General features: G+C 33.9%; 3 non-coding genes across 3 annotated transcripts; 2 read left to right on the top strand and 1 right to left on the bottom strand.

The window, feature by feature from the left end:
- Window positions 1-29,832: 29,832 nt before the first annotated feature.
- Trnar-ucg (transfer RNA arginine (anticodon UCG)) lies at window positions 29,833-29,905 on the bottom strand. Its single transcript has one exon. It is a non-coding gene; the product is annotated as a tRNA-Arg (tRNA).
- Window positions 29,906-41,635: 11,730 nt separating this feature from the next.
- Window positions 41,636-41,708, top strand: Trnar-ucg (transfer RNA arginine (anticodon UCG)). The gene has a single exon. It is a non-coding gene; the product is annotated as a tRNA-Arg (tRNA).
- Window positions 41,709-49,998: 8,290 nt separating this feature from the next.
- Window positions 49,999-50,071, top strand: Trnar-ucg (transfer RNA arginine (anticodon UCG)). Its single transcript has one exon. It is a non-coding gene; the product is annotated as a tRNA-Arg (tRNA).
- Window positions 50,072-72,089: the final 22,018 nt, after the last annotated feature.

The following is a 72,089-nucleotide window of genomic DNA, read 5'->3' as shown; positions in this document are numbered from 1 at the left end:
TGATCCTTTACTTGGAGAAAGTGCACCATTTCGTAAAAAGCCAATTATGGGTTAACCATATCGAGGAGATCTTATTTGGTCCGCGATTACTGTGTAATTTTGAATATTTAATCAGGGTTTATTTGTAGGGAAAAATATCCTCGTGCCAGGTTTAACTGGCAACCCCTTGGTAGGGTCTTATTAATCTGCTTCTAATTTTACCATTGGCCAGAGAGGCCTTAGGATGGCGTTTAGTAGACATTCAAGTTCTCTCCATTCGGCATTCAAGTTCTCTCCACTTTTTAAAAATTATTTTCTTTCTTTGAAGATTGTAATGTGGGGTATGGAGCAGCAAAACGAGCTACCAACATTACCCTGACATTCCATAGTCTGTCAAGACTGAAGGAAGCCTTTTTTAATGTATGTACGTATGTATGTATGTATGTATGTATGTATGTATGTATGTATGTTTATGTCAGGTCATGTCATATGCTACTGGTACCATGTAACCCAGTAGTACCTGCCTCATGGTCGGGTCACCGGCGACTAAACTGGTTCACTTGTTTGGTGAGGAGGGTGGCTAGTCTCCATGAAGGATTAAATACAAGAACTTCCAAAGGGCGAATCAACCCTTTTTCGGAGTCAACGGCCAACTAGCACCGTGTGTGTTTGTGTGTATGTGTGTGTTGGGGTGGAGAGAGCTCCCGTAAGCCGTGGTGAAAGCAACCTTTCTAGGAGAAGCAAATCTCTGATTTAAAAAAACCGTAAAGCGGGAGATTAGTACCCGCATTAAGCTGGTCTGCAGTTTAATTTGTTGCTGGCTATCTTAATCTTGCTTGTTGCTGGATCTCGACATTTTGAACAGAGAGAGAGAGAGAGAGAGAGAGAGAGAGAGAGAGAGAGAGAGAGAGAGAGAGAGAGACTTAGCTGTCGTACAAAGTACATATATAGTGATGAGGGAGAGAAGACATTTTTACAGTTCTGGAGTGTTTCATCTTAAAACATATAGCGAGGAGAGAGTGGTCAGTTCTTTTAACACAGAAGGTGAGGATAATCATTACTCATGATGGAGAGACACATTGCTTAGGACGAGGTTTATACAAAGTTCATTAATAACGATGAGGGCACACAAAGTTCATATCAAGGATCTTTCACATCACCTTTTTCTGTAGAATGACGACACGACAGTTTTACAAAAACATGATGATGACTTCTTTAATATCAGATCGACCAGTCGAAGGATGATGACGTCAAGGAGTACAAAGTCGTTTTTACATATTTAATGTTCTACCCCTTCGCCTCTAATGGGAGACCCTCCTCATGTCAGCTCTGTCCGGCTAACTGTGCTGACTTCGATCCGGACCCGACTGCTTCCTGTCTCCAACTCCCGATCTGACTAAAACTAGCTCCTATATTAAATTCCCTTTCTGCTATGACGTCATATGTATGGCTCTACACGTGATCGTCTCGCGTTGTTTAAACATGCGTGGCTCGGCACATGTTCCCAACACACTTCTGCATACAAAGTATTCTCACTAACCTTTTTTTTTTTTTTTTTTTTTTTTACAAAGGCATCACCACATTATCAAGGCCCAGAGGCCACTCAAGGATAAGGGTTAAAGAGTGTACAGTAGAAGTTGGTCAATTTAGTAATCATTAGTAATGAAAATTTGGTAAATTTAATAACTTATATGGAACGGCTCATCAAGAACTTATTTACTTTAGACTTGAACAAAACCATATTGTAGTCAGCCGGAAAGCAGGAAAACGGAAGACAATTCCACAGGCGTGCAGTTCTAAGAAAGAAGCTTTGTTCATGGAATCTACGTTTAGGTTTAGGCACAGATAAAGAGTGGGGGAAATTATTGATAGTGTTTACAGCTAGACGAGTGTTTCTTGTGAAAGTTTGGCGAGGGGGGACCATAGATTGAAGCTCAGTTGAACACTTTCCATGAAAATAACGATACATCAGAGACAAACTCGCAACATCTCTTCTGTGAGATAGAGGTTGCAAGGAGGAGAAAAGGACATCTCCTACGAGGCTACGAAGTCTATTTTGAACTCTATCAAGGCAGGACAAGTTCTTTCTAGCAGCTCCTGCCCAGATGTGGCAACAGTATTCCATCCTTGGACGTACCTGGCTCTTATATAGATAGAGAATAGCATCAGCAGTGAGATATCTACTGGATCGATAGAAAGATCCCACCATTTTTCCAGCGGCCTTGGCAACAGATTTGATATACGTGTTCCATTTAAGATCACGAGTAATGGTCAAGCCCAGAAGCTTGTCAAAACTTGAGGCCTCCAGAAGACGAGAGCCATTCATTTCAATTGATGACAAATGTGGATTAGAATGTTGATGATGTAAAGAGAGAAGCTTGGTTTTAGATGCATTAAAAGTAACCAGCCACTCCTTTCCCCATTGTACTACGTGCTCAAGATCAGAGGAGAGAGAATTGGAGAGAACTTGCTCGTTTACTGTCTTAGATGTGGTACCATAAATGGTAGTGTCGTCAGCATAAATGTCTACAAATGATGTAAGGATATGATTTGGAAGATCATTAATGTAGATCAGGAAAAGAGTTTTTTCCTTAACCTATTTTTCAACATATTTAAATTGCATTGTTCATTATTTTCTAGCTGGCCTTATTTTAATTCAGTTTTCATAAAAAGAAGTGAACAATTAAATTCTTTTTTTAAACAAACATATCTAAACTATTTTATATGAAATTGAACAATGCGAAATTCTATTTCTGAACCTTGCTTACAAATCTCGGTCTATCCTAATCTCATTTTCCACTTATTTAAAGGTCTTCTTACTTACATGAAAAAAGAACCCTTTTCTTGTAATATTTTTTTAACGTTCTTTTCTTCCTTTTCAATACGGGTTCGAGCCTGCTTCCCTACTACAACTTTTTTTTTTTTTTTTGCTCAATACACCTCCAAAAACACGGGCACGCCGGGCACGCCGGGCACGCCGGGCTAGTAATAGATAAAAAAAAAATTATAAAATTTACAGTAGGTTCTCTACGGTGCAATGTAGACTACAAAGTATTGTAGACTAAGGTTCTTTCCGGTGCAGGGTAGAGCAGGTAATCAATGGGTTTGAAAAATGGGTAATTGAAACAATTTCAATGACAATAAAAATATAGGAGTGTGAAACATTCGTTGATCATCATTCAATCCCGGGCAAAGTCTGGTCTCCCTGCTAGTATAATATATATCCTATATATATATCCTTCCTTTTCTTCCCTCACTAAAACATTAAGACCCCTTCCCCCCCCCCCTCTCTCTCTCTCTCTCTCTCTCTCTCTCTCTCTCTCTCTCTTCCATTAAGTTCGTCTGTTCAATTAAAAGAGACACCTGAAAGACAGAGCGAGTAATCCGACAGATGTATTAAAAATATAGTTGTAAATATTGAAGGAACGGGTAGAGATATGTGAGTGGTTGGCGTATTTAGAGAGAGACGGGGGAAGAGAACGCGAGGGGTGAGGAGAGAGCGAGCGTCAGTGAGAGAGGTTGAGAATAAGGGCGTCTGCGCGCTCACCACACGAAAGAGAAAACGACCGAGGAAGAGAATTGTTAATAATTGTCCTCCCCCCCCCCCACCCAATCCGCGGTTACCAGAAAACACATCCTCACCCAGCCACCTTTGGAAACTGCTCGTAACTTGTTGCTAGACGCAATGGAATTTAGGTTAGTATGTCAAGCCGATCACCGCGACAAGACGGTCGACCGTGAGCACAGGAAGCTGTGTGGCGTCGACGGAAGCTACTATTTATAGCCGATGATGTCACCCCCATTAATAAAAACGATTAAAGGACTTCTCGTGAAAACCAAAACAAACATTAATTTAACAAAGAGAGTTTTATTGTACGACGTCCGTTTCTTTAATGGTGCAATACCGATATCCTCACATACTATACTAGCTGATGCACTTAGCTACGTTGGGCAACAAAAGAGCTAAGTGTAGTATCTACAACACTTCATCTTGCCAATCTTCGCGATCGCAAGTAGAATAGAAAACATTGCCGCCTGGTGTTGGAAATTTAAAATTGCGAAATCCGAATATGGAAAACGAAACCCGACAAGCAGTACAATCCCACCCCTGCACAGTAGAGATCCCTAGATGTAAGAAAGCCTTCTTTCTTTCCCAATTGTGCTGACACGCAGAAGTTCGAGTGTAATGTGAACAGACATCTTGCTGTTCAACTCCCTACGTAGTATCCCTCCAACTTATGTCCCCGATAGTAGCCCCTTACATACACCGTGGCACTGTGTCTTGTTTGAGGTGAAAATGGAATTAAAAAAAAAAAAAACGTGAAACGAAATACGTTTTAACAGTTTTTGACGAAAAAAACAAACATTAATAAATAAAATCCACTCTTTTGCGTCTTCTCTTTTTTCAGGCAATTTTTGGGTCGAAATCTTTTGCATTTAACGAGAATTTGAATAAAACAAAGAAAATATTGCAAACGAAAAAGAAGTTTTGACTACTGGTGGTGCTTGTTTAGATAGAATCAACATGTTATTGAATATGCTATTTTAATCAAAAAACAATATAACGTACTTAAGTGTCATATCGAAAATATTAATATATCTAAAAATTAGGAAAATTCATCAAGTAAATTGCTATTGTGTTTTTTTAGTAAAATAAAGTCTATTACTATAAACAGCAAATATTGATGACATGAAGTGTCAATTTTAGCCATTTGATCGGAAAGAGACCCCTAGAATGGAATCTACGCTTTGATTTAGGCACAGATAAAGAATGGGGGAAAATTTTTTGTATGCGTTATATATATATATATATATATATATATATATATATATATATATATATATATATATATATATATATATATCTGAATGTCTGTGTGTGTGTGTGTGTGTGTGTGTTGTCACGAATAGGTTCCCATATGGTTGACTATTTTAAAAAACTGATTATATATAATGATAGAAGATGTATCGAGACACAGGAATGGGTATGTTTGATCTGGCATAATGCTGATTCATTAAAAGTGTGGGGTCTGCGTTCGCGCCTGGTCCACAAAGTATGGAAATAAAAAATTAAAAAATTAAAAATAAACGTTTACAAGTGTTTTTGATATAGATGTACATAATAATACTTTGATAAGTATGTTTTAACTTAAATAGCGATCGTATAATAAAATTGTTGGGTCTGCGTTCGCGCCTGGCCTCCATAGAATGGAAATAGGCGCAAACTTTAATAAAGACTTTTCATATCTATCTGCGTAAGTATACTTTGATAATTATGTTTCAGTTTGAAGAAATATGGTATAATAAAATTATGGGGTGTTGTTCGCGCCTGACCTCCATAGAATGGAAATATGTCACACAGTTTAACAAGGTTTTTAAATATAGATCCACAGAATATTGTGATAAGTGTTTCAGTGTGAACAGGTATGGTATAATAAATTATGGGGTTTATCTATTATATTTTTACTTTCATCATATTTTGCTTTGGTTTTGATACCCCCAAATTCGGAGCTATCTCTTTACAACTCTTCGTTTTCATAACCTATCATACTTTCCTAAATCAGAGTCCATTTTCTGTAGGCTGTTTTTGAACCCAATCAACGGCGGGTACTTTTGCTAGTATATATATATATATATATATATATATATATATATATATATATATATATGTGTGTGTGTGTGTGTGTGTGTGTGTGTGTGTGTGTTCGTTTTAAAAAACCAAACTCCTCCTATTCCAGTTTTTGGCCTACAGAATAAAACTTTATATATATGGTATTCAAACACATGCGAAACTTTGTATTTTGGGGTTGTAGCCGGAGTAAATCGGTACAAAAGTGTGAAAATTTTTAAACACGGAATTTGCCCGGTAAATGTCGAACGATTGCATTACAAGTATGCATACCGGGTTCGGACTAGATTGAGACAATCTGAAGGTAACTTACAAACAGCCTTGTGAGTCGAGCGTACATGTGGACAGCAGCGTTTAGTGGGTCGATGGTGTCACGCACACCCAGTTTGCAACGAATATCCATAGAAAGTGTCGAAGTCTGTGCGTTGCTTTACTTATTTTCATATTTGTGAACCTGTGCGCGCCCTCTCGGCAGTTTTCAATGCGTAAGAGACAGCGATATGGCAGTATAAGAAGAGAATACGAAGGAGAACAAATCCACGGCACACAATGTTCGGGTCGGCGAGTAGTTGAGATGGTACGAGACATGTGGTCTCATATTTTTGTGTTTTATTTATCCTTACTTTTTCTCTGCAATCATTTATCGTTTTTTTTTTAATTATTTCTTTCTCCTTCATCTTTCATTAATTCTGTCTTTCCTTTCTTCCTTCACACCGTCCCACCTAAATGTTCTTTTTATTTTTCTTTGAGATATATCTTATTTCTTTATTCACTTTTATTTCCACTTCTTGGTCTTCAAATCTTCCGCTTCCGTTCAGTCGTGAAAGACAAAGGATACCCCTTAGGAGTAGTAGCGCGTGTAATTGTGGGGCTAGGGTTGCGCAATCCCAACCACACCTCTCCTGAATCGGCACTGTTTGAGTCCAGTGGCAAGGAGAAGACCAGGACGACTGGAAACAATGCCGAGATAAGCGGAGAGCACATACAGCACCTGAAAGTCCCAAATAGTCACCCATTTAGTACTGACCAGGTTCAACGTTGCTTAACTTCGGTGATCAACGTGATTTTGCCGTATATTCTTGTTATATTTCTTCTTTATTTCAACACATTTATTTTCCTTAATTACTTTTCACGTCTTTCAATTCGTTTCATTTTTACTTTCTCCTCGAATTTCATTCATTCTCTTTTATCTGTCCGTCTCCTCTTCTTTTCCCTTCAACCAGTCCGTCTTTTCTCCCCCTCTCACTTTTTATTTAGTTAACCTACTTCATAAAAAGTATTATCGCTCTTGAATGAACTCGCGCAAGATGTTAAAGCAATGAAATTTCGCCATTTTAGCCGACCAGTTCTAAATAATGGCGCTCAGCTGAAATTCTCTGCGGAAGGCAAAGGTGTTGTTTACTTGATAAAAAAAAAAAAAAAAAAAATACATAACGAAACAAAAAAGAAAAAAAGGTTAGAGTGAATTAAAATGGCGGCAGGGGAAAAATATTAAAAACGAATATCAGAGTCTAGTTTTCTCGTATAACGAGTATTTAAAACGTCAAACTCGAGGAAAGAAGTGGCTGCCGTCCTCGAAGTCAACCACTTCACTCCCTTCAAGTGTCTTGTTTATTGTCTTCGAAGGGTTTGCTTTGCAAGAACAAAATACTATTAATGCTATTTTGTGAAGAACTGTGTTAGAGATGTCCTTAAGCGTTACTACACGGAAAATATATTAACGATTACATATTGCATTTTATTACGCGTTTATGTTCTTGAAGGTGACAGGTAGGACCTTGGGAAAACAGAATCGCAGAAGGTGGACTAAATTACATAAAATTTCTTTATTTCCGTTGTATTCCATTAATACCAAACGATAAATCATCTACTTTCCTATTAATTCGCTGGTGTATTTTGTTTTAATAAAAAGCGAAAAATAAATCGATATTAAAGTAATATTCTAAATTTAAAAAACAGATATTACGATCATAAAAGCAGATTCAATAGCAAAAAAAAAAAAAAAAAAAAAAAAAAAAAAACGCCAACTAAAAACAGCAGTGGCGATCCACGGCTGAGAACTTAATCGAGTGAAAAGTAAGTCAATTGTTATAAGCCTGTTTAAAGGGTTACAAGGAAAACAGAACACGTGAATAGAGTAACAAAATATATTAACAAGAATATACAAACGTGCGAGTTGTTCATCTAGCCGACAAACAACCTTAGTTGATCCACCGGATATCAGCTGACATCTATTTGATTCCCCCATGTAAAAGAAAATGTAACACAAGGTAGTTTTGAATATGGGATAAAACCAGCTCTCCCAAAAGGGGACACTTTTTCTAAAATTTCTAAAAATAAAATTGCCTTAGTATAGATGGGTTCCCCTCTCCATTGACTAAGGACAATTAATCTGAATGCAGCATCTGTGCAGACACCACACTTCCGTCACCAATCCAGTATACGAGCGTAACCGGATATCGACTTATACCTATTTGCTCTCTCCACATAAAACAAAATGTGACACAAGGTCGAACCGGATCTCGACCCCCACTTACGGCTTTGTCTACCGGTATTTATTATGTATGGATCAGTTCATTCGTAGGTAACACAGGTAATTCCGCCACAACACTCCCTCCTAAGCTGATTACCCCGAAAGGTTTATCAGTATTCCTTTAAATTTGTAACTTTCCCCAATAGTGTAAAGTGAAGAATTCTCCTTCCAAGTTACTTTGTGTACCTTTAACTGCCTTTGCTGTATTGTGTGATCTTAACATTGTGGGTCTATTCAATTTTTTTTTCCGTGCACAGTAGGGCCAAGGCATAAAATTGGCCCTAGGATGCGATTTTTTCAATTAGAAATACAATATTTTCCGGCCCATTGTTACGGTATTTGTCGCATCTTACGGTGTATTTATAATGTTATTTGATTATATACATGTGTATTATATACTGTACTGTATTTTGTTATGAATTTTTTACCGCATCCCGGGGGTCTACCGTATTTACATTTAATATTGAAAGGTCTAATTGCATTTTAATTTTTTTTTGTCCAGAAAGTTTACTGTCACCTATTCGAGATTATATATATATATATATATATATATATATATATATATATAAAATACTTCGTCCATATATATATATATATACACACACACACACACACACATATATATATATATATATATATATATATATATATACTAGCAAAAGTACCCGTCGTTGACTGGGTTCAAAAACAGCCTACAGAAAATGGACTTTCATTTATGAAACTACTAGCGGGGGGTACCCGGCGATGCCCGGGTGTTTGGAGGTGTGTGTGGTGTTAAATAAAAAATAACCCGGGGGGGGATCTAACCAGAAGCTCTGAGGCGAATTTTGAAAATAAAATCGGCCAGCCAGAATGAGTTAGTGAAAGATGTTTGAATTTATTTAAGAACCAAATTGACAGGTGCGCGGCCGGAAGTCGTCGAGCGTTACGACGACGACGTAGGTTTGTTTGTTATAAGCGAAATAAAAAAGAAAACTACGTTAACACTAAGCGGGGAAAAAACACAAAAAAACTAGCATAAGGCAAACGAACGATGAAAACAGAAACGAACACGTGAAAAATGGCTTAAATAAGCCTGTTTCGATATTAAAATTTAAAAAATCGAAAAAAAATAAAACATCTCACACCACGATTCGAACCCAAAACGTTCAGATAATGAACCAAGGCCTTAATCAACTGAACTAACGCGACGTACGTTTTTCAACTATTTAAAGTAAATCAGGTTACGACGTCATCTGACGCATGCGTAGAATCGGTCATTGTCACGAGAGGACCGTTTTTGCTGACCCCCCCCCTATCGAAAATTGTCGATTTCGGGGTGAAAAAGTTAATGTATTTGGCCAATTTTTCGATATTTTTCAAGCAAAGGGAGATTCGACGTTGTCTGGGATTGAATGATGATCAACGTACGTTTTACTCCAATATTTTATAGTAATCGAAATCGGCGAAATCTCTTATTTTTTAATCAAATCGATTGATCGCCTGTTCTAGTTAAAGATGCATCACGGTGCATCGGGATGAAGCTTCACGTGCCTTCCTCCAGTGATTAGTCCACAATATATTGTAGTCTACATTGCGCTGTAGAGAAACTACTGTTTAGCTGTGCCTAAATCAAAACGTAGATTCCATGATTAAAGCTTCTTCCTAGAACTGCACGCTTGTGGAACTCCCTTCCGTTTGCTTGTTTCCTAGCTGACTACAACATTCCAACAGAAAAAATTCTTGATGAACCGCCCCCTTAAGTAATCCAATTTACAATATTATCCCATTGATTAGTATACACTCAATAGCCCTTATCCTCGAGTGACCTCCGGGCCTTGATAAGTGGTGACTCTTATGTAAAAAAAAATAATGAAACTATTTTTTATATATAATCGTTTACATTAAAGTTTAAAATGCAAATATAAAATGCCATCCCTCAATTGTGCTCTAAACAGAAAAATCATTTCGAGCAGGCCTCATGTCAAATAAAACTACTGTTGATTCTATATAGCTGGTCTTACTGCCTGTGCGGTGACAATGGCTTCAATTCAATGTTTAATTTAAAAAGTCAAGTATCATGGTGCAATTGTTCTTTAAATAAAAAACATTCATTTCTTATGCGTAAGTCTTCTTTTTTTTTTTTCGATTTCCATTAAACGCACCTGGGCTTTATTTTTAATTTTACTCCTGCAATGGGAACTTTTCTATCCTATTTTTTTAACCTCTTTTGACAGATATGGGCAGTGGTTAACATCAAATGCAAATTTCAACATCGATTACAAGGAGACAAACTTTTCCTTTCTGAAAATTCTTTTTTAGATGTGTGCGGATGTGTAGCCATTTTTCCCAGCCTGTGTTTTATTTGGTACGTGCATTTTATATTATTTGATTACTGTTTTTTTTTTTTTGTGTGCGATGCCAGATTCGATATTTTTCGAGTCATTTTTAATAATTTATACCTTCTGACAGTGTTCTGTTAATTTTCCTAGAGTTAAACCTGGTCATTTTTCTAATTTTGTTAGAACATGCTTTCTGATTTCAGTATGTTGACCTGATATCAGTCCTTGCGCAAATACTAGGCATTTAAAAGTGTTCGCACTAAGATCTGATAGTTCAAATTCATTGCAGTGTTTATTAGCCATTTCATCCTTATTCACCAGATTCAAACATTTCCATTGTTTATGTAATAAAAAGATTTTCGAGCTAAAAAGTTCTCTAAGGAGACCTACCGTATCGGCGAAAGATAGCTTCGAAGTTTTATGTGGTAAAATAAAATTCACTAATTTATGATGTTCAGCAGTTTCTGATTTGCGTAATTTTTTATGGTCGGACCAATGCTGACAGTCCATACTAAAGAAATCTTCTTGTGGAAAACTGAAAATGGCACGTAGCAGAAGTTTTCAATCACATTTTATATTGAGTCTTGTGAAAATGCGGTATTATTCTCGGTGGACGCATTATTCTTTACGATTGGGCGAATAACTTCTCCACATGTTGTTGCTGGTCAAATAATTTTTTTTGTAGTTGTTCTATGGTATGCCTCGATCCTAAAGAAAAGACTGGGGAGAGAAATTACATAGCCGAAGATAATCGACCACGACAAAACTCGAACTCGCAATCTCCTGATTCAAAGCCAGACGCCTTATCCATTAGGTCACGCGGTCACGCGGTCACGCTGTCGACTGCTGTTGAACTGAAGGTTTAAGTTTTATATTTCATCTATACATTCCTAAGCAGAATGGAGGTTTTCTTTATAAACATAATACAAGTGGTTTCTCTCCCCTCTTCTTCCATTTCTATTATTTTTAATCCATTGCAATATTTTTTAAAAATTTTGGTGTAGCATTTTAATCAATTTATTAAACCTATGAAATCAAAATTAATTTTATTTAACACTAGCATCTCAGCCCGGCGTTGCCCGGGTGTTTGAAGGTGTATGTTGAGTAAAAAAAAAAAAAAATTAAAAAAATCGGTCAATTTTTTTTAATTTGGCCCCTATTATGACCCTTTAAAATTCATTGTTTTGGGCTCAAATCAAGTTATTAAGTTAGACCCATGTCCAACGAATCTATATCTAAAATTTCAAGTGTTTAGACCCAATATTGTCGGAGGAGTTTGGTAGAGGTCTCAAAAGTCAAATCGTTGAACTTTGCCCCCTTAACAGCGAAATTTCTGGCCGAAAACAGATCACATAGATTTTCCCAAATCTCAGTACACTGTATGTCAAATTTCGAGTCTGTAGACTTAAGATTGACAGAGTTATTTCGTAGGGAAATGTACACACACACACAGACACACTCACAGACACGTTCGCTTTTATATATATACTAGCATTTCAGCCCGGCGTTGCCCGGGTGTTTGGAGGTGTATGCTGAGCAAAAAGAAAAAAACGGTCAATTTTTTAAATTCGACCCCTATTATGACCCCTTAACATTTATTCTTTTAGGAGCAAATCAAGTAATTCAGTTAGATTCGTGTCCAAGGAACCTATATCTAAAATTTCAAGTGTTTAGACCCAAAATTGTCGGAGGAGTTTGGTAGAGTTCTCAAAGGTCAAATCGTTGAAGTTTGACCCCTTAGCAGCCAAATTTCTGGCCGAAAACCGATCACGTATTTTCCCAAATCTCAGTATCCTGTATATCAAATTTCGAGTCTGTAGACTTAAAACTGACAGAGTTATCGTAGGGAAATGTACACAGACAGACACACACACACACAGAGACAAACACATAGACACACAGACACGTTCACTTTTATAGATATACTAGCATTTCATCCCGGCGTTGCCCGGGTGTTTGGATGTGTATGTTGAGCAAAAAAAAAAAAGTGGTAGTAGGAAGGCAGGCTCGAACCCGTATCGCAAAGAAGTAAAAGAACGAGGTAAAAACCTAACGTCTATGCTGTTATGACCACTGCTAAGTGACATTACATGTTTACATTAAGGTTACACAATCTAAAGGAGAGGATATCTTTCAAAATATCGGCGAAAAAACGCCACCCCCTTTTGAAAAGTGCCTAGTTGAAGATAAAGATGTTAATGTTTTCAGCCAAATTTTCGATAAATCTCGTATAAAAGGTCGAACTTCGAAATTATACTGATCTTGGTAAAATCCGTCGCCTCTGTCGAAAGTTTTTGGCAGATATGCAAACATACATACATACATACATACATACATACATACATTTATATATTAGTAACTAAATATATTCGACCCAAACCGATGAAAACGCTTTCCCTATCTCTGAATACTCTTTATGTAAAATCCGTCGCCATCCATTGAAAGTTTTAAGCAGACATACAAACATACATACATACATACATACATACATACATTTATATATTGGTAACTAAAAATTTTCGATTCAAAGCGATGAAAAAGCTTGCCCTATCTCTGAATACCCTTTATGTAAAATTTCAAATATTTAGACCAGAAATTGTCTGAGTAATTTGGAAGAGAACGCAGAGGTCAATTTTTTAAAACTTTGACCCCTTTTTTGACCTCTTAACATTTATTGTTTTGGGTTCAAATCAAGTTATTATGTTAGATCCGTGTCCAAGGAACCTATATCTAAAATTTCAAGTGTGTGGACCCAAATCGTTAAACTTTGACGCCTTAACAGCCCAATTTCTTGCCAAAAACGACCAGATCGATTTTCCCAAATCTCAGTACCTTGTATATCAAATTTCGAGTCAATAGACTAAAAATTGACAGAGTTATTGTGTAGGGAAATGTACACAGACACACACACACATACACTTTCACTTTTATAGATGGATAGATAGATAGATAGATAGATACATTTTTTACTATTAATGTTTCACAATTCAAACATCGGTAGAGCAGAAGTAGCTTGACCACAAGACTAGATCTGAAAATTTTATTTCCAAGTCAGACGTCTTACACATTAAGCCACGCTTTTCATTTTCCATTTAGTTGTTATTTAACTTTAAAATATTGTTTTTATCATTTGGTACTAATGTAACAGAGCGCGGATGCGCGTATGCAAATACATAGGAAATGCAAAATAACGTCACTGTAAGGAGAATGACTATAAAAACAAGAGAGAGCACGTCAGAGAAGACGATCATGTGAGAGACATAGATGACGTCGAGAGAAAAGGCGTCAGAGAAGAGCAGTATGTTCAGAATCATGGCTTATTCGAGAAAGTACCTGTAAATAAATATCGTTGTTAAAAAAAAAGTCAGTTGAGTTATTACTTGTCTTCTGTTCCTTGTGACGTAGTCTGCATACAACATGTTGGTCCCACGTGTAAACGTGTACAATGTTACGCTAATAAATGCTTGAGATGTAAGATTAATGACTGAGACAAAACGAAATAATACGACCCCGACACGACTCGAACTCGCAATGTTTTGATTCAAACGTCTAAATCATTATGCCACGGTATCAACGTTTATCACGATGTAGATAATAATTTGATCTACATACGAAGAAATAGAAATAAACATATAATTCAGATTCGTATGCCAGTTAAAAGGTTCACGCTGCATCTATTTTGTATGTTCGGCGGGGGGGGGGTCACTAATTCCTAAAACTTTCTATATACTTCCTAGATTATAATATCTCAGTTTTACGAAACGATGTGGTCTATGTCTTTTATTTCAGCGACCTTAATGTTACAAAATTCGCGCTGTGATTTCATTTTCTCTACTGCTCTGGTGTGATGTTTGACCTTGAAAACCGCACATTGACGTTCGTTTAACCACCTGCTTTTTTAAACGTTTAATTTCAACCATTACCACTTTTCCCCTCGTAGCGTCGTCGTAAGTTATCAGGCTATTCGCTGCAAGAGTTAGAGTCTACCTTCTTTCCAAAAGATTTTTTTCTTTTACACCTACAAACACCCGGGTGACGCCGGGCACCCTCGCTAGTCTTTTATATTTGTCAAGAATTCACATAAGAGACTCTGTCTTTTACTCGCGCATTCGAATGAGAATCTTTGGCTCATTTAAATCAAAACAACAGTCCAAGCGAATACAATCCACTATCTAACAGGCTAAGGTTCCACCTATCCTTCGCATTAAAAGCGTAAATGACCGTGAGACACCCAGTTGGCAAATAATCTCTCCTTGGCCCGTCTGCGGAGATAAATATACACATTACTTGGAGCACAAAAGAAAGCTAATTCAGATATCCACTTCAAAATTATGGCCACCATTATCTTTGGGCATAAAAATAATAGTCCACTATGTTTAGAAAACTTCAAGTGATGTAACGATTTCAGTAGTTCATCAAGTTCGATACCATTACCGAGTCCGGTTGTTTTTCAAGATTTTTTTTTTTTTTTTTGCCGTAAATTCTATATAATATGTTCATATCAAATTGACAAGAAAGTTCTTGCGGTTTTAAACTTTGAAATTCAGATGAACATATCTCGACACAAACAAAAATTTATTGGTCGAAATAAGCACCATCAGAATGAAGACATTTTTACCAACGCAAAGCAAGTGTATTTTTGCCAGTACATTCTAGTGGCGATAAAGTTGCTGAAGGCCTTTATGACATCGCTTACGTGAAAAGTTTTACAGATGTTTGAAAAATTGGTAGTCGATAGGTGAGAAATCTGGAGAGTATGTGGGCTGAGGCAAGATTCGTAGCCCAATTTGTAAACTTCTGCGAAGTCGGTTTAGTAACGTGCGGTCGGGAGAACTTTTCTATTGACTGACGCTGGATGTTTTCGTCGAAGTTTCTTATGCATTCCATCCGTTGGTTGACAGTACTTGTCCACCGAGGCCCTGTCGGTGGGGCATTAGAATACGCCGACTGCCCTCCTGCAGAGGGTGAAAGTCCCTCAATGGGTGTCCTGGATATGACCTAAAACTATATCCGATGGTGAGGCCCCAGCTTGCGGGCTTTGGGGAGTGTGGAGCCACCCTTTAATTGCCATTGCTCCCAGGTCCACTCTGACCCGGAGTGGTAGTACCTATTAGGGTCCCAACTATTTGGTTAAATAGAAACTGACTTGTAAAAAAGAAATATATTCTATTAAAAAAAAAAATTCTTCAAAATCACTGGATTCGCCATTAAATGACCTGAAAAGGGTTGATATGCCGTAAAACAAAAACAACCAAAACCAAAACTTGTCAGTTGTAATAGTTTCGCCTCATTAAAAAAGTGTAATGGAGGAACCAAATCGTGGATCATCAAACAAAACAATGTGACCACGACATGACTCGGAACCTTCCGTTTTGAACTCAAACACCTTATCCATTAGGCCACGCTTCTACACGGAAGAAAGTAGGATGATAATAAAAAATTGGTTCTACTGAATCGAAGTCAGACGCGTTATCCATTAGGCCACGCGGCCACACCGCTTGAGAAATGAAAAGATGAGAATAATAATTTTTTCTACTTAAAAGGAATCCAAATAGAGATATAATTCAGCATCGTAAACGTCACATCTTAATGATTAGCGGGTTTTAGTTGTGTGAGTCTTAACATAAAAGAATTAAGTAAACAAAACAATTCGACCACGACGAGACTCGAACTCGCAATCTTCTGACGTTTTATCCATTAGATCACGCGGGTACACATGTATGGAATCAAACAGGATCAGAATAATAATTATTTCTAGTTAAAAGGAATCGAAATAGAGATATAATTCAGCATCGTAAACTAATTTAAAGGTTAACGCCAAAGGGTCGAGCTTCAAAACGATACTGATCTCGTGAACATCCGCCGACTCTGTCGAAAGGTTTGCAGGACATACATATATACATACATACGCGCATTTTAGCAGACAGATGAGATTTATATTATAGATTAGCGGGGGTGTCCGACGTTGCCCGGATTTCTGAACGTGTGAGTTGAGCACAAAAAGAAAAGAAAAAAGTGTTAGTAGGCTCGAACCCGTGACGAGAAGGCGAAAAAGAAAGTTAAAGTAAACGTGACATCTTACCGCTACGCTACGAAGCCATAGGAAGGGAAAAAGCGTTCAAATTTATTGATGTTAATCAAAACGTAGAATTGCAACGTGAATTAGTTCACGCAGATGCAGAAATAAAGATTGGCTGGAAGCCAGTTCAGCTTACCGCTGTGTCATTTATTTGTTTCACCACGATGTTGGGGAAATCAAGCTCCACCGAAAAAGGGGAAACTCTCAAATGAATAGCAATTGTCTGACATGAAGGGGTTTTCCCCACATTGATCAAAACTAATTGCTTTCAAGACGTCCCGGTACGAAAGGCCGCTGACGGCTGTATTTATTTGCTTCCCCACGAGAGCAAATTAGGCACAATGCCGTTTTTTAATGTAGAGAGATGGGAGAGGAAAAGGGGGATAAGCTCCTAGAAGAGGGGATCGGGAACTGTTAGTACCTCTTGATATGCAGCGTTGTCCCTACATTGACCAGAAACTGATTGCCTTAATTGCAATGGTCTTTTAGTGCAGCATCTGTCGGAACAGATACTACACTTTTAAATATTAAATCTTTTATTCATGCTAAGTTCAGCATAATTATTATTTTATGTTCAGCATAAACAAAAAACTTAGGCACAAGGCCAACTAAAAAGGGAGGAAAAATTGGAGTCGTTGGTCATCCTTGTCACTCCAGAACTAAACAAAAGTTTCTCTTAGCTAGTATATTCTTCAACCATAATACCGCATTCACCCTTTCATACTGGAGGACGTCCTACTTAGCACCCAATTGTTTAAAACATTTTTTTATTAACGTGTAAAAACAAATTAGATAACAATAATGATATTCCACCACGACGAGACTCGAACTCGTCATCTTTTGGTTAGAAGTCAGACGCCATATCTATTAGGCCACGCGGACACAGCTTCAAATGGACTAAAACAGGATTAGTATAATAATTGGTAAACGGAATGGAAATAGAGATATACTTAAGCATCGTAAACCATTTTCATTCTACCGCCCCATCTTCATGATGAAAAACGAGAAATAACACACAAGCATAAAAAATCATACTGTACTGTAGTTTAACGTGAACTTTTAATTTTTTTTCGGAAAGGCGATATGCAATAGCTGAAAAAAAGAACAATACATAATATTATATATATATATATATATATATATATATATATATATATATATATATATATATATAGAGAGAGAGAGAGAGAGAGAGAGAGAGAGAGAGAGTGACCAAAAAAAAACGGGTCCAAACTCTAATTAGACCCCGTTTCTTAGTGTTTTGTCCGAATGAAAGGTATTTGGTCTACAGATATGAAACTTAATATATAGGGTAATCGAACTCATGGGAAACTTTATATTTTGATCTAAGCCGGGGAAAATCGCTACAAAAGTGTGAAAATTAAAAAAAAAAATGAAATTTGCCAGGTGAAGGTCGAACGACAGCATTACGAATATGCATGCGTAAAGTAGTAGCTATTGATTCCTGTTTTAATTTTTAGCCTTGCAGCAAACATGTTTCATAGGTTAGTCATTAACGTCAAAGGGAAAAATAAATTGTAAGCTAAACGTTTTGATTTCAATTCTAGGTGGTGGCGCACGAGCCATTTTTTTTTTTTTACATCATTACTACGTATTGGTTATAATATAATCTATTCTATCTTCCTCCTCCTCTTCTTCTTTTTCTTTGTCTTCTTCTATATAAATAAAACAGTATGTGTGCGGGGGGGGGTAAATATTTAACAACTAAACTCTTAAACTATTGGTCACATAACACGGACATTTACAGGAAATAGTAATTATACGCTAAAGATGGTTTATAACAAGTAAATTTTTTGTTTGGATTGATGAATAGCGCGTACAGACATATATCGGCGGATGAAATGCGAAATATTCATTTCCACTGGCCAACAAATTTTTACTTCTTTCTGCGCATGCTCACATAAAATTCATTTCTTCAAGTCTTTTAATATTGAGACGTTGTTATGTTTCTATTGATAACGACGTTGGTAGAGTAGACTGGGACACTCAATGTTTTAGTTTCGATTCTAGCTGATGGCACCAAGTCCTTTTTCTTTCTTTTATATTTGCCATTATGTCATTGTATTAATAACTGCGAAAATCTACATGAATTTCGATATATTTAAACTATTTAAATTTATTTATAGGCTGGGAAAATAAAACTTTGTTTTCTAATTTCTTACAGATTTTTTACAGTCGATAAATATTTTTTGACTATTATGTTTTTGTTGGAAATCCCTCGCGAACGAAGACAAAATTCAGTGAAAAAAATCCATACTTTTCTCCAGTAAATCTTCCACGACAAAGGACAAAATTCTAAGTATAGTTTTGATAGAAAAGCTTTCCTGGACTAATGTCAGGTTCCTGCATTTTGTTCTTGTTTCTCCCCCCCCCCCCTCCCAAGTAATGCGTAAATATTGTTCGAGATTCTGAAATTGGAATAATGTTATTTTCCTTTAATTTAAATTATTATTCCTGTTCCCTTTATAATTTTATAATTTTCTTTTCCCTTGTTGCGGACCAGGATATAATAATCGTAACTCGCTACAAAAGAAAATAATGAAATTAATGGAAGTAAGAAAAAAAAAACTCAATTGTTGAATGAAATAAACATGTCGTTTATTTTCTGTTGAAAATAAATGGTTTAGGTGGAACACGTGTTCAGTTCAGTCGTTGACGACTACGCGCGTGGAAAAAGAGGAATAAAGTAGGGGAAAGAGAAATGACAGTCCAGCATGTAGAAAAAGAAAGAGAGAGAGGGTTGACCTCAGTAAAGCCGCGCGTGCATGGTAGCAGTCGGCCACGTGGAAGTGTCTTCGGGACACAAGCTGTGGGCGCGAACTTGTCTGATAGACGAACCACGGCAAAAGGGAAGAAAGAGGAAGTTGAACGTTGTTGTTGACTTTTATACCGGGGTCAGTGTTCTGACTGCGCATGTCTGGATTTCACTTAAAAGGAAGTGACGTCACCAATGTGTGCATGTTTGCGCGCGCACGAGCGTGCGTGTGCGTGTGCGTGGATATACGCGCGTGTGTGTGTGCGTATGTGCGTGCGTACATGTGGGTGTGTGTATGCGAGGAAAAAAACATGTTCGAACACCCTAAATAGATTTTCATTTACTTTAAATAACTTCTGTCTTTTCCAATCAATATTTTTTTTTCTTTTTTGTCAATCAATAAGACAAACATATTCCTATGTTTTATTCATTCATTGATAAACAAATATTAATTTCGAACCAAAATTCTAAAGTTTTCGAATGCACGTATTGTTTTTTCTTAGATTTATTTTCATACAAAATAGAAACTTTTGTAACTAATAAAATATAAATAATCATTTAACTTTGAGAAAACAAATATTAATTTCAAGTACACTTTTTAAAGAATTGGTGTCTCTGACTAACATACACATTTTTCTGTATTTTATTTTTATATTAACTACAACTCACCGTTCATACTCAAAATGTCGACTTCCATAGGTTTCCGGGTATGCTGACAACGAATATCATAGTAAAATTTGGATGCTGATAATTAATTTACCAGATAGGGAAACATTTCTTATCAAACGTAAAAGCTAATGGAATTCATGGCAGACATTTTTTCACAACCAAGCAATTAGTAATATGTATACATAACGGCTTTCAGAATAAACAGCTCCCCCCATGTTAAGAACGGTTTTCGGAATAAACACCACATTTTTTTCTAATTTTTTTTTTGGTGGAGGTGAAAATATTTGCTTTGTCGTCTGCTTCAGTTGCACGCATTACTAACTGCTCGATTGTGAAAACAAAATGGCTGCCAGGGATTACATTAGCTTTTTATGTTGGATATCCTATGTTGTCATATCTCGTAAACTAGCGATTAGCCCCAAATTTAACTCAGATATTCGTTGTCAGCATACCCGAAAACATATAAAAGTCGGCATTTCCAATGTGAGAGATGAGTTGTACTTAATGTAAAAATTTATCAATTTTTCGTACAACCAATTAGAAAAATTTTTAACTTCAAAAAAAGTAAGGAGTGATATCGAACATACGGCGATTCAATCGAGAAGTGATTCCTACGAACTCTAAAAAGCAATTGCTCAAATTGCTTAAGCTCTTTCTTCATTCGTTTCGTTTTGATCTGATTGCTTCAAGTCAGTTTTCAGAGGAACGTGTGAACTCAAAATATTTTCAATATTAAAACTTGTTTCAAACTCAAAAAGTAACAATCATGTGAGAGATTTACAACACTTTCATTCAACATTGGTTTCGTTTCATGTACAGAAATGAAGAGTTCTTCCATGTGACACCTGCAATACACCGCAACTCTACAACGCCTATCCCAGAAATATGACTGATGTGTCCCATGCCGAAGTTCTTTAAGTCTACACACCAGTGAACACAGAGGCCCAGAAAGTAAACTCTCTCTTACATACATACACACACAACACAACACACACACACACCCAACACACACAACACACCCTACACACAACACACACAACACACAACACACACACAACACGCATAACACATAACACATAACACTCAGCACATACACACAGCACATACACAACACACACACAACACGCACAAAACATACAACACACAACACACAACACAGGTACATAAACGCACATGCCCCCACACATACAAGGGAACTTTGAAGCACACACACAACACACACAACATACATACACACATGCACGTACACACGCACACACGCACGCACGCAACGGAACTTTGAAACACACTTTTCTGACACTGTTGTCTACTTCTTATCCAAAAAGGTTAAAACTTCTCAACGAACTTTGGTCTTTTTAAAACTATATGTAACATTTTTGTAAAATCATTCATATACATATATTTTTGTTTTGTTAATTCACGGTTTCTTGATTTCACGAAAAAAAAAATGATTTTGTTGAGTTAGCACTTGCCAACTGGTGACCCATCGTTAGCATTCTTTTTATTGTCCAATCTAACTACATGTATTATATTAGTTGTTAACACTGTTCGTAGCACTTTTCAATGACGTTGCAAATTTATTATCAGCAAACTACGCTACCTGTAGGTGTTACATTAGCGATAGAAAACTCAGACTTTTGCAATTAAAATAAAAAAGAAGAAATAGTAAATAAAAAAAATGAATAAAACTTAAAAATTCATTCCTTCGTTTTCTTTACATTCCTAAGCGTATCACGTGATGAGATTAATTAGATTAAGGGAACAATCTGACTCAGAAATATTTGCTGCATTTTTATTTCTTTTCTTCGCCCTCCCTTTTTAATCTCTATTAAAAATCTACCCAACAGAGAAGATCAAACCGCCTATACTCTCACCCCCCCCCCCCGCAAAAAAAAAAAAAGCAAACACCTCATAAAGAACGAAAGATAAAGAAAAGTGCATTACTCCTCGGAGCAGCTGTTAATTTATTCATTTTGTGTTTTATCATCTTTGACAAATAGAGAGACGTCTTGGCGATCGTGCAGAAGAATATCGCCTGAAACGAGGCGCTGGCTGAATCTTTTTAGATCGTTCCCAAGCGTAAGAGTTGACGATAAAGATAGAGCTAGCTAGATAGATAGACTGTGAAGAAAGAGATACTGAGAGAGAAAGATACAGAGAGAGAGAGAGAGAGAGAGAGAGAGGGGGGAGGGAGAGAGGGGTAAGGAGTGTACCTGCTCTGATAAAAACATTTACTCGGTAATAAAGAGTAATGTGTATTTATTTGTATTTTTCATTTATATGTATATACTTATAATCTATAATATAACATGAAAAATATGGTTATAAGCTTTAACTGTCATTTTGGCGGTCGGGTTTCGACCCTGGTTTGAGGTAGTTGCCTGTCTAGCACTGATGAGCTGTGATACAGCGAAATAGTATTGTATGCGGATGACTACACGTATATATATATGTATACAGACGCACGCGCATGTATATATACATGCATATATATGTATATATATATATGTGTGTATATATGTATACACACACGCACGCGCACGCGCATACATACATATGCACATGCACATGCATATATATATATATATATATATATATATATATATATGCATGTGTATATGCATGTATGTATTATGCGCGTGCGTGTGCGTATATATATATAGAGGGAAAGAGAATATATAGTAATAAGTCGTAAGATTGTACACGTAGGAACAAGAATAAGCTTAAGGTTCGGCGCCAGATTATGGTCGGATGTTACTTCGACTGAAACGTTCTGCTGTGACCTGACCGTCTCCGGGAGCGGCAAGGCTCCCCATTGAGGGGAGGTTGAGGCTCCCGAAACACTAGGGGAATGCCGGACAGAGATGATTGTTTTATTGTTAAGTATTATCGTATGCCCGGGCAACGGCAACCAACCCTGCTGAAAGGAAGATTTATGTTATGTATAATTTATAATTTTTATGAAACCGACATATAAATCTGATTGTTTGGTGAAAGTGACAATTTGATGTCACTTTGAGAGACATAACGAAATATAATTTCGCTTCCGGTGCCAGCGAGCCCTGACTTGGGGACGTCTGGCCTCTGGGTGCAGTATCAGACCGGAGGTCACGGGGTTAACCTTCTTTGATCGTGAGAAAACAGGCCTGAGAGAGCTTGCAGACTTACAGGTACACACACACACACACACACACACACACACACACACACACACACACACACACACACACACACACGGGGATTCCCCTGAGGTTCCGTACTTACTGACGATTGGTCCAGGGAGCGAGTAGACCTACTCCGTCTCATCCGTATATAAGTGAATAAGCGAGTCCCTACGCTAAAATTTGCAGTTGGGGCTGAGATTTGAGAGAAATCAAATACAATTTAAGAGTCGTCGCCATCTCTCTTCCCGACCGTCACCACCGCAAAACTGAGAGTAATTAGATCTAATTGGGACTCGGTTGAGTTTTATCAAATCAACACCTGAACAATTGTATGTAAGTTATATTTTGTACATCTATCTTGAATTAATCAGTAGAATAGATATATCCGAGTTTGTCTTTCTTTTATGTGCATGAAATTGATTCATTTCCGGTGTGACAGATTGACGAGGCAGCGGCCAATCAACCCGAAGGTGAAATGATTCCGACCAGATCAACTGAGTCCCCTGAGAAGGACGAGCACAGGATTGACTCGTATGTGACGAAGGAGATCCCTTTGGGGGGATTGCTAAGGGTTCACAGTGCAAATAACACTCAAGATGAGAAAAGTAGCGCAAATAATGTAAATAAATTTTAGTGATATAATTTTAACAAATTTTTCCTATAAAAATATTTTAATATTTTATATAAACCAAATCAAATGTAAGGCAACAATTTATTACAAAATGCACACACACACAAAATCAGATTTTATTTCTAGCATACAATTGTTTCGGACTACTACCAAGATATATGTAATGTTTAAAATGTGTAAGGCATTTTATTTCTCAATAGGCTACCTACAATGCAACCAAGGCCTGGAAGAAAAACCTTTTATATCCCGCGTTCATTTTATAATTTCCATTATATAAGACTAGTAGGGGGTACCCGGCGTTGCCCGGGTGTTTGGAGGTGTTGAGCGCAAAATAAATAAAGAAAGAGTGTTAGTAAGCAGACAGGCTTGAACCCGTGACGCGAAGGCGGAAAAGAAAGTGAAAAAAAAAACCCTGGCATCTTACCGCTACGCTATGACGCGACAAAAAGTGGAAGGCGTTCAAATTAACCGATGTCAATCAAAAAATTGACTTGCTAAGCGAATGAGTTCACGGAGGCGCGGAAATGAACGTTGGCTGAAGGCCAGTTCAGCTTTCCGCCGTTTAATATATTTGTTTGCCACCAGTCCTAAAGCGGAAAAAGATCAAGAAGAGTTCTGACGTTCTAAAAACTTATGTTCAGTTTCATCTTACTTCCTGTACATTTCTTATTTCTGTTGTTCCTGCTGTAGTGAATCGCCGTTAACCGCAGTAAGCTAACCAGCTTGGTTCCGATAAGCAATTTTTAGTGCAGCTTTTGTAGAATCCACGCTTACAATGGGTGAGCAGTGCTGTCCCTAAATATGGTTGCTCAGTCACAAAAAATCTCCCCCGGAAAGTGTCTCAATCAGAATAAATCAGAAGATCGTAACAACGTTAAGAAAAGAGTTTTGCCGCCTAGGTATGAAATTATGACTGTGTGCTCCCAACCGATTTAGTCTGCACGTGTCGCCATGCCTTTCGCCATAGGACTTTAAAAAGTGGTTAGATAAGAATGATCTAGAACCATTGGGATTTCTGTACTTCGATGGATTTAAGCGGCAGAGGCTTGTACGACACCAATACCACTCACTAAATTCCCGCAAAAATGACCGAATGACAAACTAAAATGCAAGATGATTGGTAAATACGTGGATCGCAGGTTTTAGTTCAGAGGTTCCGTCTCCTAGATGTATGTATGTCAGAAGAGTGATTTAGGGCCCATCATTCCTAGTGGTATTAATGCGCCCCCTAACACCAACCAGGGAATTTCTACGTACCAGCGCATGTATATGATCCGTCATACACTCATCCAGTTGTACAAGTACAATATATACATATACATACATACACTCGTATATACGCACGAGACAACGGTGGTTTGAAATTAGAGTAACCTTCTCCTATATGATCTGTCTTGCCAGACTAACGAGCACCATCTATCCGGAGCTATTGGCTTTATGACACCAGTGACTCGCCTGAGATGCCCCATTCTATCAGTAGAACAGGTCTGTCGGGCTTAGTGACAAGCCACACGAGAAGGCCAGGAGTAGGACTAAATTGTCAGAGGCTATAGATTTGAGCATGCCCTGGGAGTATTTAATAGGAGAGAAGGGGCTCGTTCCCACTTCTGCCCCAACAATGTGACAAACATATGAACCCTACATACATACATACATACATACATACATACATACATACATACATACATTTAAACAGACAGGTCAGATTTATATTATAGATAACATTTTTTTCAGAATATAAGATATCGTTTTTATTTTTGTCATGATATAAAGTTATATATATATATATATATATATATATATATATATATATATATATATATGATATATATGTGTGTGTGTGTGTGTGTGCGCGCGCGCGTTTATATATTTGAATATACACGATTCACACCTACACTAATTAACCGATGGAAAGGGGAGTAAAAAGAGGAGGGAGATATTCGTGAAAATTCAGATACAGTTTTTGCGAAAAATGTACAATATGTATTCGTGTAGTACGGCTGCTAAAATATCAGTAGAATTATGGTATTTAGTTCTCTTCCACTGCAAGAACTGTTATACTAGGATGGGAAAGTGTGACTGATAAGTCAGCGCCCCGGAGGAGAGGCACTCTGACCTGCAAAAGTGCCTGCGCAGTCCTGTCAGAATTCTCCGATAAGATTGCCTCAGGCGATTAGCAATAACTCCTCAAAAGGAGAAAGCAAAGCCTGGGAGAGTGGGCCTCTTAGAACTGCAAAGAACTAGCATCACTAGGGACCAGATCATTACATGGATGGTCTAATCTTTGTTAATTTAGTGACCCGAGGATAAACATCCAAGATCCTGTTTTCGAAGCTTTTGTCGAAGATCACCGCCCTGATAAGAAACAATGAATTTTGCAGAAAAAAAATGACATTCACTTTATCTACTTTTGTAAGATGTTTTTAAACATGCCTCGGTTTAGGATAATGGTTATTTTAGTCATGCTTGGATAGAATAACCGGTACAGTAGAACACGTCGCCAAATATCGAATAACTAATAGTATGAATTCATGCGCAGTTGCTACATAGAGGTCATCGGCAATGTGTAGAAATGTGTAGAAATCATTAAACACACCATTCGCTAGCCCAGGTGGTCTCAATTTTACAGGAAGACAGATAATTATTTCAATGAAAGATTTATTAGTTCAGGTAAAGTAGACGATTACGGAAAACCGGGGGGGGGCTGAAAAATATGGACTACTACATCAGAGAAAAAAGAGATTGACAGAGGAAGAAAGAGAGAGAGAGAGAGAGAGAGAGAGAGAGAGAGAGAGAGAGAGAGAGGGGGTGGAGAGTACGACTCGCATATTTTATTAGGATTATGCGCCCACCCCCATTATCACAATGTTTATGTGGTGTACGACTTGTTAGGTGTCCGGCTAGAATGAGAAATAATTAATCTCCTCTAGAAATCACGTGGTTTCTTAACTTCTGATCTCTCAGAAATTGATAACGCATTTGCCTGGCCAATTCTGATGCCTGGTTGGTATTTTATGGAAAAATCGTAACCTAAAATCATAGTTGTCCATCTTTGTAAGCGGTTTGGAATTCATTTCTTAGAACCAAATATACTTGTTAGAGGCTTATGGCGATGCTAGTGAATTTGAGAGCGTGACGTCATTATCAAAGCGAGATGTAGGTAAAGTGTCCCTCTTGGTAGCTCTGACTGTCTACAGAGTTTTTAGTTTACTGTCCAACATGGTTTATTCTTGTATTGTTCCAAATTGTCGGGGAAATTATCCAAAAGGCCCCAAAGTACATATATTTTCTTTTCGTAAAGAGAAGGAGCAAGTCTCTATTTGGATACGTGCCATTAGAAGGGAAAATTTTATTCCAACCAAATATAGTAAAGTAAGTAACGTTATTTTTATTAATTAGACGCGTATTCAAGTACTTTCATAACGTTTGATAACGTTGTTAATATAAATTAAAGAAACAATTTTATCAGTATTAGATTGTAGATTGCTTTAAAATTTCGTAATTTTACATAGATAATATTTATATTTTATATTGAAAAAAGTTCATTTTCAATTTTAATCGAACTGTGTTCCTTTCCTTTCCTTTTTTTAAAATGTTTTAATGTTATTTTTCAAAAGGCCCTCATATAGTATCGACAGTCTGACAAATCTTACCTACATTGACTGCATGCATTTTTCAGTTTACAGTCTTTCTTCATCTCGGTGTCCTCGCTTGTGATTTGTAATCAGAGTAAAATGACGGCCACGTCTTAAAATGAAGTAATGTTGCAAGATCTGTGGAGGGGTTGCCCATATCATCCTTTCCTGGTTTGATTGAGGACAAACAGGCTTCGAAATCTGATAGAGGATCTCTTTAACTCTTTGCTTCCATGCGAGCTAGTTAGAACTCGACTCGAAAAATGAATAGCCTAGTCAAAAGAATACCGAACAGGAGCGAGGATTTATCCTTTTCTTTCTACTATAGAAGACAGAACTATAAAGCTAAAAAAAAAGAAAAGAAAAAGTAAAATTATCATACGCATGTGATACAAAATCCGGGTAAGAAAGCGAAGCCCCTCCATGTTCATTCCTTATCGCAGAAGAGACATAGCAAGTCTATCCTGGTTCTATCCTTATTTTCATAGCAACTGCTCGACTAAGCTGTTGTTTATGCCTCCTACCCTGCAAAACATGCACCACTACCAGAAATTCATCTTACTCTCTATCTGTACCTAAACGAAAATTACACTAGCAAAGCTTCTTTCCTAGATCTGGCCGTCTGTGGAACACAATAAAAAGAGGTTGCTTCCCAGCTAAGTATAACATGGTCGTTTTCAAGACCGTTGTGTTTGTAAGAATGATGTCATCTATTGCCGTTATGAGAATTAGATAGAACACATTGTATGAGCATGAAACTATTTATTTATAAAAAAAAAAAAACATGACAACAATGAGTTCGCTATCTTTTAGAGTTATTTCCCTTTTATTTCCGATATAACACCTCCCCCCCTTGAAATATGATGCTTGTAAAATGTTTGATATAGATCTATTTGCAGGGTTGAATTTGGTCCGCACTTTCCATGCTTTCTTACGGGACTTGGTTTGTCTTTACTGCGTGTAGCGTGAACACTTTATGGTAACTCAAATGTCTTCAGTAAAACATTTAAGAAAATGATTGGGTCATTTAATTGTCTCTTTGAAAGGAATAAGTGACGAAGCTGACTTGTATATCTAACGCACTAGCAAGACCTCCGCTAAATCAGTGCAAAGAAAATTGGGACCTTTCGAGATTAAAATTTACTGCCATGTCTTCAAATGATCTGAAATAAAAGCAAAGGGAAACTTGATTCCAAATATTTTTCAAGTGTTAAATCTCCCCCTCTTTGGTTTTCGTACATAAAGTAAATTTCACAGTGTATAAGGATTATTTGTTGTTGAAGATATTCATAATCATACCCTATTTCCAAAAGAGGGGAGATATAACATATGAGAAATATAAAGTCTCCCCTTGATGCTATATTAGATCCTTGCTATGGTTTCATCCATAGCAAGTTTTAGTCTCCCCTCCCCATCAAGGCCAGAGGTTATAATTTTCTACAGGGTATCATCATCAGTTAATTAAATCTATAAAACTAAATTTTAATTTCATCAATTAAAAATATGTCTTACAAATATTAAAATGCAAGAAATAAAAATACAAAAATACCTAAGCAAACTTCATCCCAAAGAAACAAAACTAAAGCTATGTAGGGGAGATAACCGAAACAGCAAAACCGACAAATGTATAATGTAGGGGAGACAATCACAGAACCAAAATTAAAGCCAGCCTGCCACACACTATATATACAAAAGTGTTGAATATGAATTACAAAATATCTGATATTTCCCCAAAATTTCTGGCCTTGATGGAGGGGAGACTAAAACTTGCTAAGATTTAAAATGATCGGAAATAATAGTAAGAATGGACTTGATTCCAAATATTTCTCATGTTATATCTTTATATATATATATATATATATATATATATATATATATATATATATATATATATATATATATATGTTATATCTTTATATATATATATATATATATATATATATATATATATATATATATATATATATTCTATAGATATTTCTCATGTTATATCTTTCCTCTTTGGTTTTCATACAGAAAGTAAATTTCACAGTGTATAAGGATTATTTGATACTGCAGATATTCATAATCGTACCCTATTTCCGCCCCCCCCCCCAAAAAAAACGGAAATATAACATATGAGAAATATTTGGAATCAAGTCTCCTCTCGCTGTTATTTTAAATCATTTGAAACCATAGCAGCAAGTTTTAGTCTCCCCTCCATTAAGGCCAGAGGTTATAATTTTCTACAGGGTATCATCATCAGTTAATTAAATCTATAAAACTAAATGAAGTCAAACACATTATCCTTAATACCAGGCACACCAGTTATCATGACACGTTGCATATTTAAACTCAAATTAATATTAACAATCGTCTCAAACCGGTTTTAGTTACTTGATACTTAATATTGAAGAATAAAACAAACAAAACTATACGACCCCGACGAGACTCGAACTCGCAATCTTCTGATTCGAAGTCAGACGCCTTATCCATTAGGCCACGCGGCCACACATTTAAACGCCTACCGTACAATCTTAATAACAATTGGATCCACGTGAAAGAAAGAGAAATAGCCATATAAATCAGCCTTGTAAACTATTGAAAAGGTGAATACCATATCTTTAGATGCGGTAAAGAATCTCCTTAAAAGGCTCTCTCTTTTGCTCGGCAGGCGGATAAACGGAAATGGCTATTTAATTGGGAGTGTTTGTCCAAAAGTCCCCCATATTGAAGAAGCAAAAATAAAGAAAAACTATTTAATGTATGTACCCGCGAAGGGAAAAATATTGTACTCGAAAAATCATGTAAATTGATTAAGTAGTTTAATTTTTAAATAAAATATTATTAAGTGATTAATGGAAAATCAAAGGCATTACAACATAAATCTCACAAGTTTGAATTATTTTGAACTATTTCTCTTCTTTTTTTATTAGAATGTTTTCAAAATATGGTATCGCGAAACAATCGCTCCTGGGTTAGCCAAAACTTTGATTTTCTTATTTTAATATAAAACTACTTGATCAAAGTACGTAATTTTTGGAATACGATATTTTCGTTCTTTCATGAGTGCGCACATCAAAGAGATTTTTCTTTAGTTTTGATTTTTTGTATATGGTGGACAAACGTTTTTTTTTTATTTTGGACAAACGCTTCAATGTGAAACGTGACATACCAACCGATGCACATAATTTGTTCTTATTGCAGATCCTGTGAAACCATAGTAGCAAGTTTTAGTCTCCTCTCCATCAAGGCTAGAATTTGGGGTATTTGGTGTATGTATATATATATATATATATATATATATATATATATATATATATATATATATATATATATATATATTTATATATATATATACGTTTTATTTTTTATCTATTTTTATTTGGGATGCCAAAATAGTGAACATTTCTGTAAAAGCCTGAGGATGCTACAGAGTGCCAAAAAAAAAAAAAAAACGGCCAAGTAGCTGAAACAATAATGTAACTTAACAGAAAGATACGGTAATAAAAAATAAAACGCATATCTGCTCTACAACGGTATTGAGCACTTTCTTCAGTTTTTATTAATTACCATTTCCACTATATATATATATATATATATATATATATATATATATATATATATATATATATATATATATATATATATATATAGTCAAATTGACTGCCTGTGTGTGTCTGTGTGTGTAAATTTCCCTATCAAACTACTCTGTCAATTTTCAGTCTACAGACTCGAGATTTGAGATAACGGGTAGGGAGATTTGGAAAATATTTTACTCGGTTTTCTGCCGAAATTTGGTTGCAAAAAGAGTCAATTTCAACAATTTGACATTTGAAAACTCTACAAAACTCCTCCGTCAATTTTGGACCTAAAACAATTGAGATTTGAGATGTAGATTACTTGGACATGGATCAAACTTTTTGATTTGATTTGAGCCAAAATAATAAATGCTAAGGGGTCAAAATGGGGATCAAAGTTTTTTAAAAATTGACCTTTGCGATCTCTACCAAATTACTCAGCTAATTTTTGTCTAAACATTTGAAATTTTACAGAAGGTGTATTCAGACATAGGGCAAGCGTTTTAGTCGGTTTGGGCTTTTTTATCAGTTTTGGCAGAAAATTTGTCTACCAAGACGTCAAAGTTCAAAAGATTTTACCTTTGTGACCTCTAGCAAACTATTCAACCAATTTGGAGTCTAAACATTTGACATTTTACAAAAAGGGTATTCAGAGGTGCAGCAATCTTTTTAATCAGTTTTTGGACGAAAGTTTGGCTGCCAAGAGGTCAAAGTTTGCAGAGTTGACATTTGCAGACTCTACCAAACTCCTCCGCCAATTTTGGGTTTAAACACTTGAAAGTTTAGATGAATGTTACCTGGACATGAGTCAAATATTTTAATGTAAATATACATATCCACATATAATTATGAACAGTACATAGGGCCCGAGCAAAGCGGGTTAATGCGTCACAAAAGAGAAAAAGTATGAAATGAATCAAAATTGCACAAAAAAAGTTATTTAACAGTTAGTTACAGTTTATAGGGATCCAATGAGATTTAGGAAAAAGGGCGAAACGGATATAGTAAAAACGCAATGAGCATGTAAAATTCAGAACAGGAAAAATCCTACGGTAATCCATAAGAAAACAGAATTATAGATGTCCAAGGTAAAGTACAACTTCCAGAAAAAAAAAATGATGATGGAAAAGTGAAAATTCAATTTTTTACATAAAACGTTTTAAAAAAAATAACGGCTAACACAAATGGAGGCATTATATATATCGCTTAGTTGGTGTGGTGCCAGTTTATGCTGAGATTACGGTTTTTCTCTGTTTTTGGTGGGTGTAGTGGGTATAATAATAATAATAATAATAATAATAATAATAATAATAATAATAATAATAATAATAATAATAATAATAATTATTATTATTATTATTATTATTATTATTATTATTATTATTATTAAGGCTGTATCAAAAGAGGAAAGACTGTGGGAGAGGATTGAAAAGTGTAAAAGATTGTGTTAGAACCGAGGAGATGTCCCTGAAGGAGCATGTGGTTAGATGTGAGGAGTGGATGCTTAAGGTTGTGGCTAATGAAGTGGAGGTATGTGAGACCAAGGCTGATTATGTGAAACGTATGGATAGAGAAAGGGCAGAGGAACTCGCTAGGAAGAAAATGCATGGAAGGTTCTTTCAGGATATAGCAGAAGTGGCTGATGAAAGATCATGGCAATGGCTTAGAGCTGGGTATCTGGTTAAGAGTACTGAAGCTTTTGTTTGTGCAGCACAAGAGCAGGCATTAGGAACACGATTGTTAAAAAAGTGGTTCTAGGAGAGGATGTTGCTGCAGAATGCCGGATTTGTGGTAAGACCTCAGAGTCAATTGCGTACCTTGCAGAAGGGTGTATTGGACTGGCCCTGAGAGAGTATTGCAAAAGACACGATCGCATAGGACTCCGGATATATTGGGAGGCATGTAAGAAGGTTGGGGTGAAGTGTGATGAAAAATGGTTTGAGGAGATGCCTGATGAATGAGAACAAGTGCATCCTCACTTGTTCTCACTTCATCAGGCATCTCCTGGTAGAGGTATGGTGGGACAAAAGTGTCATAACGACCAAGCAATTGGAACATAATCGTCCGGATTTGGTCGTTATTTACAAAGTCTCAAAAAGTTGGCAGATTATAGACTTCTTAGTACCCTGGGACAGGAATGTGAGAGAGAAGGGGAATGAGAAGTGGAGCAATTATGCTCCATTGGCCTTGGAGATAAGGCGTATACACACATTTAAAACACAAATAATCCCAGTTGTAGTAGGTACACTAGAAGTAGTACCAAGTCGTCTGGAAGGACAATTGAAAAAACTACCAATCCCCGATGTTTTAGGCGGCCTTCAGACCTCTGCTATTGAAGGTACCACCAACATCCTTAGAAAACCCCTTGATCTTTGAAGCTCCTGGTTTGGAGCCGGGATTGAGAGAAATTCTCTGGAAATGAATTCCATTCCTTTCCAAAGAGACGTTGATAAACGAAATAAGAATTATTATTATTATTATTATTATTATTATTATTATTATTATTATTATTATTATTATTATTATTATTATTATTATTAGTGTATATTTTATAGATGAGGACTGACATTTTCTTATTTAGGCTATTATTCTCATTTTGGTTGTTTTTTTTTCCATAACGTTGCGACCGATGTAGTCTCCACCCACCTTCAGCTGTATTCACACTGGATGTTATTGAGAAAAATGTTTTTGTTTTGTTTTTTTGTTTTTTTTTGCTTTCCCAATGTGTGCTTATCTATCCAGATACATACAGATAATCGGAGGTTACCTCGGTCGAAACGTTGTGGAAAAAAACAACCAAAATTAGAATAATTGTCTAAATAATATAAAAAATTAAAATAATAATAATAATAATAATAATAATAATAATAATAATAATAATAATAATAATGTTGTTGTTGCTGTTGTTGTTGCTGTTGTTGTTGTTGTTATATAACATGATCGACTTAAGGGAGCGATTTGCTCCCCATTGTGGAGGTTGAGACCCTCTGAAACCTGTGAAATACCGGGTAAATATGCTAAGATTGTTTAATTGAATCCCGGACAACAGCGGATATCATAAATACTTGAATTTAAAAATATAGATTTATATATTTTATTGTTTGAAAAGTCAGAGATATATTTTGTTGTTTAAAAAATCCAATAGCAGGAAACGTCAGAATAATGTAGAAACGAGATTGTACTTGTTGGCCTGGAGAACACCTTCAGACTATGGCTTTCTGAATGACAGGGATTGACCCCTAATGTCATGTGAACGGATGTCATTTTTGGTCCCAGATTACAAAACTGGTAATATTGGTGAAGTGCACACAAGCAAATGTATCTGGAGTTTTCCCAGATACGTGGCTGACTCTGATTGGTTGAATGGACCACCCCAACCCGTCCCTGAATATAAAACCAAGCGCCCAAGTTTTTTAGCCAGATTTGGAGAGAGATTGCGTTGAAATCTCGAGAAAATAACACCGCTCTCAAAACGCCTGACCACCCTCTCTCCATTCGCCTGAGAGCCATCTACGAAGAATAGAGATTTGTGATTTTAAAACGTTTAAGAACGGAACGTGTATATATATGTAAAAAGACTGTAATTTTTGTGAAATTAATTTTTAGTAGATAGAATACAATGTGTTTGTCTTTTTTTTTCTGGTGTATGTAGCTTTCACTTTTCGCTTTCAGTGAAGTTCTGCACCGAGGTGTTCAGAATTTAATGTGGAGGTCTCTCGGAAAATTAGACATCACGAGCCACAGTTTCCGAAGACGATCAGAGGTCAGTTGCTTGAACTGAGCACGAGATGTATCTACATAAAATTTCAAGTATTCATTTGCAATGCTCGATACGTAAGCAGAGCTAGGTAGTAAGGTTTGATAAAATATATATGGCAATTAAGCTACACAGAACGGCGGTGTTTGGGTTCGAATTGATAGAATTATTTAGGATCGTGTCTGGTCGCGTGGACTAAATTGTTGGAAACTCTGCAGCCGCGCGTGAAAACAACCCCCCTTCTTCTCACGTGAAGCAACAGTAGATATATTCATTTTGTTGATGGTGAATAGCTGGCGGCTGAAGCATGAAAGGGTGCATTTTTGTGTCAAGTAATATGGCCGTATTTTTGGCTTCCAAGATGAAGACAAGATGAAGACAAGTGTTATTATTTTATTATATTATTATTTATTTTCACTAAAAACGTAAATCGGAACTAAATTCAATAAAAATAAAATCTTTTACGGATTTAAATAAAAACGTTTTTAACAAATAAACTATTTATGAAACATATTTGCTTTAAGACAATTATTGCGTTTTCTTTTAAAACTACCAAAAAAAAAATTAACTTATATTTCTTGCTTTTTGTCCCCGACAAAAGGAGGGTGGGCCTGTAAATTCACCCTTGTTCGTTCGTCTGTTAGCCTGTTCATCTGTCCGCACTTTTCTCAATAACTACGCCTTGGAATTTTTTGAAATTTTGCACAAACATTAAACATGATATGAGTAAAAAAGGAACAGAACGGATTTTCCGGGAAAACTCAGGTTACCCCGCTAGGCGTGACTTTCTGATTAAAATGGCTAAAATTGACACTTTTATACTTATTTAAAAAAATTTATGCCTTGGATTTTTATAAAACTTTCTAAAAAGTTGTAACTAACTGATTTCTATATAACTTTTGGGACTATTTTACCATATATGTCCAAAATTTTCTGTGTATGTCTATTTAGCAGTTTTGCATGGTGCTGAACTCAAATTTAAATTTAAGGCGTTGAGGACTTTTGGGACTAAAGGGGGTGGGCAAATGATGAACTTAGTCATTTCTTATTTTGCATGGTGCAGAACTCTTATTTACATATGTTAAGGCCTACAACTACGCTTGTTCATTTTCACCAGGATTTGACATCCCCTGGGGACTTTTGGGGCTAAATGGAAGGGGGGGCAAATGCTGAACTTAGTCATTTTTTATGCCTCGTTCACTGAGCACTCATGGGGGCAACATGCTTTACTTGTTTTATTTTATTTTATTTTTCGTGGCATTTTTTACCATTACTAAATTTTTTAACGACCAGGCAGTCATATTCAAAACAAACAGGTGTCATTTAAAGTGTGTTAAAATGTGTTTTCTCCATTAATAAATAATAAATTCGTTTTAACAGCAATACAATCAGCATGTCATGATCTTCTATATCAATAAAACGGTAGATGTATGTGTCTTTGTGTCTGTGTGAAAATATTTTACCGATAAACTTTAAAACTACTGGTCACATAACACAAAAATTAACACACTGATAGGAAAAAGATGGATTTTTTTTTTACACGGAGGAAACCAGTTATCAAGGCCCGGAAGCCACTCAGGGATAAGGGTTATTGCAAGTAGAGTACGTTAGTGTGGAGATTTGATGAAGTGTTTACTTAAGGGGGCGGTTCATTAGGAATTTGTTAACGTTGGACTTGTGTTACATGATAAGGGCTGTCCCCTTTTCATGTAAGTACAAAAATAGAGAGATTAAGTTAAAATGAAAATGAAATAGAATAGACGAAATTCGAACCTCGTAATTTAGGTTTAGAAATAGATTACGAGAAAGAATTAGAAAATGGAATGTAAAAACAAACCATTGTTTAGCTTAGAGATAAAATAGTTTTAAGAAAAGGAATGTGCATTTGTCAATTCTGTTATGAAATTGAATGAGGAATGCAACTATATGATAATTTAATAAACATGTTTTTAACATATTGGAAATATAGGTTACTGGGAATATAGGTTAAAATTCCTTTTGTAAACAAAGGAAAAAGTTTTGGACACGCATTTCCAGAACACGTGAAAGAAGACACATGTTTTAACATGTGTATGACGTCATGGAAAATGGGAAGTTCTCGATATAGTTAGAAACTTTAGAGTTAAGCAGAGAGAGTCTGAGGACGACAGACGACAGTCTGGAGTCCAGAGATGGACAGTCGAACGTCTGGAAGCGAGACGGTCACCTTTGAAACATAGAATGTAAAACTTTGAATTCCTGACTAAGAAAACCACCGACCAGTCCATGGAAATAAACGCGTCATGTGTTTTTATAAACGTCGTCTTTGTGTTGTAATTCTATTAAAAGGTAAAGTGAAATTGTCATTATATGTCTTATATATCCTGTGTTTTAACATGTCTTCACATACACAATGTCTCTACATCTCATATCTATAATGTGAATACTAAGACTGTCTCAACACTGTCTCCTCACTCTAAGAGCGTCTATTACACTTCTAAGTATGAACATTTTATATATATGAATCTCTTCATAACACGAACACAGAACGCAACATCTCTCTTAATAAGACTCTCTAAGACTCACTTTTAATAAGACTTCCTAACAACGAACAATAACAAATATAACAACAAGAATAATAACAACAATAACAAGAATAATAATAATAACACTTGAAGACATCCAAGTTGTAGTCAGGTGGGAAGCAGGCAGACGGAACAGAGTTCCACAGGCGTGCAGTTCTAAGAAAGAAGCTTTGTTCATGGAATCCACGTTTTGATTTAGGCACAGATTATAACGAATAAAATCTTTGTTTGGATGGATGAATAACGCGTACAGAAACATGCCGGCATATTGAAATACAAAATATTCATTTCAACATATCAACATATTTCTATTACTTTTGCGCATACACAAATTCATTCATACTTAGAAGTGGTTTAATTTTACATCTTTCTTATTTATCTGTTGATAGTCCAAACGATAGGGACACGACTGGAGCGCTAAACATGTTGGTTTCAATACTAGCTGATGACACGCATGTCATTTGTTTTTTGTTTTTTTTTTAATCTTTTGAAATCAGTACTATATATTAGATACAATATAATATTCAATCAAGAATTGGCTCTTTAATAATAAAAACGAAATCTGCCTGAATTAAAACATAGCTAAGCGTATTTTAGATTTCGTGTTGATTTTTTTAACGATAAATATGGTTAAATAGCGGCTTCACCTCGAAGCTCACTTAAATAATAAATAAATGACTTATGCGCAATTTTCTAAGTAAATAAAAATGAGCTATTTAACCGTACTTATCGTTTTAAAAAATCTACAAGAAATCTAAATATATAAACGATAAAAAATAATAATAAACAGTAAAAGCGTTTAGGAGTTCATGGCGTAACGGTTAAACGCGCTGGACTGTGATGCACATGGTCCGGAGTTCGAGTCCTAGAAACAGTCAAGCTACGCTAACGAGAAATAATTATCTTGAAACATGCATTTACGTAGATTAATGTTTTAGAAATAATAAATACAAAATATATTTACGTTCAAATAAATTATGGGCGATTTTCTAAAGTAAATAAAAATGAGCTTCGAGGCGAAGCTGCTATTTAACCGTATTTATCGTAAAAAAATCAACAAGAAATATCTCTCTCTCGATATATATATATATATATATATATATATATATATATATATATATATATATAAATCTTGCAGTTAAAAAATTAAAAAAAAAAAAACTTTTAAAATCTGTAAGGAAGGTATACAACATTTTACTTATTCGACAAGGAGTACAAATAAATCAAGAAAAACCTTATTCCATGGAGTGTCGAAGTATGCACTTCTCAGGTTCGCAAAATACACAATAAATTTTGGAGCTTTATGCATTAGAAGAAGGAAATAATATAAAGTTTATCATATTTGCATTAAAATTCATTTAACAGTTTATAGGGATTCAATATATATATATATATATATATATATATATATATATATATATATATATATATATATATATATATATATATACTGGGTGACCCCCAAAAAACGTGATATCTCCATTATTTATTAACCGATTCCCCTTATTTTACAGGACGTAGCAGAATCAACGACCGAAAGTACACCAAGACCCCAGTGGGATCTGGGAAAGACAATACACTGTGTTAAATTTCATTCGGACAAAACACTAAGAAACGGGGCCTAATTAAGGGTAGGGCCATATTTTTGGGTCGCCCTATATATATATATATATATATATATATATATATATATATATATATATATATATATATATAAAGAAGTGAACCATCGCGTAAATTCAATCAACTAAAATAAGAAAGAAAAAAAAATAATGGGGCAAGTTATATGTACAATTCAATAAAATAAATAAGTCGATTAAAAGCAAGATCGTTAAAATACACCCGAAGCGCTTTTCGTTCAGACTAACATTTTCAAGGGTCATAAGTCTGAAAATTATTATTATTTTTTAGAATATTTGGTAGTGGTATGGAGTAAGAGCGGAGAGGAGGTTAAAAAAAAAACCCCCCAAAAAAAACCTGACTACCCAAATAATTCTAATTGTAGCCGTAGGTTTCTCTGCTTGCACAAAGTAGGGGGGTTAGCAATGATGGCAAGTGCTTCGAGGACAGACAGGTGGAACTTTGTACGTTCTCGGTACAAAACAGAAAAACACTCCGGAGAGAAAACAAGACCGCACTCCTTTTTATCGACCAAGTGTTGGCCGATGAACGATTCTATCAGTTGAGATTTTTTGGTGGTAGGTTGATGATCTCGGATGAAACGGGGAACATGTTGGGCGATTCTGACCTGAAGACGCTAGGTCGTCTTGCCTATATAGACGGCACCACACCGACATTGAAATTTTTAAATAATATTACTTGTTTGAGAGATAGGCAAGACATCCTTACGAAATGAGGGAAAGGCGTTTTTTTTTCTTTCTTATTTTAGTTGATTGAATTTACGCGATGGTTCACTTCTTTATAATTATTCTAATATTTTGCCAATTGAATAAAGTTATATATATATATATAGTCTTTGAAGTTTTCTTAACATTTGAAACTACACAAAAAATTACTTTTTATCATTCGTTAAAAAAAAAAAAAAAACACTTAGTCAGTAAGTCATTTAATCACCTGCAATCACTGCATCAACTCTCTCGAATTTACTATAATACCAATTTTTTTTTTTTTTTTTTTCAAGGGATCATCAGTTGTTTACCATGAAACACTGTTTCGGGGATTTAATATATATATATATATATATATATATATATATATATATATATATATGTATATATATATATATATTTAATGCCATTTTTTATCTGCTTAGTTATACATATTTCCACTGTTAGAATTGAGTTAACGATCCGATAATTTCGTCGGATTAACAGATTTGACAGTTTATTAATAAGTATTACTTATTCAGAAACGTTCAAATCTGTAAAATCTGACGAAATTATCAGATCATTAACTCGATTCTGATAGTGGAAACATGCATAACTAAGCAGATAAAAACGGCAATAAAAATATATATTATTTTGCTCTACAATAGCATTGAGCACTTTTTCGGGTTTTCAATACCATTTGATTATTAAATATATATATTGGAATTAATCGTGACACCCAGCATTGATGATTCATGAAAGGATGAAACAGTGAAACACTAGTACCCGTAGGTTTTAATAAGCATAATAGTATATATATATATATATATATATATATATATATATATATATATATATATATATATATACATATATATATATATATACATATATATATATATACATATATATATACATATATATATACATATATATATACATATATATATACATATATATATATACATATATATATATACATATATATATATATGCATATATATACATACATATATATATATATACATATATATATATACATATATATATACATATATATATATATATATGTATATATATATATATATATATATATATATATATATATATATATATATATATATATATATATATATATTCAGCTATATAGCATATCGCCTTTCCGAAAACAAAATATATTGTCACGCAAGCTTCACGTTTAACTATTATAATTTTTTTAATGTTTTGTATGTTCGCCCGTCACATACATCAGAAACAGCAATTTAATTTCCAAACACATAGACAGTGTGGGCTTATCTTATTTTGGAGGAGTCCAAATTTTGTGCGTCGGTTGATATGTCACGGTTCAAACTGAAGCGTTTGTTCAGAATTAAAAAAAAAAAGAGAGAAAAAAGCGTGTGCCCATCATATATAAAAAATCAAAAATAAACAAAAATCTCTTTGATGTGCGTACTCATTAAAGAACGAAAATATCGTATTCCAAAAATTACGTACTTTGATCAAGTAGTTTTATATTAAAATAAGAAAATCAAAGTTTATGGCTAACCCAGGAACGACTGTTTCGCGATATCATATTTTGAAAACATTCTAAAAAAAATGGGGATAGTTCAAAATAATTCAAACTTGCGAGATTTATGTTTGTAATGCCTATGATTTTCCATTAATCACTTAATATTATTTTATTTAAAAATTAAACTACTTAATCAATTTATATGATTTTTCGATTACAATATTTTTCCATTCGCGGGTATATACATTAAATAGTTTTTCTTTATTTCTGTTTCTTCAATATGGGGAGTTTTGGACAAACACTCCCATTTAAATAGCCATTTCCGTTTATCCGCCTGCCGAGCAAAAGAGAGAGGCTTTTAAGGAGATACTTTACCGCATCTAAAGATATGGCATTCATTCACCTTTTCAATAGTTTACAAGGCTGAATTATATGGCTATTTCTCTTTCTTTCACGTGGATCCAATTGTTATTAAGATTGTACGGTAGGCGTCAAATGTGTGGCCGCGTGGCCTAATGGATAAGGCGTCTGACTTCGAATCAGAAGATTGCGAGTTCGAGTCTCGTCGTGGTCGTATAGTTTTGTTTGTTTTATTCTTCAATATTAAGTATCAAGTAACTAAAACCGGTGATGCAACGTGTCATGATAACCGGTGTGCCTGGTATTAAGAATAAAGTGTTTGATTTCGAATCAGGAGATTGCAAGTTCCAGTGTTTTGCCTGTTTTTTGCATTTTAATATTTGTAAGACATATTTTTAATAGATGAAATTAAAATTTAGTTTTATAGATTTAATTAACTGATGATGATACCCTGTAGAAAATTATAACCTCTGGCCTTGATGGAGGGGAGACTAAAACTTGCTGCTATGGTTTCAAATGATTTCAAATAACAGCGAGAGGAGACTTGATTCCAAATATTTCTCATGTGTTATATCTCCCTTTCTTTTTGGAAATAGGGTACAATTATGAATATCTGCAGTATCAAATAATCCTTATACACTGTGAAATTTACTTTCTGTATTAAAACCAAAGAGGAAAGATATAACATGAGAAATATCTGTAATATATATATATATATATATATATATATATATATATATATATATATATAGTTTTATATATATATATATATATATATATATATATATATATATATATATATATATATATATATATACTTCAGAATAGTTTTTATTTAACGATCAGTTGTTATGGAAACGTGAGATTGTAAAGTTTACAAAATATTACTGGCAGTAATATTCTATAAGTTATCCCATCTAAACAAGAATTGCTCGATATGCAAGATAGAGCAAATAAATTAAATTGTAATTCAATGAATTTCAAAAAACTCTCATTGAAATGAAATGAAGTGGTTGAGTTTCATATCAAAGAATTTTTATTATTCTAAGCAAGACACGAATGCTTTAGAAAATTAATCTCCTTAACCTACAGGGTTTCGATGTCTACCATCTCATCAGAGGAGAGTAAATATTAGCAAATACTTATAAAGGTATGCACCCTATTTACTAAAGTCAGTGAGACATGGAAAGTCAAAGACTAATAAAAATTCTTTGATATAAAACTCAACCACTTCATTTCATTTCAATGAGAGTTTTTTTGAAATTCATTGAATTACAATTTAAATATATATATATATATATATATATATATATATATATATATATATATATATATATATATATATATATATAAAGATATAACATGAGACATATTTGGAATCAAGTTCATTCTTACTATTATTTTCGATAATTTGAAATCTTAGCAACTTTTAGTCTCCCGTCCATCAAGGCCAGAAATTTTGGGGAAATATCAGATATTTTGTAATTCATATGCAAGACCTTTGTATACATAGTGTGTGGCAGGCTGGCTTTAATTTTGGTTATGTGATTGTCTCCCCTACATTATACATTTGTCGGTTTTGCTATTTCGGTTATCTCCCCTACATAGCTTTAGTTTTGCTGCTTTGGGATGAAGTTTGCTTAGTTTTTTTTTTTTTTTTTTTTTCTTGCTTGTCGCTCCTGTGGCTTTGCCAGGCGCCACTTATATATTTCAAAGGGTTGAACAAAAACATATATATATATATATATATATATATATATATATATATATATATATATAGAGAGAGAGAGAGAGAGAGAGAGAGAGAGAGAGAGAGAGAGAGAAAGAGGTGTAGCGGAAGAGAGAAAAAAAGAATCTCCTCGAAGTAAATAAGCCGACGAACATCATAATTCCACCCTTTAACTGCAGAGATTTTTATATACAGGAAAGCCACTTACGCTCTTTTTCACTCGAATTGCTAGCTAACTAGCTAGCTAGACTGATTGATATATTCATATTTAATGTTTAGTAAGTAATACATGGACTTGACATATGTTCATAAAATCTAAAGTTAAAAGTAATGTTATGGTTCTATCACCGACAACCATCTGTAGGTTTCTTGCCCAAATCAGAATTATAGTATTTACGCCTTCACTTTTTCAGCCCTGTCGGTGGGGCATTAGAATACACCGACTGCCCCCCCCCCTGCAGAGGGTAAAAGTCCCTCAATGGGGGTCCTGGGTATGACCTTAAACTATATCCAGTGGTGAGGCCCCAGCTTGCGGGCTTTGGGGATTGTGGAGCCACCCTTTTAATACCATTGCTCCCAGGTCCACTCTGACCCGGAGTGGTAGTACCTGTTAGGGTCCCAACTATGGGTTGAATAGAAACCGACGTGCAAACAACAAATATATTCTATTAAAAAAAATTTTCTTTAAAATCTTTGGATTCGGCATTAAACAACCCGAAAAGGGTTGATATGCCGTAAAACAAAAACAACGAACCAACCAACCAAAATCCTTCACTTTTTCTATAGTAAATAAAAGTTTAATATGATAGAGAAAAACTCCATTATTTCATTTTAGTATTATTTGATCGATTCAGAATGCCATTCCTATTTTGGATGTTATTCTCACAACGTTTCGGCCGATGTGACCGCCAGCCATCTTTAGGTGTGTCATGTCAAACTTGGGAATCTCTTACGTAAGGGGTTTTTAATTTAATCCATAGAAGGTAGATTGTCCTCGTTCCGTCAGCCATGACTGAGTGGAAATCTTAAGTACTTTGTAATTGTATTCTCAGTATCACCCGTATTGGGGATCGAACTTTCCAGAATTTAGAACTGACTATCACTTAGAACTTATATCCGTTGTGCCACTGGTTCTTTCAGAAATCTATCAAGACATGGGTTAAATATTGTAAACATATACTAGAGAGTTGCATGTTTATAATGCATACGAGTAATAGCTTTGTAGCGAGTGAGAGATGATTAGCCAAGAGAAACCACAAAAGAAATTGAAAATATGTATTGTATAGGGTTCGACCACCTAGAATTCTAGTTTGGCGCTTCCAAAAAACGAGTTTTTTTTTTATATATACATGAGGTTTTCTGTTGCGGATATTAATAAGATGGAGACAATTAATCAGAACCGAGAACTTTTTGAGGTATCGAAATCCGTAAATATTTAGTTATTTTCCGATAAAAAAAAACACTTCATTTGATTTAATTAATTTATTTTTATTTAAAATATTATTTTATTGTTTGTTCATTTAGTTTTAATAATTAGTGACTAATGATAAAATAATGAATTTTTAAAGATTTAAAACTACCAGTAAAACTTGAATCTATAGATCAACTCTCGGGTGCGTGTGTGTGTGTGTGTTTTTTTTTCCGAAATATAGATACATATGGGGTTTTACGGTAATCCAAAAACTTTAAAAACAATCAAATTTTTTACATCGCCCGGAAACCACTCGGGGTTAAGGGTTATTGCGTGTACAGTAATCAATAGGATTAAGAGGCGATAGCTAGACGGGTGTTTATCGTGAAAGATTGGCGAGGGGGACCAGAGATTGGAGCTCAGGCGAGCACTTGCCATGGAAGTAACGATAAAACAAAGAAAGGCTCGCAACATCTCTTCTGTGGAAGAGAGGTTGCAGGGAAGAGAAAAGAGCATCCCCCACTAAGCTACGAAGTCTAGTTTGTACTCTGTCAAGGCAGGATATGCAGTTTTTAGCAGCTCCTGCCCAGATGTGGCAGCAGTTTGTGCTCCTAATGATATCTAAATGTACCATCGCAGATGGGCAGAGAGTAGATAGTTTACCATATGGGCGTCTCATAAGCCAGATGATATTTAAATGCATATTAGAAAGGGGGAGATGGAGCTCGGGCTCTTAGTTAATGGGATGTATTTACTTGGACTCTCGTTTTGATTTGGATCGACTAAAGATGTTTATTTGAATCTGCGACTTACAGACAAAGCCCCTTATGTGAATACTTTGACAAATATAAAAGATGCGGATTTAAAGTTAAAACTGGAGCACGAATCTGAATTATATCTCAATTTCTATTCCCTTGCATATAGATCGAATTATTATCTACACCATGTTTGACCTTGTTTGACATGAGTCTGCCTCCGAATCAGAAGATTGCGTGTTCGAGTCTTGTCGGGGTCGAATTATTTTGTTTTGTCTTAGTCATTAATTTTCCATCTCAAGCATGTATTAGTGCAACACACGGGACACGTTGTATGCAGAGTACGTCGCAAGCAACAGAAGGTAACTAATAACTCAACTCCTTTCTTCTCTGACGCCTTTCCTCTCGAACGTCAACTACGTCTCTCACGTGATCGTCTTGTCTAACGTGCTCTCTCTTCTTTATAGTCTTTTTCCTTATAGTGACGCGCTCTATTACATTAGTACCAAAAGCTGTGTGTGATTATTAATATCTAAAATTTGAGTAACAGCTAAATGGAAAATGTGGAGCCTTGCTTAAGGCGTCTGACTTAAAACCAGAAAATGTCACGATCTAGTCTTGTGATCGAGTTACTTCTGTGCTACTGCTGTCTGTGAATTGTGGTACATAATAAGTCGAAAAATGTATTAATGCTAAATCAAATTGAGATGGATTCCCCATGGGGAAATATTTTTTCTCTTCCTGCTGAACAGTGCGCAAATGAGACCACTGAATGGTTCAAAACAACAATTGAAGCACATGTTCCCATGCGGAAATTTTATAGTAAGCCCAACTCTCCCAATGGTTTACCTCTACTTGCGCAACTGCCATTGCTCAAAGGCAGCATGCATACCGCAGATTTAACCGACATAAGTCCAGTTCAAACAGACAGAAGTATATAGAAGCTAGAAGTAACTTTAAGAACGAAATAGCGACAGCTAAGAGAGAATTTACTGAAACCACTAAAAACATATCGAAGCACAAAAATTAGGAACTCGTGACTTCTGGAAAATCTACAACAGTGTAGTAAATAATGGGCAATCAACAATTCCCCCACTAACCAACAATCACAAGGTCGTTTGCTCAGCAACCGACAAGGCTAATATGCTTGCCAGCCGGTTTGCCTCCAACTCCACACTGAACCCTTCCAACCACCCCTGCCTGACTTTCCTTTGCGGACAGACGCCACGCTAGACGATCTAAAAATCACCCCTGCTCAGGTACATGCTATTATAAAAACCTTGACACCTCAAAAGCATGTGGACCTGATCTCATCCCAGCTGTGCTATTAAAAAAGTGCTCAGCCGAAGTAGCTCCAGTTCTCTCCAAACTCTACAACAAATGCCTTAATAAATCATGCTTTCCGGGCTGTTGGAAAACTGCTTCTGTGGTACCAGTATTCAAGCATTCTGGTGAAAGAACGGACCCATCAAATTATCACCCCATTAGCCTCTTCCCACTGATAGTAGCTACCTACACCAAAGTGACAATGTGCCTTGTTTGGGGTGAAAATGTAATAAAAAATAAAATAAAATAAAAATTAAATTAATTTTTTGTCTTTATAGGTGTAACTAGCCTGGGTGCCCGGCGTTGTCCGGGTGTTTGGAGGTGTGTGGCGATTAATAAAAAAGTGGTAGTTGGCAGACATGCTCGAACCTGTACCGAGAAGGAAGAAAATAATGTGAAAAATGTGACGTCTTTGCTATTGTGCCCATCTACAACCTGGAAGTAATGTAGGCCAGACAATCGAAAAGAGGGGATGACTTTCGAAAAAATCGACCCCTCCCTGTAGAAAAATGTCCAGTTGAGGGTGAAGAAATTGATATTTTTAGCCAATTTCTCGATATTTGTCGTCCGAAGGGCCGAGCTTCAAAATGATACCGATCTCGTGAAAATCCGCCGTCTCTGTCGAAGGTTTAAGGAAAACATACATACATACATGATGATGATTGCAACGTCTTGTCAGACGAGTGCCACTCCCTCAGACATTTAAAATCCATGAGGGATTAAAATGCTTGAGGGAGTATCTATACAAATATGATGTTACAGAGTCTTAGCTTTGTACGACAGCTAAGTCTCTCTCTCTCGGTTCAAAATGTTGAGATCCAGCAACAAGAAAGAGCAAGATAGCCAGCAACAAATTAAACTGCAGACCAGCTTAATGCGGGTAATGGTCTTCCGCTTTATGTTTTTTTAAATCAGAGATTTTCTTCTCCTAGAAAGGTTGCCTTCACCACGGCTTACGGGAGCCCTCTCCACCCCAATACACACACACACACACACACACACACACACACACACACACACACACACACACACACACACACAAATATACACGGTGCTAGTTGGCTGTTGACCCAGAAAAAGAGTTCATTCGCCCTTTGGAAGGTCTTGTTTTTAATCCTTCAGGGAGACTAGCCGCCCTCCTCACCAAACAAGTCTGGTGGGGGAACCAGTTTAGTCGCCGGTGACCCGACCATGAGGCAGGTAGTACTGGGTTACATGGTACCAGTAGCACATGACATGACCTGACATACACATACATACATACATACATGCATACATACATCCATACATGGCCGGGTATTTGGAAGTATGTGTTGAGCAAAAATATATGTGGTCGTAGGCAGGCTCAAACCCATGACGTGACAGCAGAAAAGAAAGTGGGTGTGAGGATGTTGGCTAATAAAGAAAAAATGTGAGCGCAAAAAAGTGTTAGTAGACAGGCAGGCTCGAACCCGTACCGCGAAGGAGGACAAAAAGTGAGAGAAAAAAATGTGACGCATTAGTTGCTGCGCCCGTCGCAAAAACGGAAGTGACGAATGTTTAAATTAAGGCTAGACAATCGAAAAGAGGCGATAACTTTGAAAATATCGCCGAAAAAAAAACTGGCTCCTGCTTGTAGAAAATTGCACAGTTGAGGGAAAAAGAATTAATGCTTTTAGCCAATAATTCGATATTTATGGTCCGAAGAGTTGACCTTCAAAATGATACCGATCTTGTGAAAATCCGTCGCCTCTGTCGAAAGTTTTTGCGATACATGCATGCATACATACATACATACATACATACATACATACATACATACATACATACATACATACATACATGCATACATACATTTAAACAGATAGGTGAGATTTATATTGTAGACTAGCCTGGGTGCCAGGGGTTGCCCGAGTGTTTGTAAATGTCTGTTGAGCAAGAAAAATAAAAATGTTCTAGTAGGCAGGCAAGCTCGAAGCCGTGACGCGAAGGAGGAAAAGAAAGTGGAGATGTGCGTGAGGGTGTTGATCAAGCAAAATAAATAAATACATAACAGTAAAAGTTTTTGCGAGACATACAAACATACATTCATACAGACAGGTTAGATTTATAGATAAACTGATTAAAATTTCATATCAAAATATAAAAAGTATCGCAATGGATATATATATATATATATATATATATATATATAAAATTTATTTATACAAACATTGATGTATAAATATAAATAATTATAAATAAATTTAATATACCTGCTCTGTTTACTCATTGAGCACTTTTTGGTAGACACATGTTGTTTCATTGGATGTACTTCTAGGAAACTAAACTCTACTAACATAATATATACACGCATATACATACTATTTATATATATTTTATATATATATATATATATTCACACACACATAGGAAACTAAACTCTACTAACATAATATATACACGCATATACATACTATTTATATATATTTTATATATATATATATATATTCACACACACACACACACACACACACACACATATATATATATACACACACACACACACACACACACACACATATATATATATATATATATATATATATATATATATATATATATATATATATATATATATATATAAGAGGGACGAAGAGGGGGAATAGACGACTTGTAAAGAATGTCCAAAAAGCCACTGAATGATGTGAACGTAAATAGATAATATATTTTTGATGATATCTTTCTGTAAATTTAACCCTAACCCAACTAAGACATTAAATTCAATTCAAAATTCAAACAATCTTTATCTATGAAAAAAATGTTTTTAAATTTTGCCGAATTTCAGCTTCGCATATTCGTGCTCTTTCCAAAACATTATTCATGACAGATTGTAGAATCTCTGGATTGCGATTTAACTTCCTTATTTTGTTCCTGATGTTTTCCCTCAATTCTTGCAGGGTTTGGGTTTGTTAACATAGACGGCGCACAATGTTTCACATTGTGTTGTGACTTGGGCTATCTCTTACATGAAAATGCCGTCGATAAGTTCTTTAATTCAAAACAATTGATCTCTGCCTTGGTAAAACAATTTCACAAGTTGTTTACGTTGTTCAATGCTATACTTATCCATAATTAATTTCCAAAATAACATCTCTAAAATATCTGAAATAGAAATCCAAAAATAATCATTAATGATAAAATGAAAAAGATTTAAAACCTTTCAGTGACTTTTTGGACACCTTGTATTATGTATAAAGTAAATCGTTATTCTCCTTATAAATGTATAGAATAAATATGATTCTTCTGTCCAAACAGAAAGCGCGGCCGCGTGGCCTAATGGATAAGGCGTCTGACTTCGAATCAGAAGATTGCGAGTTCGAGTCTCGTCGTGGTCGAATACGTTTTGCTATATTATATCTTACTCCTTCTGTTTAGGATCTAAGGATCTGTTTATAAATAAATTTCACTTCAAACTATTTGGTATATTTTAAGTGGCATTACTTGTAAAGTATTTATGGGATTTTAATAAACATCGATGTGAAATAAAAAAAAATGGTGGAAGAATTAAGGAGAAAGTGTTTGGACCGATGGGTCATAATGCGTCTAATTAAAAAGTAGTGTGACTTCATAGCTCCCTACACTTTTGATGGCCTTGTGTCTAATTTGTAAATGGAATTTATTTTTTATTTGCGAATAAATAATTCGGTACTTGTGCAGTTGTGCACTTCTCCACTGTGCTGAAACAATAACGTTATTATTTTGATAGCTATTCTTAACAGGGGGATGGTGTTTTGTAACTATTCTGTGCTTCCACCTAACAATTTAATAATAAAAAAGGGGGTTTGTATTACTCTACACCTAGATTCGAAAAAGTTGTCAAAAAACAAATATATAACAAATAAATGTTATCAAAGGCAAGATAAGTTACTTTTCTACCTAACTGGATATGTTTTTAGTGTTTATATTTAATGTAACATGTTTATTCAGCTCGAAAAGCATACAGTGTTTGCCGATGTATTGGAAAATTTTGAAATGGCGGCCGACTTTCTCTTTGAGGCGGTAAGTTTGGGAAAATGAGTTATAAATAAAAAAAAACAGACAAAATACTGTTAGAAACTCGCTCAATATATGTTACCGTGACATAGGCTGACATATATTCGGCGGGTTTTTAACAGTATTTTGACTGTTTTTTTATTTATAACTTCTTTTCCCAAACTTACCGTCTCTGAGAGAGAGTCAGCCGCCATTTAAAATTTTCCAATACATCGGTAAACACTGTATGTTTTTTTTTTAAGCTGAATAAACATGTTACATTAAATATAAACACTAAAAACATATCCAGTTAGGTAGAAAAGTAACTTATCTTGCCTTTGATAACATTTATTTGTTATATATTTGTTTTGTGACAAATTTTTCGAATCTATGTGTACAGTAAAACAAACCCCCAAAAAAGATATTGTGAAGCTTCAATTTAACATGAAAAAAAAAAAACTTTAAAAAGAGCGCGGATGCAAAAGTGCACAATCACCAATAATTTTATTTATCCCGTCTTAACTTAGGTGGTAAGAAGTCCTTCTCCACTGGAACAATTTGATAAACTGAATATTTCCTACACTAAAAACACTTATTGTGTCTAAATTTGTTGGGAGGACAGTAAATAGCTCATTTGTAATCTGTCTGTTTGAAGCCGAAACTACGAGGGGAGTTCGAAAAAGTAACGCCTCCTAATTTTAATTTTTTATTTTTTTTAGCCTGAATAAAAGATTTAATATCTCAAAGTGTAGTATCTGTTCCGGCAGATGCTGCACTAAAAGACCATTTTCCTTGAGGGAATCAATTTCTGGTCCCTATAGGGGCAACCCTGCATACCAAGAGGGACTACCAGATTCCTCTCCCCTCCTCTCGGGGGGGGGGACTGGTTCCCCCTTTCCCTTCCCCCTCTACTCTCTCCACATAAAAAACGGCCTTGTGCCTAACTTGCTCTCGTGGGAAAGAAAATGAATAGAGCCAGGGCAAATCTTGTAAAGTATTCGTCTTATTTTCTTGAGGATTGATGCGAAAGTAAGGAATATATAGTGAAATAATAAAGGGAATAGTGTTTGGACTAATGCGTCGTAATAAAAAGTAGTATGATTCTCATAACGCTCTATATTCTTGATGGCCTTGTGTCTAATTTGTAAATGGAATTTATTTTTTATTTGCGAATAAAGAATTCAGGTGTAGTATCTAATTTGTTATTACTTAGGTGATAAGAAATAATCCTTCTCGGCTAGAAGAATTCGATTAACTGAATACTCCTTGCATTAAAAACTCACATTGTGTTTAAACTTGTTTTCGTTGAAAGATATGTAAATAGCTAATCTGTAATATGTCTGTTTGAAGCCGAAACTTCAAGAAAGTTCCAAAAATAATACCGCTTAATTTTTTTTCGTGCGAATGGATCAGAGGGGGTTGCAAATTTCATTATTCTGGTGACTGAACTCATGCATTCATAACCTGAAAGTTTCATCTCTCTGTTGCAAATATTGGCGGTATCATACTCTAATAAACCTCTTTCACGGACGTGCGTCAGAAGCAGAGATACGTCATTGAATTCCTCTATGCAGAGAAAATATAACCGATTAACATTCACCTGCGACAGTTGAACGTTTACGAAGCCGATGCAGTTGATGTCAGCACTGTTAGGAGATGGATTTGTCGATTTCAGAGTGGCAACAAAGATGTGAGTGACAAAGGTCACCCCATCGTTAGTAAAAATGCATTGAGAATGTTAATGACTATGTAAAAAAAATAAGTTATGGAGCGCAAAAGGTTGCTCGTTTTAATGGTATCACTCCCGTCTTGTAGCTCTTCAACATTTTTTAGTTAAAAAATAGGATTCACTACTTTTGGAACGACCCCGTATATTATTACTTCTATTAATTGTACTATCATACTATCTTTTAATTATTCAATTCAATTTGCTGTACTATCTCGGACTAATGTACGATCTTGTTATCCTAAATTCAAGGGGCTGGGGTAATGTAGTATCTGTTTTATGTCATAATATAACCCTCGCAAGCATTAGCTCCTCCTTTTTGAAGAGGGAGTTTAGTATCTGTTCAGTTGGCATGAGATCATCCTCCCAGGCATTCACCCTGCTTTGCTGGGATATATTCTTTACTAATAATACTATAATTTCTTTACTAATAATACTATAATTTCTAACATTATCTCCGCTTTTAGGGGAACAATATAGTATTGGTTTGTTTACTATAATACCACCATCCCAGGCATGTCCCCTCTTTTGGATACAATGTAGTATATGTTCGTCCTTTATGATGCCACCATCCCAAGTATACTTTATTTGTGTGTGTGTGTGGGGGGGGGAAGTCTAATATATATTTGTTCCTCGTGATACCAACTACCTGTTTGTAGGGCTGTGTAGCATATCATAATTATACCATTCTCACATGAGTATTGCAGTATTTGTTTTGTTATAACGAAACCATCCTTTCAGGCATTACCTCCTCCTTTAGAGTAGTATGATATATGTTCGTTAAGTTGCCTACCTTTGGTTCATTTTTTTCATCCTTTGAAAAAGAAATGTTGTACACATTCTATTGTCATGAGACAATCCTCCAAGAAAGCTTGTCACGCTTCTTTGGGGACAGTGTCTATGCATTCATTCGCCACGAGGTATTAGCTCTTGCGTTAGGGGCACCATAGTATATATATATATATATATATATATATATATATATATATATATATATATATATATATATATATATATATATCCCTTCATCAGGAATTTCGTCATTCTGTAACGTTGTCCACAGGTTTACACGCGCGACCCACACGTTGCAGATAAAAAGGAGTCAAACGTCGCAAAGAATAACTTGACTCCTTTTTATCTGTAACAACGACATTTATTCCCTCAATCTCAAGCCACGCGTGACTTCTCGTTACGGCTGTGACGTCACCCATCTCTCTAACGTGATCGTCCTTTCTCACTAAATATTAAATTCATGGGGGTAATGTAGTATCTGTTTTGTGTCATGATATAACCTTCTCAAGCATTACCTCCTCCTTTTTGAAGAGAGAGTTTAGTACTTTGTTGGGGTAGGTTAATATATATTCATTACTAATGATAATATAATTTCAGGCATTATCTCCTCTCTTAGGGGAGTAATATAGTTTGTTCGTTATAATACCACCATCCCAGGCATTTTCCCTCCTTTCTGTACAGTGTAGTATGTGTTCGTCCTTTTTGATGCCACCATCCTAGATATTCTCTTGGGGGGTATAGTCCATTATATATTCGTTCCTCATGATGCCAACTTCCCAGGTATTATCTCCAATTTTGGGGGCAGTGTTATCATCATTATATCATTCTCACAGACATTATATTAGCCTTTGCAGGAGTAATACAGTATTCATTCTGATATAATAAAATCAGCCTTTCAGGCATTACCTCCTCCTTTGGGGCAGTGTAGTATATGTTCGTTAAGTTGCTTATCTTTTGTTCATTTTTTCATCCTTCGGAAGAAAATATAGTACACGTTCTGTTGTCATGTGACAATACTCCCAGGTATTATAACCTTCTTTGGGGACAGTATTCATTCGCCACTATCCCATCATCAAAGGTATTAGCTCCTCCCCTCCGTTGGGGGCACCGTAGTACATATTTATTCATCAGGAATACCCTTATTCTTCTTGCGTGTGGAAGGATTATGATCTATTTCGTACTTACGTGTTATGTCGAAATTAGTATAAATTCAAAAAATTATTTTTAAAAAAAAATGATTCAGTAGATGTGGTAAATCAAAATTTTACAAAAAAAATTATATATACTACCGACCCGACATTTTATATTTTGAAATGTCGGATTTCAATTGAAAGCGAGGAAATGAAGGGTGATGAGTCAGTTTGTCATTCAGAATTGGTCGCAAAGATCTGTTTTACATTAAAATGTACAATTAAATTTTAAAATTCGATAAATTTTATTTTTACCTGTAATTATTTTTCTACTGGATTATTTTTTATAATTTTTGGAATTTATTCTGTTTTACATTAAAACGTACAATTAAATTTTAAAATTCGATAAATTTTATTTTTACCTGTAATTATTTTTCTACTGGATTATTTTTTATAATTTTTGGAATTTATTCTGTTTTACATTAAAACGTACAATTAAATTTTAAAATTCGATAAATTTTATTTTTACCTGTAATTATTTTTCTACTGGATTATTTTTTATAATTTTTGGAATTTATTCTGTTTTACATTAAAACGTACAATTAAATTTTAAAATTCGATAAATTTTATTTTTACCTGTAATTATTTTTCTACTGGATTATTTTTTATAATTTTTGGAATTTATTCTGTTTTACATTAAAACGTACAATTAAATTTTAAAATTCGATAAATTTTATTTTTACCTGTAATTATTTTTCTACTGGATTATTTTTTATAATTTTTGGAATTTATTCTGTTTTACATTAAAACGTACAATTAAATTTTAAAATTCGATAAATTTTATTTTTACCTGTAATTATTTTTCTACTGGATTATTTTTTATAATTTTTGGAATTTATTCTGTTTTACATTAAAACGTACAATTAAATTTTAAAATTCGATAAATTTTATTTTTACCTGTAATTATTTTTCTACTGGATTATTTTTTATAATTTTTGGAATTTATTCTGTTTTACATTAAAACGTACAATTAAATTTTAAAATTCGATAAATTTTATTTTTACCTGTAATTATTTTTCTACTGGATTATTTTTTATAATTTTTGGAATTTATTCTGTTTTACATTAAAACGTACAATTAAATTTTAAAATTCGATAAATTTTATTTTTACCTGTAATTATTTTTCTACTGGATTATTTTTTATAATTTTTGGAATTTATTCTGTTTTACATTAAAACGTACAATTAAATTTTAAAATTCGATAAATTTTATTTTTACCTGTAATTATTTTTCTACTGAATTATTTTTTATAATTTTTGGAATTTATTCTGTTTTACATTAAAACGTACAATTAAATTTTAAAATTCGATAAATTTTATTTTTACCTGTAATTATTTTTCTACTGGATTATTTTTTATAATTTTTGGAATTTATTCTGTTTTACATTAAAACGTACAATTAAATTTTAAAATTCGATAAATTTTATTTTTACCTGTAATTATTTTTCTACTGGATTATTTTTTATAATTTTTGGAATTTATTCTGTTTTACATTAAAACGTACAATTAAATTTTAAAATTCGATAAATTTTATTTTTACCTGTAATTATTTTTCTACTGGATTATTTTTTATAATTTTTGGAATTTATTCTGTTTTACATTAAAACGTACAATTAAATTTTAAAATTCGATAAATTTTATTTTTACCTGTAATTATTTTTCTACTGGATTATTTTTTATAATTTTTGGAATTTATTCTGTTTTACATTAAAACGTACAATTAAATTTTAAAATTCGATAAATTTTATTTTTACCTGTAATTATTTTTCTACTGGATTATTTTTTATAATTTTTGGAATTTATTCTGTTTTACATTAAAACGTACAATTAAATTTTAAAATTCGATAAATTTTATTTTTACCTGTAATTATTTTTCTACTGGATTATTTTTTATAATTTTTGGAATTTATTCTGTTTTACATTAAAACGTACAATTAAATTTTAAAATTCGATAAATTTTATTTTTACCTGTAATTATTTTTCTACTGGATTATTTTTTATAATTTTTGGAATTTATTCTGTTTTACATTAAAACGTACAATTAAATTTTAAAATTCGATAAATTTTATTTTTACCTGTAATTATTTTTCTACTGGATTATTTTTAATAATTTTTGGCATTTATACTGTTTTACATTAAAATGTACAATTAAATTTTAAAATTCGATAAATTTTATTTTTACCTGTAATTATTTTTCTACTGGATTATTTTTAATAATTTTTGGCATTTATACTGTTTTACATTAAAATGTACAATTAAATTTTAAAATTCGATAAATTTTATTTTTACCTGTAATTATTTTTCTACTGGATTATTTTTAATAATTTTTGGCATTTATACTGTTTTACATTAAAATGTACAATTAAATTTTAAAATTCGATAAATTTTATTTTTACCTGTAATTATTTTTCTACTGGATTATTTTTTATAATTTTTGGAATTTATTCTGTTTTACATTAAAACGTACAATTAAATTTTAAAATTCGATAAATTTTATTTTTACCTGTAATTATTTTTCTACTGGATTATTTTTAATAATTTTTGGCATTTATACTGTTTTACATTAAAATGTACAATTAAATTTTAAAATTCGATAAATTTTATTTTTACCTGTAATTATTTTTCTACTGGATTATTTTTAATAATTTTTGGCATTTATACTGTTTTACATTAAAATGTACAATTAAATTTTAAAATTCGATAAATTTTATTTTTACCTGTAATTATTTTTCTACTGGATTATTTTTAATAATTTTTGGAATTTATACTGTTTTACATTAAAATGTACAATTAAATTTTAAAAATCAATAAATTTTATTTTTACCTGTAATTATTTTTCTACTGAATTATTTTTAATAATTTTTGGAATTTATACTGTTTTACATTAAAATGTACAATTAAATTTTAAAATTCGATAAATTTTATTTTTACCTGTAATTATTTTTCTACTGGATTATTTTTAATAATTTTTGGAATTTATACTGTTTTACATTAAAATGTACAATTAAATTTTAAAAATCAATAAAATTTATTTTTACCTGTAAGTATTTTTCTACTGGATTATTTTTAATAATTTTTGGAATTTATACTGTTTTACATTAAAATGTACAATTAAATTTTAAAAATCGATAAATTTTATTTTTACCTGCAATTATTTTTCTACTGGATTATTTTTAATAATTTTTGGAATTTATACTGTTTTACATTAAAATGTACAATTAAATTTTAAAAATCAATAAATTTTATTTTTACCTGTAATTATTTTTCTACTGAATTATTTTTTATAATTTTTGGAATTTATACTGTTTTACATTAAAATGTACAATTAAATTTTAAAATTCGATAAATTTTATTTTTACCTGTAATTATTTTTCTACTGGATTATTTTTAATAATTTTTTAGAATTTATACTGTTTTACATTAAAATGTACAATTAAATTTTAAAAATCAATAAATTTTATTTTTACCTGTAATTATTTTTCTACTGGATTATTTTTAATAATTTTTGGAATTTATACTGTTTTACATTAAAATGTACAATTAAATTTTAAAATTCGATAAATTTTATTTTTACCTGTAATTATTTTTCTACTGGATTATTTTTTATAATTTTTGGAATTTATTCTGTTTTACATTAAAACGTACAATTAAATTTTAAAATTCGATAAATTTTATTTTTTACCTGCAATTATTTTTCTACTGGATTATTTTTTATAATTTTTGGAATTTATACTGTTTTACATTAAAACGTACAATTAAATTTTAAAATTCGATAAATTTTATTTTTATTTGTAATTATTTTTCTACTGGATTATTTTTTATAATTTTTGGAATTTATACTGTTTTACATTAAAATGTACAATTAAATTTTAAAATTCGATAAATTTTATTTTTATTTGTAATTATTTTTCTACTGGATTATTTTTTATAATTTTTGGAATTTATACTGTTTTACATTAAAACGTACAATTAAATTTTAAAATTCGATAAATTTTATTTTTTACCTGCAATTATTTTTCTACTGGATTATTTCTTATAATTTTTGAATTTATACTAATTTCGACATGACACGTAAGTACGTGATAGTGCTTTTAGCTGGAATGCATTTTTTTTTCAAATTTCACTATTCTGCATGAGCACCTATAGGCAGAATATAATACATCTAAATATTTTATAAATAAGAAACGCATAACATTTCAAAATGCTGTAAATAAAATTTATTCTGTGACGTTAATTCTTGCATCTCGGAATTACATTGTAAACGTTCTTCTGGAACTGCACGGGTTTGTTGTTTTTTTGTCTGGCGCCTTCACATGTCGCATTTTGAGCGTTAATATTTTTCTTTATAGAGAGTGAGACATCAGGCTTGTTACAAAATTTCAAAGCTGTAGGGGACTAGGATATATAAATCCTAATCCCGTTACAAAAGAATAATGAAACGAATGGAATTGAAGAAAACAAAAACTCAATTGATGGATAAGATAAACGTCGTTTATTTACTGTTGAAAGAATGAATGTTTTAGATATAACATGTGTTCATGTCCGCGCGGGTGTAACCATCGTTCGTTGGGGACTGGTGTTATAGAAAGAAAAGGAAATGTGTGTTCATCTCAAGTTCGGGTCACTATCGTTTGTTCGCGTGTGGGAAGAGAAGTGAGTAATGTAATAGAACGAGAAATGGCAGTCCATCGTGTAGACAAAGAAAATGATAGAGGGTTGACGTCAGTTAGCAGTCAGCTACGCGAAGGTGTTCTCAGGGACCAGTAGTAGATATAGAGAGAAAGAGTGAGTGTGTACGTACGGTCTGTTAGCTTTTTGCCCCACATAGTAGCAAATGGTGTGAGGTCGAAAGCTGGTCCTAAAAAGATTGGAAACAGCTTGTCTCTTCCTTTTATACTTGTTTCCGGTGGTCTTTTGCTCATGTGTGTATTTCCTTTGAAAGGAAGTGACGTCGTCCATCTGTGTGCGTACGGGTGCGCGTGTGTGAGTACATGTGTGTACGTTAGCGTGTGTATATACACGTGAATGTGAGTGTATGTACGCGAACGTGAATATATGTACGTGTGTGGACGTGGGCGCGTATATTTGTATGCGCGTATATATGCGACAAGTAATCTAACTTGAAATGTGAACGTGTGTTTTGTGTGAGACTAGAAAAGGCTCGCGCAAAGCTATCTTTTATGACAATATTAAAATAAAGTTACTATTTTATTGCTTATATGAAAATGTAATATGATTTCTTATTTTTCACAAACAAAAGATACTAATTTTTAACAATTTTCGTGGAATTAAAGAGAAGATTCATCATAGACCAACATGAGAAAGGCCTGCGTCCACCAGAAATATTCAGTTTAGGGAAAAACTTAAAAATCAACAGAATGTTTATAAAAAGGACGATTGATCGTTACCTGGAAACTTCGTCGATGAAAAATAGACAACGATCAAGTCGTTCCCGTACCTCCGAAACACCTAAATATTAGGAAAAAATTGGGCGAAATCCAAGAAGATTCATGAAACACAAACATCACCAAGGGCTTTGCAAAGAATATGACGAAGTGGCTTAAAGATGTTATGCAATTAGCCCCAAAACCGACAGGTTCTTTCTGCACCCACAGTTGCAAAGAGACTATTCAGAAATCGACTCTTGTTAAACTGTCTCAGAGAAGGCACACTCAATAACATCCTCTTCGGGGTTATAAGGTTATTCTCATTTCCACATTTTCACAAGCATCAAAATGATAGAGTCCTTGCGAGAAGTCGTTCGGCAATACCTGATAATCCAGAAAACGTTATAAGAACGCAGAAACCAGCACCAGTGATGGTCTGGCAGCCATTTCCAAGAGAGGGAAAGCTCCACTTGTTTTTAACCCTCAAGAGGTCAAGATCGTTACACCGAGGACATTCTTGAAGGTGCACTAGCTCCATAGTGTAATTATGTGTTTGGTGATAAAGTTTGGACTCTCCAACAAGATGGTGCGACAAGCCACACTGCTCATGTAACACAGCAATAGTGTAGAGACAAATGTCCGTTCTGGATCAGCAAAAAGGAACAGCCTCCCTCATCACCTGATCTTAACGTTCTTGATTATCTTTTGCGGTCAATCCTGGAGAGTGAAGCCTGCTCTACTCATTGTCAAAATATTGAAGCTTCTAAGATAAAATTGAACAAATGCTGGAAGAAAATATCCTTAGATGTTGTGCGTGCTGCTGGAGATCATTTCCTCAAAAGACTTTGTTACCTGGCTCGAAAGAAACATTTGGAATAATACTTATGCCATAAATCTCCTTCACTATTTGCTAATCATTTTCTGTAATTAGGTTTTCTTAAAAAGTTTTCTTTGGTGGGATAAATCTGAGCTTCATTTTATAACAATATTTATACCACACGCTGTAAATGTATTTAAAGGTTTTAGAGTTTTAGTTTCCTAGACGTAAAACCACCAAATCTCCTGTGTTTATCAAAAAGTACACGATGACTAAACAGAACATCTATAGTATGTGTATTTATACAAACATTATAAGCTACATATGTGCATACATTTTTCTACCGTACCTCTTTTCAGATAGGGGGAAAAAATCGTTTTCTAGACCAAATTGAAGATTTTCTTTTACATAACTAGCCTGGGTGCCCGGTGTTGCTCCGGGGGTTTGGAGGTGTGTGTTAAGCAAAAAAAAAAAAAAAAAAAAAAAAAAAAGTGGTTGTAGGAAGCCCGGCTCGAACCCGTACCACGAAGGAAGAAAAGAACGTGAAAAAAAAAATGTTTGCCATTGGCATCCATCGCCAAATCGGAAGTGGCAAGGGTTTAAATGCAAGGTTAGTAAATCGAAAAGAGGGATGTCTTTCGAAAATATCGGCGAAAAAAATTACCCCTCCTTGTAGAAAAGTGGCCAGTTGAGAATGAAGGAATTAATGTTTTTAGCCAACAGACAGGTGAGATTTATATTATAGATGTTTTAATCTACTTTTAGTAACGAAAAGAGCCTCTGCAACGAAATTAGAGAAAGAGTAGGTGAAGCGATAGGGGAAAGAAGTGAAAACAGCTGGAGGGAGGGAGGGAGAGAGAGAAAGAGAGAGGGAGAGAGAGAGAGGAGTTCACAGCAGGTCGATCAGTTTACTGCCGGACCAGTATTTAGAGTTTATTTTATTTTTCACTGACCGTAAAAAAACTGTAGTTCAAAGCCATTTTATGGCGCCAGTACACTTAGCGCGACCATCATTCTATATCAATGGTCAAACTTTTGTCTATACATTATATTAAATTAAAGACCACACATTGTGGTACGAATATATACAAAAACCACTAATACATACACGCAGTATACAATTCGTCCACCTTAATAGGGATATACTTTAGTGAACTCTAACGGGCGTGCCCGCACACACACATGCACACACACACACACGCACACATACATACATACATACATTATATATATATATATATATATATATATATATATATATATATATATATATATATATATATATGAGCATAAGCCTAAAGAATCCTATAGTGGATGAAACGCGGAATATTCAGAGTAGCTTAATCGCCATATACATTTTATAACTTACTAACTAGGTCTACCTACGTATTGAGCACTTTTGAAGTAAATACTTAAAGTTTACGCATAAATCTATACTTTCGTATATTGATTTTATGTGAGTAAATTAAGTAGTTATATATATATATATATATATATATATATGCAGATGCTCGGTAAAAATAGCACAGAAAAAAATGTCACGGTAAAAAAAAATGGCACCGGAAAAAATAGCACGGTAAAAATGTGCCATTTTTACCTATTTATAGGTAAAAATGGCACTTTGACAACGGCACCGTTTGAGAAGTGCAAGCTAAGCTTCCATTTAAGCCCCCTTAGCTTTAGCTTTGAAAAGGCCGGTTTACTTGGGTTCAAATTCTGTAGAAGCACTAGAAAATTATTATAACGTTTTATTTAATAATTATTTTATCATAAATATTTATGTATACTAATCTGAAAAAAATGTCTAAATAAAATTTTACTGCTGCCATATTTACCTAAATTCAATTTATTATTTAAGTCTTGAAACTGGAAACTTAATTCAAAGATTTAATCGCTGGCGGCCACTGCTTTTGATTTTTTTTTTCACCGATTTTTACGATTTTTAAAAAAGTATGTTATTATACAGAAAATTGACAAAATTGATTGAAAATTTACATTTACAAATAATTAATTAACACTTTTTTAATAGAAATGTTGGTTGTGTTTTGCAATAGACTTTAAAATGTTTATTCGGTTTGAAAAAAAACAAATAGTGTCAAGCGCAAGCGTTACCGTGAGATTAAGAAAAAAATTACCGCCACGGTAGGGTCATATCTTTCGAGACTCGATAATGACTTAAAAATAAATAATAAAACAAATTACTAGTAGAAATCCAGTCAATAAAAGTTACTGACCGTGCTGAAATAATAGCATTGTCATTTAGACGAATTTAGGAAAACTCGTCCCGGGAAAACTCGTCTCGGGAAAACTCGTCTCGGGAAAACTCGTCTCGGGAAAACTCGTCTCCGGAAAACTCGTCTCGGGAAAACTCGTCTCCTTTCGCTAGGTAGGAAAACTGGTCCCGTATTGAATAAATATCGATTGAAAACACATTTTATGATCGTTCTTGAAGGAGATATTGCTTTTTAAAATAGACTATAGCCCCCCCCCATAATATTTTTAAAAAATATTTTTATTTGTTTAATGTTTTTTTTTGTTTTTTTTTCTACCTAACTGGCTAAGTTCTTAGTGGTTTCACTTATTTTAAAGCGTTTATTATGTTCATACAAAGTTAATTAAAAACATTTTTGGTTCTTATTTTAACGATGTTTTTTGGAGTCATAAAAACAATAATAAAAAAAACAAAACAAAAAAATTAAAAACTGGGAGCGTTACTTTTTTGTTTTGGTTTTTTAATTATGATAGTTTTTTGTTTTATGTTTTCGTTTTCTCTCATACCAAATGCAATGCACTCATGCGTTATTTAAAATTATAATTCTATCAATTATCAACATTTATTGTCGTCCTGTCAAATTTTGCAAAAATTAACTAATAAATCAAAAGCGAAATATTTTTTTGGCGCGAGAGATGCCATGTGCTAACAATCTCTCGTTAACTCATTTTTAATTTTTTTAATTTTTACTTCAAAATTCTAAAATCAATCATTCAGAGAAAAAGTAATCACTAAATAAATTTATTAATCAATTTTATTGAAAACTTCGCTATCGTTTATCAAGAATCTTTTTAATTTCATTTTTTGTTGGTTGTTTTTCCGAGGGAGATATACCCCCCCCCCCTCTCTAAATTATATTTCAAAAAATATTAAAATTTTGGTTTGTATTACTGTACACATAGATTCGAAAAATAATAAACTAGACAAAATACTGTTAGAAATTCGCTCAATATATATTACCGTGACATAGGTTGACATATATTCGGTGTTTTTTTTAATAGTATTTTGTCTAGTTTATTATTTATAACACCTATTCCCGAACTTACTGTGTTTAAGAGAGAGTCGGCCGCTATTTTGAATTTTCCAATACATCGGTAAACACTGTGTGTTTTTCGAGCTGAATAAACATGTTACATTGAATAAAAACACGAAAAATATATCCAGTTTGGTAGGAAAGTAACTTATCTTGCCTTTGATAACATTTATTTGTTATATATTTGTTTTTTGACAACTTTTTCGAATCTATGTGTACAGTAATACAAACCCAAATCGATTTTACCCTTTTATAACAACAGTAAATAAATAAATTCTTTGTATATTAATATAAAAAAATATGCGGTCTCGTTTATGAACATAATAAACGCTTTAAAATAAGTGAAACCACTAAGAACTTAGCCAGTTAGGTAGAAAACGGACACTTAGAAAATCGATTTTATTTTTAAAAAAAAAAAAAAAAAAACATCAAACAAGTAAAAAAATTTTTTTTTTTAATATTATGGGGGGGGGGGCTATAGTCTATTTTAAAAAAACAATTTCTCCTTCAAGAACGATCATAAAATGTGTTTTCAATCGATATTTATTCAATAAGGGACCAGTTTTCCTACCTAGCGAAAGGGGACGAGTTTTCCCGAGACGAGTTTTCCGGAGACGAGTTTTCCCGAGACGAGTTTTCCCGAGACGAGTTTTCCCGGGACGAGTTTTCCGGGCACCCATTTAGACAGCAACCCTTAACATGAAGAGGAAAGTTCTTTGTTAACTGTTCTGTACTTTCACCTCATACTTTAATAAATATATACACTTGGGAGATTGAAACACTCGCCGGAAGTTATATTATTAATGAAGTTTAATATCAGGAAAAGGATTTGACCAAACACTGTTTGCTGCTAACTTTGAATAGGTTACTGTTCTGGTTTGCCAATATTTATGAAATTATCATTGTTTATATTTGTTTAATTTGTAATTATAACTTTTTTGTTGTGACAGAAAATAAGTTCTTACTAGCACAGAGACCCGACGTTGCCCGGAATTGAATGATGATCAACAAATGTTTTACACTCCCATATTTTATTGTCATCGAAATCGATAAAATTGTCAATTTTTCAGTCAAACCGATTGATTGCCTGCTCTAGTTAGAGACGCATCTCAATGCACCGGGAGGAAGCTTCACATGCTCTTCGTAATGACTTAGTTCACAATAGAGTGCAGTCTAGATTGCAAAGTAGAGAAGCTAATGTTGATTTTATAAAATTACTAGGGTTTCAGCCCGGCGTTGCCCGGGTGTTTGGGGGTGTATGTTGAGCAAACAAAAAAGCAGTCAATTTTTTTAACTTTGACCCCTATTATGACCCTTTAACATTTATTGTTTTGGGCTCAAATCAAGTGATTAAGTTAGATCCATGTCCAAGGAACCTATATCTAAAATTTCAAGTGTTTAGACCCAAAATTGTCAAAGGAGTTTGGTAGAGTTCTCAAAGGTCAAATCTTTGAACTTTGACCCCTTAACAGCCAAATTTCAGGCCGAAAACTGACCACAAAGATTTTCCCAAATCTCAGTAATCTGTATATCAAATTTTGAGTCTGTAGATATGAAATTGACAGAGTTATTGCGTAGGGAAATGTACACAGACACACACACAGACAAGTTCACTCTTATAGATATATAGATAGATAGCTTGTTTATATAATGGCTTGTATTAAAGTTTAAAACGCAAAAAGTTAAGTACCATCCTTCAATTGTTCTCTAAGCAGAACATTCATTTCAGACGCGCCCCTAACATATCAAAGAATATACTGTTGATTTTATATGCCTAGCTTTCCTCTTGTGAAAGGCTTTAATAAGGTTATGAATTATGATGAACAGTCAAACGAATAGAGACAGAAAGAGAGTGGTATTGCTGCAAAAAGTTTTTTAATGTACTTATATATATATATATATATATATATATATATATATATATATATATATATATATATATATATATATATATATATATATATATATGAAATAAAATGGAGGTGGAAGGACCTGGATACTCAACGTTTCGCCCGATCTATGCGGGCTTCTTCAAGAGGGATGGTCATTGACGAGAGAGTCGGAGGATTGGGGCTATATATAATGATGGGGGAGAGCAGCGTGTTTTCCTTATGTAAATATATACATGTATATACATTTTATGAGAGAAGAACTAATTAGAGTAAACTAGTGTAGTGGATTACGTCTAAAAGATAAAATATTGTAGAGATTAAAAATTGTGTTTGGAAATATAGCGGTGATAGATTAAATAAATAAAATGACACGAGATTACGAAAGAATTTTTTTTTTTTTTTTTTTTTTAAATTAGAAATAATTGAATTGGGATAAAATAGCGCAGTAACTTAAAAGATGGTATCTAAAAATAAGAATAGGAGGTGATAAAATGGAGTCTAAAAATAGATAATGATAAAATACAGTAAATAAGTAAAATAAAAATAAAATTAAGTGAAATTACGAATTTTTTTTTTTTTTTCGCGTTTAACCGAAACAAAGCAACTTTCCTTAAACACATACATAACAGATCCACACGACGTTTAATTGAGTCAGCTATAATCTCCCATTCCAGCAATATAATTAAGCAAAGAAAAGGTTTTTTCCACGTTGCTCCCTTTCTGTCGAAAATAATTATCAAAGAAAACAACTTAGACACCGGTTAAACGCGAAAAAAAAAAAAAAAAAAAAAAATTCGTAATTTCACTTAATTTTATTTTTATTTTACTTATTTACTGTATTTTATCATTATCTATTTTTAGACTCCATTTTATCACCTCCTATTCTTATTTTTAGATACCATCTTTTAAGTTACTGCGCTATTTTATCCCAATTCAATTATTTCTAATTTAAAAAAAAAAAAAAAAAAAAATTCTTTCGTAATCTCGTGTCATTTTATTTATTTAATCTATCACCGCTATATTTCCAAACACAATTTTTAATCTCTACAATATTTTATCTTTTAGACGTAATCCACTACACTAGTTTACTCTAATTAGTTCTTCTCTCATAAAATGTATATACATGTATATATGACATCTAATTTACATAAGGAAAACACGCTGCTCTCCCCCATCATTATATATAGCCCCAATCCTCCGACTCTCTCGTCAATGACCATCCCTCTTGAAGAAGCCCGCATAGATCGGGCGAAACGTTGAGTATCCAGGTCCTTCCACCTCCATTTTATTTCATATCGTCGGATTTAATCCAGCTCAACAATCATATATATATATATTCCTAGTCACAGTCACGTGGTAATTTATTACAAGTTAAGTGGACGGACTTTTTTTTATATACAAACACATATATACATTGTATATAAAAAAGTCCGTCCACTTAACTTGTAACAAATTACCACGTGACTAGGAAAAAAAAAAATATATATATATATATATATATATATATATATATATATATATATATATATATATATATATATCTTTGAAATAGGGTACTGCAGAAACATGTACACACATATGTAGCTAATGTTTGTATTAGGTTTGTGCAAAAATAATGTCGTTTTTTATAGTCAAGTAAAAAAAACACATTATTTTTGCACCAACCTAATATAACTAAACATACTATGTATATAATGTACAGTGAATCCGACTGACCTAACTTTATGTGTTAGATATATATGGTTGATGTCATTGGAAAAATCAATATTTGACAGTAAATGTTCCCCGCATCTACGTCAAAGAAAGCCATCGACATCTTATCCTTAATGGACTTTTCACGAAGCCTACAATCCGCACGTCAATTCGGACTGATCGCACAGATCACTGGAGATCTCCCAAAGTTCAGCACATCTTCCGGAAGAGTATTGTCTTGCCGACTGCACTTAAACTTTATCCGGCTGAATAAGTCGCTGACAGTTGTGTAATGCCTGTGTCAATTATATCTTTGTCAGTATAAATTGCGCACATTTATTTGGCTCGTATCTTCCTATACAAACAGGTTTGATTAAAGAAAATCGACGAATTTTGTCGATCGATTTCCTTATTCAATTTCCTTTGTAGGACTTTTTAATATTAAGGTTTTATAATTTCGATGTCCCTGTTCAGTCTCGATAGACAAAGGATACCCCTTGTCGGGGCAGTTGCGCGTGTAGCAAGGGTTGCGCAATCTCCAACCACACCTCTCCTGAATCGGCACTGCTTGAGTCCAGTGGCAAGGAGAAGTTCAGGACGACTGGAAACAATGCGGAGACAAGTGGAAGTCTCAAATGGTCACTCATCTGGTACTAGCCAGGCTAATCGTGGCTTAACTTCGGTGATCTGACGGGAACTGGTGTGTCAAATGTGATTATGCCGTACACATTTTATACTTAAATTGTATTAAAATGTTTGGTTGGTTGGTTGTTTTTGTTTTACGGCATATCAACCCTTTTCGGGTTATTTAATACCGAATCCAAAGATTTTGAAGAAAAATCTTTTAATAGAATATATTTGTTGTTTTCAATTCAGTTTCTATTTACCCCATAGTTGGGACCCTAACAGGTACTACCACTCCGGGGCAGAGTGGACCTGGGAGCAATGGTAATTAAAGGGTGTCTCCACACTCCCCAAAGCCCGCAAGCTGGGGCCTCACCACTGGATATAGTTTAAGGTCATATCCAGGACCAAAATGTTTGGTAGTATTAATAATAATGTTTAATAGTTTGCATTAAGGTTTTATTGTTTAGATGTATCGATATTAAAGATTGTTTTTATAGCATTAATATTTAGATTTTATAGTTTAGTATGTATAAATATTAAGGTTTAATAGTTTATTAGTGTTAATATTATGGTTTAATATTTTAGCATATATTAATATTAGGGTTCAATAATTTAATATGTCTCAAAATTATGTTTCAAAAATTTACTCGTATTAATACTAAGGTTCTATACGTTGCTAGTTTAAAAGTTTGGTATGTCTTAATATTAATGTTTAATAGTTTAGTTGTATTAATATTAAGGTTCTGTAGTATAATAGTACAATATTTATAGTCATGTCCAATGTATCAATATTAACGTTCAATTGTTTGGTGTCTATTAATATAAAAGTTTGACAATTTAGTGCGTATTAATGTTCATGCTTAATAGTTAGTAATGTAGTAATATTTTTTAATAGTTAGTAAAGTAGTTATATTTTTAATCGTTAGTAATGTAGTTATATTTTTTAATAGTTAGTAATGTAGTTATATTTTTAATAGTTAGTAATGTAGTTATATTTTTAATCGTTGGTAATGTAGTTATATTTTTAATAGTTAGTAATGTAGTTATATTTGTTAATAGTTAGTAATGTAGTTATATTTTTTAATAGTTAGTAATGTAGTTATATTTTTAATCGTAAGTAATGAAGTTATATTTCTAATAGTTAACAATGTAGGTATATTTTTTAATAGTTAGTAATGTAGTTATATTTTTAATAGTTAGTAATGTAGTTATATTTTTAATAGTTAGTAACAGTTATATTTGAATAGCTAATAATGTAGTTATATATTTTTAATAATTAGTAATGTAGTTATATATTCTTAATAGTTAGTAATGTAGTTATATTTTTAAGATAGTAATGTATTTATATTTTTAAAATAGTTAGTAATGCAGTTATATTTTTTAATAGTTAGTAATGTAGTTATATAAAAGTATAAAAATTTTATCGTAATAACTGATAAATAACATTACGAGAAAATTATTTAAAATAATTGTTTTACTAGTTATAGCCTTTGTTTTTATTTTGAATAAATTTGACGACTATATTTAGTAGTGATGAAACAATTTCAATATTTTCACGATTCCAATACACATACCGATTCCGATTCCGGTTCTTTATAAATCTCTAAATATTTAACTCTAAGGTTATTATTTTTCCTGATTACAGTAAAAATACATGCTAAGTGTGCACATATATATATATTTTTTTTTTTCAAACGTAAATACCCACTTGTGGGGCAGGATGATTTATAGATTTTAGTTTTACTGGAAGTTACAAATCAATAAATATGTATTATTTTATTATTACTACCAGCAATGAAAGATTTTGTTTTAAACAAAATCAAATGAAAAGATATTTAAAAGAATCGTTTTTGGCATTGGAAAATGTGCACACATTCTTCCGCCACCGATTCCCATATCCTCAAAAGTCCTGATTTTTTCGATTCACGATTCTGATTCCAATTAATCGTCCCAACACGAATATTTAGACACCTTTTTCATTACTATATATTGTTTGCTTATATATATATATATATATATATATATATATATATATATATATATATATATATATATATATATAAAAGTCGGTCAATTTAGCTCTTATGCGTAGATCATCGTATAACGATTAGATCACTCTCTGACTGACGTAAATGAACATTTAAAATTAAGATGTTTAAATTCAACGTTATTTCACGCGGTTAATGGTAGCCAAATGGATACGGTCTCCGCTAATCTCGAGCCAAAGATGTCCCGTGGTACGGGGTTCGACTCGTTCGGCTGGTGTTAATCGTGACACCCTGCGCTGAAAATTTCCGAAAGGGTGAAACACTAGTGTCTGTAGATATTTAATTATTATAGTAAAGAAATAATTATATATATATATATATATATATATATATATATATATATATATATATATAATTCCTTATCAGTTTCTTCAAGCCGAGGATAGAGCATTCTACTGGATGCCAAGCATTCACATTTTAACTCAAATATTCCAACTGAGAGATCTTTTTAAGATTCTGACCGTCTCTTTAAGTGCAATTATTTGAATCTTTCTTGCACTTAATTCACTGGGTATAATTTGTCAGGTAGTTTTTGAAATTCTTTTTTATGAATCCTGTTGCTTCTCTAATAACTGGAATGATGCACATATGCACACACGTTTTTGTGCATGTGACAAAATGTAACAGAAATTATGAACAACAGATTAAAAAAAAAAAATTATTTGTTACATTTTCACCCCAAACAATGGGTAAGTGCTTTCGCCATAATTCTTGTAAACTAGTACTTCAAAAGCAGTTTTCCAGCTGTCAGGATAGCAGGCATTTGTTGAAAAGTTTGGAGAGAACTGAAGCAAGCTCAGTGGAGCATTTTTTAATAGTACAGCCGGGATGAGATCAGATCCACATGCTTTTGAGGTGTCTAGGATTTTTATGATATCATATACTTGAGAAGGGGTGAATTTTAGATAATCTAGTGTGGTGTCTGTTCCCAAAGGAAAATCAGGGAAGGAGTGCTTTGCTGGGTGCAAAGTAGAGTTTGAGGCAAACTGACGAGCAAGCATGTTAGCTTTCTCGGTTGCCGTGCAAACAAATTCATGATTGTTGGTTAGTGGGGAAATAGTTGATTGCCCATTATTTACTACATTGTTGTAGATTTTCCAGAAATCATGAATTCCTAATTTCTATGCTTCAATGCATTATCTGGTGGTTTCGTATATTCTCTCTTAGCTGTCGCTATTTCTTTCTTATAATTACTTCAAGTTTCTATAAACTTTTGAGTTTGATTAATTAAAGACTCAAATATTTGGACAAAAAGAGGGAGGAGACTAATGGGGCAATAATTTAATGGGTAAGTGCTTTCGCCAGAATTCTTGTAAACTAATACCACAAAAGCAGTTTTCCAGCTGTCAGGACAGCAGGCATTTGTTGAAGAGTTTGGAGAGAACTGGAGCAAGCTTGACTTATTCTGGATAAATCTACGGTATGCATGTTGCCTCTGAGTAATGGCAGCTCCGCAAGTAGAAATAAATTATTGGTAGTTTGCTATAGAATTTCCATATGGGAACATGTGCTTCAATTGCTGCTTTGAACAATTCAATGGTCTCATTTATGCACTGTTCCACAGGAAGAGCAGAAATATTTCCCCATGGAGAATCTCTGATGTGATCTCTGATGGCATCCCAGTCAGTCTTATTGTAGTACCTTGCCGTTCTGAGCAATAGCTCTTCAACTTGTGAATGAGAGTTTGAAGTGATGTCTATCATTATCACAGCTGATCAGCATTCTCAAGTGGGCTATGGGCATTTGTTACACAATCCTCAGGAACTGTTGTCAGAAATAGATCCAAAAGTGAGGCTTGCTGGTCCTGACGATCTAGAAGACAGGCCGGGAATATTACTATCTGTGTTAAGGAATGGGATATAGGAAAGATATGGATGATACTACCAGCTGTGCCTGTGTAGTGAGA

The sequence above is a fragment of the Euprymna scolopes genome, chromosome 11, assembly GCF_053919585.1.
Source record: "Euprymna scolopes isolate OS-2025 chromosome 11, ASM5391958v1, whole genome shotgun sequence".
NCBI classification, from domain to species: Eukaryota; Metazoa; Mollusca; class Cephalopoda; order Sepiida; family Sepiolidae; genus Euprymna; species Euprymna scolopes.
Note: the sequence above shows the minus strand (reverse complement) of the source record. Positions and strands in the feature narration are given on the sequence as shown.